General features: G+C 32.1%; 2 protein-coding genes and 2 long non-coding RNA genes across 4 annotated transcripts; 3 read left to right on the top strand and 1 right to left on the bottom strand.

Moving 5' to 3' along the window:
- Positions 1-23,177: 23,177 nt before the first annotated feature.
- On the top strand, positions 23,178-23,858 carry LOC136978137 (uncharacterized). The gene has a single exon (XM_067273795.1). It carries the CDS (start codon positions 23,178-23,180, stop codon positions 23,856-23,858), a length of 681 nt encoding a protein of 226 aa, XP_067129896.1.
- A 21,076-nt stretch (positions 23,859-44,934) lies between these two features.
- On the top strand, positions 44,935-45,756 carry LOC136978136 (uncharacterized). The gene has a single exon (XM_067273794.1). It carries the CDS (start codon positions 44,935-44,937, stop codon positions 45,754-45,756), a length of 822 nt encoding a protein of 273 aa, XP_067129895.1.
- A 6,523-nt stretch (positions 45,757-52,279) lies between these two features.
- On the bottom strand, positions 52,280-53,014 carry LOC136978139 (uncharacterized). The gene is made up of 2 exons (XR_010881181.1): positions 52,954-53,014; positions 52,280-52,812 (listed from the first exon to the last, which is right to left on the bottom strand). It is a non-coding gene; the product is annotated as an uncharacterized lncRNA (long non-coding RNA).
- Positions 53,015-54,913: 1,899 nt separating this feature from the next.
- Positions 54,914-55,648, top strand: LOC136978138 (uncharacterized). The gene is made up of 2 exons (XR_010881180.1): positions 54,914-54,974; positions 55,116-55,648. It is a non-coding gene; the product is annotated as an uncharacterized lncRNA (long non-coding RNA).
- The last annotated feature ends 12,910 nt before the right edge of the window (positions 55,649-68,558 follow it).

Raw genomic sequence — 68,558 nt, 5'->3', positions numbered from 1 at the left:
TGTGACGATCGGGATATTGTGAACTTTATCATTTATATGTACCTTTATAATCTTTTAAGTATATTTTATACAAACTCTACATTTTATACAAAAACGGAACGAAATAGACCAAAAAGGGTAAGTTAAACGGGAAGATCAACTGATTAAATTTCCTAGTTTAGATAAGAAACAGTGTTAAACTCGATTCCCACGAGTTGAACTTCCTTGTGAAGATGAGTCAAAGTTTCCGAGTGACAACGACTACCGTCACCGATAACGTTATTGGTCCAAGAAGAGTCATCTCTTCTTGACGAAATCAAAGAAGGGCCTTGCCAAACCACCTCTCCATATAAAATAGAGAGTACGATGAGTAAGACAAGAGAAGTTGCTCACTTTGACTGCGTGCGTGTCCTTGTTCGGACTCTTACCCATCGGTCAAGTTCCTCCTCCCCTGTTCATCCCTCCATGGACTAGCGGACAATATGGATTTTGGAATCTCGGACCACTGGAATTTAACTAGCTGGAAGGCAGAAATCTAGAACAGAACAGATATACATATCATCTATTCGACGTTCGTCGATATGAATCTACTATAACATCTTAAGGTACCTTAGTTCCTACCCCGCGAATATTTGTACAGCTCTCTCTCTCTCTCTAACCCGCGTGATAGATTAACTGTTCGTGGATCGTGAGGCCATGTACCCTTATCACGCTGTTTCTCTGATAAAGTACTCGTTTGTAATCTAATTACGTCCTTGTATGGAGAAAATAAACGGGTATATTTTTATATATAAATCTCTGGGTGCGTTCTTTCCGTCATCCTCTCCACTCGCTTCATTCCGGGTCTACCCCATACGTAACCGCTCGCGCAATTGATTTTCTGTACCAATCTAAGGATACAGTGGTGTCATCCTGACGTGGTATCAAAGAGATACCGGCCCTATGGTCACAGTGGTGTCCCGGAAGTGGGATTTTGTTTTGACGAAAATAATCTAGCAAAGAATGGAGGCTCAAGGTGGAGAGAATCCGGGAGGAAGTGCACCTTCGGGATTATCCGGGAATGAACTCCCTTAACCCCCTCAATTTTCGGGCGACACATCAGCGATTGCCGCAATCAGGGACTTCTTTGACTCGCTAGACGAAATAGCAAAACTACAACTGGACTGGCACTAAGGCACAAAGTCTCGGCGTTCGCGAAAGTTAAGATTAACGGGACATTTAAGGGGGCGGGGGGGGGGGGGATATTCGCATGGAAGGATGCGACGAATGCGAGCAATTTGATACATACGAGGAGTTCAAACGAACAAATGATCTGTAACAGCTTTGAGAAAGAGCACATACTCGCTTAGACTTTCAGAAAATTCCGATGCATGCATTTCACGAAACGGCGGACAGAGGACGTTACAGACGTCTACGCAGTTCGGTTGCAAGGCCTAGTAATCGGAAGGACCATAAATCGAACAGACAGGGGCCGATTGCTCGCGAACACAGGAAATAATCAAAGCCGATGCCAAAATACAAGAGGCGGAGACGAGCGGCTTAACCCTCGGGGGGGGGGGGGGCCCAATTTTTAAGCGGTCTCAACGATAGAATTAAAAGACGGGTGATGTCTAGAGAACCAGATTCCTTTGATAAAGCAGTTAAAGTGGCAATCAGCGAGGAAACTATAGAGCAGTTGACCGGGAAATCACAAGGGATAGTCGGGGCAATAAGCAGTCCCGAGGACGAACGCACAAGTAACCTCGAAGCGACGTTAGCTAACATACAAAGCCAATTAAACGAACTAAAATTAAAGGAGGATCATCAGCGGCGTGGATTCACACATCCAGTAAGCAGGGGAAGACACTATTATTCCTCGAGAGGAGGACATGGGTATTCTCGATTTGATTCATCTGTCAGGGGAGCGCGCGGCAGAAGCCGACCGTATCGATCAAACAATCTACCAGGCAGACGAAGAGGCAACTTCCAACCTAATCTAATTCAAGCGCCATCTCAAAACCCACCACAGGGGAGAATAAACAAAATGAATTGGCGACAGAATAATAGGCGATGGAGGAACGATAATACACACACACGTCGACCTCAAAAAAATATCCGATCTGAGACCATGACTTTAGATGTACAAGAAAAAGGAGATGAATTGGGAGCGCGAAATCGAATAGGAGCTAGAAGGATAGGCGATAATCTAGAACCTAGTCTGTGTTGTTCAATCAACGATTATCCAGCTCGACTGGCGATAGATACTGGTTCCACGGTAACACTTATATCTCGAACCTTCGCTAAGAAAACAACTACAATCAATTTTAATGAAAGGGGAAGAAGAATACTCTTTCAAAGTGTCACGGGACGTGGCATCAGAACGTATGGAACTATAAGGTTCCGGTTTCAAATAGGACCTTTACAATTCGACTACTCCTGTTATGTAGTAGACGATCAAATACCTCATCCTTTTGACGGTCTATTAGGACGAGATATAATTAAGGGCCAAGAACTTCTCATAAATTTAGCAAGAGAGAAAATAATACTTCCAGGAGGAGAGGAAATAGATTTTCGGAAGCCAGAAGTGGAGACAACACGATCAATCCGAGGAAATGGGAAACGAACTCGTAAGGGTACGTTTATACGACCTCCTACTAACTCTATAATTATGAAAAACGACAAATCTAATATTTCACAACAACCTATTCCTAAAGAACAGGCAAGAGAGGTAATCTTGATTACAGACTGCAGTCTTCCTCCAAGAACAGAGATTATTACTACCGCGAGAATATCCGGAGTAAAACGGAGAGGAGAAATAGGAGTCATAGAATCGGGAATATCTAATCCAGAGGGTGTCCTAGGTGTCGATTCCTTAGTAAAGACGAGAAAAGGAGGCCAAGTCCCCATCCGAATCATGAATCTATCTACTCAACCAAGGAAATTATCCAAAGGCGAGTGTGTAGGAACCTTCCACAAGGCAGTAGAGGAAGAAGATAACCCGAACACAATCAAATCTACTGACGCTCAGAATTCGAGTGCAACTGCAACTCTAACGAAAGAGGAATTCGGTCAACTATTCGATTGGACCCGCATTGGAAAGGACAAGAAGCGTCCCTTATTAGATCTATTGTACCAATATAGGCATGTGTTTGCCGCGAATGACTATGATTTGGGATATTGTCCAGTAGTAGAACATGAGATAAACACCGGAGATGCCTCTCCTGTGTATCAACCACCTTACAGGATACCTTATGCTCAAAGAGAACAGATGAATAAAATCATTGACGGACTATTGGAACAGGGTATAATAGAACATTCGAAATCTCCCTGGTCAGCCCCCGCTTTGTTAGTGAAGAAAAAGGATCAAACATGGCGTCTTGTGGTAGATTATAGGAGGCTGAATAAAGTGACAAGGGCAGATCCTTATCCTTTACCTTTGGTGCAAGAAGCGCTTAGTCTTATAGGTCGGGCGAAATACTTCTCGACAATGGATACCTTATCAGGATTCTGGCAATTAGGATTGCGCGACAAGGAGAAGTCAGCGTTCTCAACCCCTGATGGTCATTACCAGTGGAATCGCATGGCAATGGGCCTTTGCGGAGCCCCAGCGTCTTGGCAAAGGGCCGCAGACTTTATCTTACATGGCTTAAAGGGGAAAACCTGTCTAGTTTACATGGACGACATACTAACTTTTAGCTCCGATTTCCAAACGCATCTAATTCGTTTAGAACAAATCTTTCAGAGACTGGCTACAGCGGGTCTAAAATTAAAACCCAAGAAGTGTCATTTCCTTCAACAACAAATAAAATTCTTAGGACATGATGTCTCGGCTGAAGGAATACGACCCGATCCAAATAAAATAAAATGTGTTCTGAACTTCCCTCGTCCTACAAACGAACACGATGTCAAATCTTTCCTTGGATTAACGGGTTACTACCGAAGACACATTGATTCTTATGCAAAGATAGCAAAACCTCTAACCGATTTGTTGAAAAAGGATAACAAATTCCAATGGGAAGAAGAACACGAACGCAGTTTCGAGAGACTCAAAGAAATAATCACCTCAGCTCCTCTTTTGAAATCTCCAGACTTTTCCAAACCCTTTATTCTATCCACAGACGCATCAAACGAAGCAATTGGAGCGGTCTTGTCTCAAGAAGAAATAGACGGAGAAAAACCTATCGCATATGCTAGCAGAATATTAAGAAAACCAGAGAAGAACTATAGTACTACGGAGAAGGAGTGTTTGGCGGTAGTTTGGGCCACCAAATACTTCCGACCATACCTGTATGGGAGAAAATTCACTATAATAACGGATCATCGACCATTAAGATGGCTTATCAGTAATAAAGACTCTACTTCAAATTCTCGAGTTGCACGATGGGTCATTTTCTTACAGGAATTTGACTTTGATATCAAACATCGAGCCGGAAGTTGTCATAAAAATGCAGATGCATTAAGTAGAATTCCTATTCGACAAATTTCGACTGCCAACAACTTCGACCCAATCTATTCAAAGTCTCAAATTGGCGAATTTCAGAGAAAGGAAGAGAAATGGAATACCATTATTCATTATCTAGAAAGCGATACGTCTCCAGATCAGACACAACATTATTTCCTAGATGAAGAAGGAGTGTTGTATCATCAACAATCTACCCCTCAAGGGGAAATCATAGAACAACTAGTCATTCCGTCCATCTTAATTCCCTACATCTTACGAATTCATCATGACACACCTATTGGAGGCCATTTGGGATCACAGAAAATGCAACAAAAACTTCAATCGCTGTTCTACTGGCCAACAATGAAACAGGATATAAAAACCTATTGTCAGAGCTGTCAACGTTGTGCTTTAATGAAAAGAAAGGACAAACGACAAGAAGCGGAATTGCAGCTATTTCCTCCTCTAACACGATTGTTCGAACGTACCGCTATGGATGTAGTAGGACCTTTACCTGTCACGTCAAATGGCAACAAATATATACTTGTTTTCATCGATCATTTCAGTCGTTATGCCGAGGCCATACCTTTACCGAATATTCAGAGCAAAACTATTGCGAAAGCATTTGTCACACATATCGTCCTACGACATTCCACACCTGTTCAATTACTTACTGACCGCGCACCGAATCTAATATCTAAGATGTTTAAGGAAGTATGCGAATTATTACAAATAAAACGACTTCTTACTACCGCATATCATCCTGCATGTAACGGAATAGTGGAGAGATTTAACAAGACCCTTATCGATATCATTGCACATTATGTAGCTAAGGACCAACGAGATTGGGACGAATGGATTCCTTATGCGTTGTTTGCTTATAATACAACTATACATGCTTCTACAGACGACAGCCCTTTCTTTCTATTATACGGGAGAGATCCAACCTTTCCTTTTGATCTAATAACTAGTCCCACGAAAACTAAATACGATGTTGAAGACAATTATGCATCAGAACTTAGATACCGAATGACGGAAGCTCATCAGGTAGCACAAAAACATGCAGAACAAGCTGCCCGAAAAAGACAGACACGACATCGTCAAACTCACAAAATACCTACGTATCATATTGACGATCGAGTATTTTTGAACGAAGTAATTGTACCTCAAGGACTTAAACGAAAGTTGGCACCGAGGTGGTCAGGGCCATTCCGAATCGTGGCTGAACTAAGCCCTGTTACCTTTATCATTGAAAACCTAACTACCAAGAAAAGACTGCAAGTACATGCTAATCGCCTCAAGCACGCAATTGCGCGGCAAGAGTTTGAGCTGAACACTCTACATCAACCTGTCCCTACCACATCGATCAATCAATCTCTTTCAGAGGAATGTTCCTATTTAGACCCCTGGGACGAATTTATCTTCTCCGAGATGTCACGACAACAATCTGAACCTACATCTGAATCGGAATCAGAATCGGAAGCTGAAGATGAAAGGGAACCTGAAATAGAATCCACTATCGAAGAGGAACAACCGACTTCATCTCATTCTTATGCTTTAAGAAGTCAAGGACCTGTGGAAGATCGACCTTGGATCCTTCCAACTCCACGACGAAGTCGAATCCCTAAAAGGAAAGCTAGCTCACCAAGGGAAAGCAGAAACAATATACAACCCCCAAAGGTAACGAAACGCGGAACCTAAATCGCAAAATTCTCTAAATCGTAAACTTAATCCCTTTTAAGAAACGAAATAGCTACGAAATCAAAATTTTATTAATATAAATTATAATATGTCCTGTTACCTTCTTCATCTAACGACTTTTCCCCTTTATCCAGAATACTCCGACCAACGAGACTCCAGGCATTATGCATATACAGCTCTTGCTACGATTTATCCTTATAATTTTGCTATGCATGTAGCCTTTATATATCAATAAATCATATTTACTCCAGATAACCTATTCCATGACTTCCTTATTATTATTTTTTTTCACTATTCTACTAGAAAGAGAGAGAGCAAATATCGTGAGGAAATTGCCAATTTCCGTACTTTATTAATAACCTCCGCGAACGAAAAGACGACTGATAGGACATCATGACGCAATCGCGATATAATGCAAAAGAGAGAGAGCCGGAACGAATCTGTAAAACCAATTCCTTAGGTGAAAATCCAGCTTGCTCGATAAAACCAAGCTTGATTTTAGAAAACCCAGGGTGATGTGACGATCGGGATATTGTGAACTTTATCATTTATATGTACCTTTATAATCTTTTAAGTATATTTTATACAAACTCTACATTTTATACAAAAACGGAACGAAATAGACCAAAAAGGGTTAGTTAAACGGGAAATCAACTGATAAATTCTGTTGATAAGAACAGTGTAAACTCGATTCCCACGAGTTGACTTCCTTGTGAAGATGAGTCAAATTTCAGTGACACGACTACGTCACCGATAACGTTATTGGTCCAAGAAGATCATCTCTTCTGACGAAATCAAAGAAGGGCCTGCAAACCACCTCTCCATATAAAAAGAGAGTACGATGAGTAAGACAAGAGAAGTTGTCATTTGACTGCGTGCGTGTCCTTGTTCGGATTTACCCATCGTCAAGTTCCTCCTCCCCTGTTCATCCTCCATGGACTAGCGGACAATTGGATTGGAATCTCGGACCACTGGATTAACTAGCTGGAAGGCAGAAATCTAGAACAGAAGATATCATATCATCTATTCGACGTTCGTCGATATAATCTATATAAATCTTAAGGTATTTATCCTACCCGCGAATATTTGTAAGCTCTCTCTCTCTCTAATCCGCGTAGATTAATGTTCGTGGATCGTGAGCCATGTACCTTATCACGTGTTTCTCTGTAAAGTACTCGTTTGTATCTAATTAGTCCTATGGAGAAAATAAACGGGTATATTTTTATATATAAATCTCTGGGTGCGTTCTTTCCGTCATCCTCTCCACTCGCTTCATTCCGGGTCTAACCCATACGTAACCGCTCGCGCAATTGATTTTCTGTATCAATCTAAGGATACAGTGGTGTCATCCTGACGTGGTATCAAAGAGATACCGGCCCTATGGTCACAGCTATGTGGAAAAATGTTAAGCAAATTCCCGGAAAGCCTCGTCATAGTCAAACACAATGCTCACTTGAAAAGGGCCAATCAGAATATACAGAATAAGTTAACTGCATGGATGAACGATAATAATACAAATAAATGGTCAGATGGCTTTCCCTTTGTTCAACTTGCCAAGAACACTACATATCACATAGGAAGACGCCAAAGTCTTTATAAAGCCATGTTTGCGTAAAACCGAAAAGATGCATAGCATCGTCATCTTTGCCTGACAAACAAATTGCAAATATTGAAATCGAAGAATAGCGCGAAAAAATTCTTAATATTTTTGAAGAAAATTTGAGCAGTAGCCAAAACAAACACTATATTCCAAAGAAAAATATTGAACAGGAGCTGCAACCCACCATGTCTTGATATCACGCCCTGACGGAACAACACGAATTTATTTCTATAAAAAGAGCGGCCGCGAAAGAAAATCTTCTACTGCAAGCATCGAAAATGTTACAAACCTCAAAAAGATAATTTCCTTCTGCTCTAATTGATGATACCGTATGGATATAAGTCCCTGGTGTTGGCCGTGGTCGCACAGATGCCCGAAATGTGTTGGCGGTTGTTGTTGGAATAGAAAACTCTGATTTAAAAATTAGGAAACAAAAAAGCTACATTCAAGCAGCTTTATATCCGCAATCAGTTCGTAATTTGTAAAAATGTTACTTTCTATAGAGGAGATTTCTTCTCAAGAAATGTCGACAAAAGAAGCAGGTGCAGCTAATTCGAAAAGTGGAGGGCAAGGCTAAACACACTGTCATTGCAAAAAGAAATGTTCCACGACTAAATGCAGTTGTAAAAGCAAGAGACTCTTGTGCAATTTAGTGTCATAACAATTTAAGTTGTTGCAAAAAATAAGATATATTATGTGATTAACGTTATACAATGTGTAAGTTTATTATTGGTATTATTTTTTTTAATGATTAAGAATGTACTGTTCGTTTTAAATTCAACAGTTTATTTATATGCGCTGTTACTTCAGCTCTCTCCTACTTTGACATATATATTAAAAAGTTTTATTTCTGTCTTAACGTTGTAAAGTACTATTTTTAGTATCTTAGGAAACCGACACTAACTGCGGCCGGTAAAACTTCCGTTAACCTAACGGGTACTTTACGCGGATTCGAAATTAGTTTGCCAGGCCTGGGCTTTTACGCGTGCACCGAAAAAATTAGTAAGAATAACAACAAATATCAAGTGAAAGCAAAAGTTTCAAATATATTTAATTAGTAAATCGAATTTAACTATGTACTGTACAAATGTCTATAATCCAAAACAAAATTTATAAACGAAAATCAACAAGTCAACCTGACAATAAAACTCAGCTACTTCGCTTAACTTAATCTTAATTCCCCTTTGAAAATTCGACAAATCAAATACTTAAGAACTGTAAACAAAATCTCTTACGAACTAAACGTCTATCTGTCACCTCACTAGGAACATTTTTCCTCAATCCTTTTGCTATCGTCCAATCGAATTCCTCTTTAAACATTTTGGATCGCCTAATTCTCAATCTCGACTTTGCCTCGAATTTTTCACACAGTAGTACACCTCGACCAGGAGTTACCTCGATCGTCTTCGGTTAGCGTGCTTCTTTTATGCTGTGAGGTGACGTCACAATTCAGCTAGGTTACTCCCCTTACTTACATACTTAGTTTTTCTAACATTAAATTTTTTTCTGGCAGCTTCAATTCTCCGACGAAAATCTTATAAACCGTTTACAAAGCATTTAGAACAATTTTCTGAAATATTTTATGATGGTTCACTAAGTATTTCTTTTCTAGTAAGTGTTGGGTTACCCCCCTCCATTTTTTTTTCTTGCAGACTGTTTATTTTTGCTAGGCAGCGCAAGTGCGCGTGATTTTTCCTATGGCGCTCGTTCTTTCGTGAGTTGGTTTATTATCTTCTTTTTTGGTTACTAAGAAGAGAGTAGTGGGGAACCTTCATCCTAACTAAACATAAGCCCCGAACAAAATATAATAAAACCATAAATAATAGTAAAATAAAAATAAAGCTCGGACTCAGTTCCTTACACAGTAATAAAGATATTTTTATTAAACATTCCCCATCAGTGCATGCTGAATGTCGACATTTGCCGGTGTAAGTGAGAAATAATGATATTTCGCAAATATTTCCTACATACACAAAACAACTATTTGAATGCTGACATTCACCGGAAAGTCTCAACATTTGCCAGATATCGGTCTTTTACAGTAACATATTTATGCTTTGTCAGGGAGATTTGTGAGATTAGCCAGGTGCCAAGGGGGCGATCCTGAATGACTAAATACTCAGCAACAGGTCGGTGAGACCCGATCTCGTTGTCTTTTGGATGGCTGTACGAAAAAATTATCGGCGGAATTGCAAGATCTATCTGACGTCAGGATGCTGACAACATTAGATAGAGCTAAACACATCCAAACCCACAAATTGTAACTAAAAGATGAATAGAAAGGTCCAAAATTATCGAGTTGGGAGGTCGCGAACAAGTCGATAAGAGCCCAAAAATTGATAGGGACAGGTTGTCAGTTTAAAGATAAAAAGATAAGTTCAATATAAACGTCGAAATTTAAGAGTAGGCAAAGATACGAAAGATACATCTACAGAAATACGGAATATACATCTAACGCCACACGACAAAATATCTATGCGCTCCGTTCGCGTTCTATCTGGTATTCGCTCTTGAGAAACAGTTCACAGAAATACCTCAGAGAGAGATGTGGTTCTTTGTCTTGTAGAGGTTGATCCATGATAGAGATGTTTCCCATTCTATGGGAAAATCCGAAGACTGTTCTGGATATGACGAGACGAAAGTATTTTCCATCGTTCGTAGAGTTTGTCTTGTGATTGCCGTTTTGGGAATAGCTGCTGGAAACTGAATGGCTGTCGCCAGTGTGTATCTGTCTAGGCTGGTCCACCCGGACTTAAGTTCTCGCCTCCCTTCTATCGATTTAGCTTGGGAAAGAGTCAGGTTGTTTGGCGATGCATCTGCAGGTGTGCGGTCAGAGGTGTACGCCATGAAATGACGTAAAACTGTCATTATATGGCGTTGTCTTGACCGTACTTGGTTGGAAACTTGTACGCTTCTTTCTATTCATACATCGACAATCGACTTTCTCCACCTTTAACACTAAGTTGGTTATCGTTTAGTACTCGCATCAGTGGCAAAGCGTAGTGGGGGCGGCAGGGGCGTCCCGCCCCGGGCGGCACTTTAAGGAAGCAACGAAATTTCACAAAAAATAATAATGATACCTAAATAAGGAAACGGCAAAATTTTCCTCCACCCCGGGCAGCTGACACCCACGCTACGCCACTGACTCGCATGTTTTATTTCTCAGCCAGTTGTTGATAGTACCGATGATATTCAATCCTTTTTTTCTTCGATGTTTTCTTTGTGATCGCAACGAAGAAATAGATTGAAATTTTTCTAAATTTTACACGAAATTACGGCTCGATTTTCACAGCAACTAGAAATTTTTAGTTATTCTTAACCTCTTAACAGTGAGCGACATATATATACGTCAAAGGCGATAGTGTGGCAGTGGTGAGCGACGTATGTATCCGCAAAAATTTTATATAAAATACCTGGACCATTTTGTGAAGTTGTAGAACTTTCACAAGTAGTTGGATTTGTTAACTTTGTTTCGGAATATTCTTTAGTTGTCGAAAAATTACAATGAAAAAAAAAATTAAATTAAACATGAAATTTTAGACGGCCATCTATCGACATAAGTCAAATTTAAACCTCCGCCATCATCTGCTTGGTTAAAAAAATTAATATTCCTAATTGGCTGAAGTCAGAAAAAAGTAGGTGTGACTTCTGTAAATGACGCTATCGCGAGAGCACCGATACAACTCGAAAAAGTAAACAACTTACGTCATTATCTTAACGGCCCTTGTCTGACCTACTTTTTGTAAAATCAACATTAAAGTAACACATAGTAATTTATAGTAAAACGGTCATCTCTAATATTGATAGTACTTTGTAAAGCTTAAATTTCAATTTAATAAGTATTATTTAGTTCGGAAACATAAAAAAATACATCGTTATATAGGAAAATTATATAAAACTTTAGTTTTTAGTATAATACAATTTACAAAATCAAAAGTTCGTATATCGTAATATTACGAAAAAACTAGATCGAAGAACATACAAAGTCAACTAATTTACTTACATTCAGTTCATTATACAACTGACGATATGCTTGCCTTCATCAGTTTCTTCAAACAGAATTCGAAAACTTCAATTAATCTTATAAATAATTTAAGCGCCATTACGATTCGAATGATGTATTATTATATCAAGCTAAATTTTACATAATTTATAATTGTGATTACAAATATAACTGATGAACATTTTCGATACAGACACTAAGCCATAATTATTAAAACAAAATTTTTAAAGCATAAATTTTTCTAACATTTTTTGATCAAGTAATACGTAACAATAATTTTATCTATTAGTCTTGCCATATTCTACTTTCTATATTCACATCCATTTAGTTTCATCTAATTACACCTGAAATGTAAAAAATCTACCAACAAATTATTTTGCTAATAAAGGGACTACTTTCTAATTGAACTTTGTATTCTTCTTTGATGTAGTTCTACATTATAGCACTAAATTAGTAGATATGTCTAAACAACACGCTTATAAACACTAAAAACCATAAATGTTTCGAAATTAGAACTAGATAATTATATGCACAAATAAATTAGTACACCTATAATACATGCCTTCATTTATACCCAAACAAAGATCAGTTCTCGCTAATTGTCGAAAATAAACTAATTTCAACTTTTCTTTCTGTAAAGTAGCATATTCTGAAAAACAAATTCTATATTCAGAGTAAATTTCCACCTTTTATCCGTTAAAAACAACGCAAAATGTATGGATCCACGTAATAAAAATTTATCACAGTGAAGTTCAAAAAAAACGAGAAACAACACACACACAAAACCACAGTCTACAAATATCTGCCACAAACTGATTCATATAGGATAATCCTGTGAAAAACTTCGTTACGTGACAAAAAAATTTTTGAATAAACGGTAACAGTTTTATTAAAGTATATTAAAAATATATAATAGTATATATAATATATAATAGTATATTAAATAAATAATTATAAAAATGTATTATATATATAATATATAAATATATAATATTGATATATAAAAAGTAATATAAAAGTATATTAAAAATTCTTTTATGAAACCCGATGAATTTAATTAATAAACAGTAAGTAAATTTGTTTAATATAAGATAATAATTTACCATTATAATTATGCAAATTAGATATAAAATAGATCACTGCGCTAAATCTCCCGCGAATAACCGAGTAGTCTTCGTTGCCGCTTATCAGTGGTGACCAGACCCTGAACACTGCGAGTTCGGTCGTGGGTTCGCGTCGCGACTCGGACAGGCTGGCTGCCAGGAGTTTTCCGGGTTTTCTCCTAGCCAATAACGACTGAATAGGAGGCCAGTTCCCCATAAAAGTCCTCCTGGAAGGCACTGTTTCCCCCGCGTACGCTGAGGCCGTGCAATAAACGGCTGGCTCATCGGTCGCGAAGCGACCTATCACTGCTCATCAGAGGAAAGGTGTCCAGGCTAAAACCTACATATAAACCAGAATGGAGAACAAATAGAATAAAATGGAATAGAATCTCCCGCGAATCATAACCGACGACTATAACGTCATGTGACATTGAAGCTTTTCCTGCTAAACAAAAATTTTATTAAATTATTTTATTAATCCAGTCAAATTTAAATAATAAAAAATGTCTAAATCTGTTTAATAAAAATTATCAAAAATATTATTACAAATATGCAAATTAGTAATGAGATAGATCATACGGAAAACTCTTGCAAAGATAAAAATAGCTTTCGGTCATGTGATCACCAAGAAATATGAAGAAATACATCTAAAATTTAAAGTTTGTGTACAAATTAATAAATTTTTACTAATCTCATCGTTTAAACTTTAATGATTCTGTACAAATTAGTAAATTGTAACAAATTTCATCTAAGACAACAGAATAATTTTCAGCTTATATAAATTCTACAATAAATGATTATTTCTTCGAAGAAAGTCGATATACACGAATAAATAATAATTATCTAATAATGCTTTTATCCATTTTAAGTTGATATTTTAAATATTAAGCCATTTAATTTTTGTGGCTTTTATAATTTAGAGTTTTTGAGTATTTTACTGTGAAATTCAATTTAGTAAACAGAAACACAGATAAGCTAATAAATATAAACAGCACAATACAATAATTTGTACATAAATTGAGTGCAAATACAGAAAAAAAACGAATTATATGAAAGATGCGACAAACAAGCTTACATCCCCAGAACAAAGCTTATAATCTGTTGTCATTTTCAGCCTGTTTCTACTTCGACTGTTTTATGTTGGTAAAAAGTTAATATTTAAAGATAAAAGTTCATGTTCTTAGCGAAGAAATGTAAAAGTATCGAAATAAAACATTCACACACAAAAATATTCATGTGTCAAAACTACAAATGTATAAATTTTTTTGATTTTTGAAATAATATCATGAGAAAAACAATAAATATATGGAATCCGGGCCAAAAACAATTTTTTTCTCAAATAAATTATTGATTAAACAGGTTTATTTAGAAAATTCAATCGCGAATAACTGACGTTAAATATACAGAAGGTGCAGTATCTTTTTATGTGAAAATATCTGTTTACAAATTAACAGAATTTTTAGTTTTTTATACACATTATTATGCTATAATCTAGAAAAATATGTTTAATAATACACAAGACATACTACAGAAAGGGTAAGAAAGGAACGTCAGTCATTGTGATCTAATGTATTATTGAAAGTTTCATTCATCTAAAAAAATAATTTTATCAAGATACATTTCTATAGAAGAAAATTGTCGATATTTCACGTAAATATAAGTAAATGTTATTATAATCTAGATAAAAACATATTTTTTTTTCCACGCATGGTTTCTTTCCTCCCCTCTTACTCTTACACTTGAAACATTCCATTTCATAATTTGATGTAATAATAACGTTTAAAATGACTTTTAAATAAAATAGTAAAATTTAAAGTAGGTTAATATATAATTGTCATGGGTATCAGGTGTATTCAAAATAAAGTAATAATGGATATAGTAATTCTTTGTCACATGCTCCACATGTTAAAGTTTGCAGCTGTAATTGAAGGTAACATATAAAAAAAAATGTTTATAATATTAATAGTTATAAAAGGTATTTTCTTTTTACTTAGAAAAACAAAATAAGACAGAAGAAACAGACAATCACACGGTATGTCTATCCAGGACATTTTAAAATTCATTACAAATTTCTAATGTCGATATACATGAATATTTTTGTGTGTGTGAATATAATATTTCGATACTTTTATCGTTTCTTTACTTAAGAACATGTACTTTTCATCAAAATATTAACTTTTTACCAACATAAAACAGTCGAAGTAGAAACAGGCTGAAAATGACAACAGATTATAAGCTCTGTTCTGGGGATGTTAAGCTTGTTTGTCGCATCTTTCATATAATTTCGTTTTTTTCTGTATTTACACTCAATTTACGAAAAATTATTGTATTGTGCTGTTTATATTTAATAGCTTATCTGTGTTTCTGTTTACTAAATTGAATTTCACAGTAAAATCACTTGGAAACTCTAAATTATAAATGCTTAATTAAAAATAATAGATGGCTTAATTTTTACAATATCTGCGATGTAAGCTGAAAAATTTAATTTTAAACATATTTCTTTATATTTCTTGGTGTTAGCTTTAGGTCACGTGATCAACTTGGGGGTTAATTTTTTACAGTGATCTTTGTCATATCTCATTCGCATATTAGTGATAGATACATTAGTAATCTTTATTAAACAGATCTAGACATTTTATATTATTTAAATTTGACTGAATTAGTAAAATAATTATATAAAATTTTTAGTGTTTTGCAAAAAAGCTTCAATCCACTTAACGATAACTAGTAATCTGATGTTTCGCGGGAGATTTTGCGCAATGATTTATTTTATATCTATTTTGCATAGTTATAATGGTAAATTATTTAATCTTTATTAAACAGATTAAATTATTGTGTATTAATTAAATTCGTCGATTTATATGGAAGAATTTTTTAAAACTTTTAGCGTTTATTCAGAAACTTATCATCAGGTGATGATGACATTGGACAAGAGCACTTTCATTTTGTCTATTGTATGTAATCAGATTGCGCCAGAATTCGTTAAGCGCAGTTTGGTGTTTGTATATTCTCATTATTTTTCGAAGTTCACTGCAATAAATTTTTATTACGTGGATTGATACATTCTGCGTTGATTTGCGTTAATTTTAATGGATATTTTAAGGCATAAAGTTTAGTGTGAATTCATTTCAAATTCAGAAAAATAAGTGGAAAATAATTTATTTTTCGATTATTAGCGAGAACTGATTTTTGGATATAATACTTGGATATAAGTGGAGGTATGTATTATTAGTCTAATTTATTTGTGCATATAATTATCTAGATCTAGTTCCGAAACATTTATGTTTATGAGTGTTTATAAGCGTGTTATTTAGACATGTCTACCAATTTAGTGATAAAACGTAAAACTAGATCAAAGACTTTTTGGAGAATTTTAAAAGAACTTATACTTTAACAATTTGTATCGGTTATTATGGTTAGTGTTCATGTGTATCGTTGTACTGTAAATTACTTTGTTTTACTATGTTAGAGAAAGTAGGCAACACATTGGATTGCCGACTGTTTATTTTGACAGAGTGAAGCAGACTCTCTCAGTGAAATGTGTTTTAGGGAAGTTATGCCTTATTTTACTGATGAATGCCAATGATGAATATTGTTTTGAAAACTGAATATCGGTTAATGACAATAACATATGTAATAAATCTGAAGATGAATATAAAAATACTTCTACATTTTTTTATTGTTTTGTTGTTTCTTAAAGTTCGATTTATTTAAATTTATTATATGCAAAGTAAGATTATTTACCAAATGATAATATTTTAAACTACTAATATTTCGGTGTAAATTTGAACAACGAATTTTAAAATTTTAAATAAAAGATATAATGAACTTTTCTTTTATTTACAATGATTACGTCACTTCTACAGAAAGTAGAACACGAGACGACTTTCATACACATTTCAGTCCAAAAAGAAAAGTCGCCAGGCGTCGTAGTTGTAAACATAACAACCTTTACGTCATCTATTGTTCTGGATTAAATTCGTTAACTGTAAATTACATTTTCTTGAATTTGACTCGCAGGTTGGAAAAAATCGTCACGACTTAAATGCCTGAAACATTAAAAAATTATATAAAATCGAAAATAAATTTAAAATTTTTGAAAAAATCGTATCAGATGGAAAATCACACAATAATTTAACATAAAGTTGAAAAAAAAGATTTTAGCAAAAAATTACCGCGAAAAAAATTCACATATAAAAAAATTATGTGACAAAAAGAAAGATTATTTCTTTACTAGTCGTAACTGTTTGAAATTTTTTTTCCTAACTGGAAACGAGAAAAACGTGTAGGAAAATTTTTTAAAAATTTACCGCGCTTCTTCTCTAAAAGTAAGTGGTAGCGCCACGTCTGATTGTCCCACTGTTAAGAGGGTAAGTTTTTATTTATTCTTTTTATATATAAACAGTATATACAAAACAATTCTGATACTACAGCGTAATCAGTTCATACAGGAAACATGTTACCCATTGTGTAAGAAGTACATTTGTTGTCTTTCGTTTGTCAGAAATGCATTTCGGGCATGTTTCTTATCAGTCTGACAAAGAATATAGACATGAAATGTAATCAACAAGCAATAATACAGTATAATTAAATGAATTCACATATAACCCAATCAATAAAATGATTGAAGATATAAACGTAAAAATAATCATTTCAGTTCTGAGGAAATAGGAACGATTATTGAAACTAGTAAAAATATTACACATTTCAACTCCACAGAAACAGCATGGTCTGTACAATTATTGTTATTTCATCAGAAATTAAAATTCTATTTTTACTTTCCTGGCTGTATTATATATAACAGAAAAGATACGACCATTTTTCAAAAATGACCTGTCAAGAGTTTTAGTTTCGGACGCAGGAACCCTGAAATATCGAGAAATTCGAAAAATTCGGGTGGTTTTCTTGTATGTATAGAAATATTGTGTGTGGAAGATTCGACTTTACACTATTCACACTATTTAACTTATATGCTGAATATTTCCGAAATTTTGCAAAAAGATATTCAGGAAAATATGATATTTAATTTTGTTTATTATAAGTCGACGGAGTGGAAAGATACAGTGGTTCCGTAAGTCAAGATGGGTCGGAGTAAATGACGATTTTACTGGTTATTCGCATTTTAAATTATTTCATAAAACACATTCCTAACCTGAAAACCGGCATTTTGCCAAAATAATTAACTATAAAAGATTTTTAAAATAAATTATCACATTAGCTGACATTACACTCAATTATAAATGTTGTTACCGAGAATCTTAGGGAATTTGTGGGTAAAGTTTTCAATTCTGCATTTTGACTTTTCTCTACTGACATAAAATACTTGTAGAGCAAAAAAAAATGTTTTTCTTTTATGTGAATATGATTTAGTCTGATGACACGAATAAATAAACGAATGAAATATTAATTTCCTGTAAAGTATCTCAAGTAACACATTTCGTCTGTTTGAATTTAATATAGACAGGTGTTCTTCGTTTAAAAGTCAAGTAAATACGTATATTATAATAATTGCTGTAATATTAATTGTTCTTATTTCATTAATGTTCGACAGAATATAATTAGTAGCAGATCGCTAATTTTCAGACAGTGACAAAGATTATTGAACAATGTTTTAATACACATAATGAAAAATTAATAATATAAATGCAAAGCACTCTGACTAATGCAAGATAACGAAGCAGTTGACAGTTTAGTTCGAAGAAATTTTAAACATTCCAGTAGATTTTCATTGAAAGCAGTTTTGATTAAGCTAAACATATTCCGCTTTAAAATAAGTTTGTACTTCTGTAATCCATCAAATGCATTTTGTGGTTATTTGAATTTACAGAAAAACATTTCTTAATATGAACAGAAAAAACTATTGAACATTTAAAGTGATGTTTAAATGATAAACTTACAAACAATAATATTTAAAATTAAAAAACGATAATAACTTGTTTTGTAGGGATATCTTCTAGACAAAAAGAATGAAACATTTGTTCGGAGATATATTGACCTGTTAACAGATGGTCTTCTTTCTACGTAAGTTTTCTTTCATACAGTTTACGTAAATCATATTAGATGTGTTAAATACCTTCTGTTTGTTTCCTTTAAGGATGGAATTAAAAGATTTCATAAACGAGGTAATAAATCTATATGCAGCAGTTATTCTTTCTTACTATGTATTTCAATAATTTAATGTTATTCAATAGGCAGACTTCACCGTTGGCGATTATATCACAGAAAAATACTTCTCTTATTCTTCATCGATAAATCCTATTCCAACTACATTTGCAATACGTGCAGCAAGACCTTTAGATAAAGCCTTTATCTTGGTAAAACCTTTCGATGTAATGGTAATGTTTCAAAAATTATTATTTTCTCTATATATTAAACTTCACTATACGTGTCGAAATTTACATAGGGAAATATTAAATATTTGATAACGTATCAGATTCACTGGTCGGTAGTATAAATCAATGCAGCACTTTAGCCAATGTGCCAAGAAAAATACGTTTCCATTGAAATATTTATAGTTTATTTATTATATAAATATGAAGATCTTAAGGTAGTAAGTATTGTTGCTGTGTATTCTAATTCTGTGTTTACCGTCCTTGTAATCCAAAAAATAATTCTGGTAGACAATCATACAGCAATGGTTAGGAAAATTTTCGTTTATTTAATCAAATGCATTTCGGGTTGGTTTATCTCCCAACCCCTCTTCAGTGCTGTCAAAGAATACAAAATATAGTAAGGTTTCCGACAATATTAAACATCACGTAAATTAGAATACAACAACATAACACTTACATATCATATGTTGGTACATTTTTAAAAATATTTTTCTATATTTTAACACATAAGTGTATGACATTCTCTATAATATAAATTTTTTTTGTGATTTAATACAATTTGATAAAAAATATGTACAGTTATTCAATTTAGATTATTTATATAAAAACTTACATTTGCAGTAAAAGTGCATTGTTCCTAATGAGGGTGAAGATGAGTAAAAACTAAAAAGGCACGCGTTTATCCGGTTTTGACCGTGTCACAGTTTACTTACAAGTGCTGTAATGTTATCCAATACATTCTTGGCAATCCGAACGAAATATAGAAAAATATTTTTAAAAATGTATTAACATATAATATGTAAGTTTTATGTTGTTGTATTCTAATTTACGTGATGTTTAATATTGTCGGAAACCTTACTATATTTTATATTCTTTGACAGCACTAAAGAGGGGTTGGGAAATAAACCAACCCGAAATGCATTTGATTAAATAAACGAAAATTTTCCTAACCATTGCTGTATGATCGTCTACCAGAATCATTTTTTGGCTTACAAGGACGGTACACACAGAATATGAAGATCTTTTTTATCAACGTGAGAAATAATAGAAGAAAAGTAGAAAAACCACGCAGCCAGAATGTTGGCGAAGCACAAACTCGCATCTAACTACAAGAGTTCAGTAGTGTCATCTATACGGCCACTGCTATTACAAATGGATGCGAAATATATCAAAATGAAACGTATAAAAAATGCCAATTTCTTAATTAGAGCAAAGATTTCTACGATTTTCCTTTTTATAATTTTAAAACTTCATAAAAATAACATACTTTAGGACCTCTCAACAACGGCGATTCAAAAGAACTTGGAAATTTTGTATAAAGTGGTCTTTGTTTGGAGGTTATTTTATATACAGGAGAACACTGCAGAACAATTAACTTCAATTTGCAGATGATCGTTATTGCAGGTTTCACTGTATTATAAAAAATATCCTAATTTAAATAATACAAAATAATTATGAAAATTTGTATTTCAGATTTGGATTTGTATTCCTTTTTCTTTCATTGTCATTTTGATAACTTCGTATAAAATAATGAAAAAAGAAATTAAGTATAATAACAAGGAAATGCCAAATTTTTCCAAATTATTTTGGATTCTATTGAGAAACTTTCTTCGACAAGGTGAGTATTATTATTCTGTGCACGACTTCAATTTCCATAGAAAAAATATATAACGAAAATGTGTATGAGCAATGAATTCTGATGTCATGATTTATAATAATTGGAGATGATAATTAGTGTCATAAGTTTAGTACTTCTTTTCGTCTTCCGACTTGTTCGCGCTTTCCTCTGGCTCAACAGTCGTCTGCTTTGTTTCCTGATGTTCTTTTTCCCGCCTTTTTTCTCTCCACTTGACTCCCTCTACTGGCCTCTTTCGTCTCTTCTTCTCGGCAGATGGCTCCCCACGGGATTCTGCTCTCCACATAACTATGTTTACATCTGTTCGTTTATAAGTCTTTGTTTAGTTTCCTTAATTTCTTAGGAAAAATTTACAAAATAGTTGGCTTGTATTTACGAAAAAAAAAGATTATGTTAGTAAATTTGACATTTTTAGAGTTTTCCCAGCATAATTGCTGTGACCGTTTACATATGACAATGACAAAAAATTGTATACTCATTTAATAAGAAATTGATAATTTCCGATACTAAAACGTATTTATTCCTCTCGTAAGTAGTTAACTATTATTTCAGTTAATTATTTTTTTCAGATACAGAGGGAGATCGCTATTTTCTCATAACGTTTCGTATCCTGATTGGCTCTTGGATCCTGATTTCATTTGTCCTGACATCAGGATACGTCGACACTTTGCCATCGTTCATGCTTAATCCTGGAACCGAAACCATTCCTCAGACATTTCAGGAATTAGCTCAATCAATCAAAGATGGACGATATAATATCACTTTATTCGAACATAGTCATGAACATTATTACTTTTATACTTTTATGAACGATGTACTACAGGTAAGTGTCATTCTGTTAAAAAAGATTTTAGTTTTAAATTAAAAAAAAAGAAAAGTATTAAAAAATATCGTTTAATATGATATTGGGTGTGAATTTAGTATTAAAATTTAAAAAAAATTGTATAATAACATCAATTACATTACTATCAATTGTCAATATTGCAGAACCGGAAACATGACAACACTTTTTCTGATATAATAAGTAAAGGTTTAAAATGTTCGTTTCCTCCGGAATTGTTATACACTTTAGAGAAAGTGAGATTTACATTTCTATTCTGCTGAAAAACAGACTTTACTCCTCGCTATAATCAAAATAATTTCCTAGTCTATTAGCTTTGCCATTATAATTTACAAAATGAAATGCCTATTAATAATTTTTGAGAAATTCAGATCAGCATTGAAATAATTTAGGCGGTTAAATTGAAGAAAATTGATCGTGAGTGTAAATCATATTTAACAGTATTATTATTAGAACAAATAATTCAGATATTTCTGCATAATATCATTAAACGTGGTAGATGCTACATGTAAAGTTGAATCCCTTAATTTGAATTATAACACATAATATTGTTTTTATTTTTGTATTTATTAGAGTATCAATACTCTAGCTAAATAGTCGTACATTTAGCTAGAGTAAATATTCTAGCTAAATGTACGCCTACAAAAACATCGTTGCTATGAATCCCTTATACAATTAACGAGCAAATGAAATGATTATAATATGTTGAAAATAGTTATAATTAAATATATAATGTTATAATGTTATAATTATATAATATAATGTTATAATTAAATATGTTTATACATAAATTCTGGTGCACTACGAATTTGCAACTGTACGTTACATCCTTTATAAAAAATATTAAAGTTGCGTGTGTATATTAATTTACATTAATTTCATTTATTCGTATGTTTTTAGACGAACGACAATAGGAAAATAATTAAAAATGATGTCATCAAAACTTTTTATGAAAACGTTCAAAAGGTTTATGAAGAACCATTAGAGATAGTAGTGCATTATGAAGAGGGTAATGAAGAACCAATAAAGATGGTATTAAATAATGAACGGGTTCAAAGATATGACGACGTGTTTAAAAAATCAATTGAAAAAGTACTTGATGGAACTCACGCCGTGCTAGCATCAAAACAGAAAATCGAATTGAGCCTGACTATCTGGCAAAAAGAACAGGTCTTCATCTCAGAAGACATACTTTTTACGAGATTTGAATTAATACAAATTAACATGATCAAAATGAATTATGCTGAAGAAATCTCTAAAACGTAAGTATACAGAATGTATTTGTTATAATTTTCCAGTGGACAATGCCACTGAACATTACAGTACTAGTTATGGTCTCTCTGTAGAAAGAATCGACTAGCAATAAACGTCAGACGACACGTCATTTTAGCCAAATTAAACTAATTAGTATAATTTTGTATAATGTTAGCGCGTAAGTTCAATATATTTGGTATAATATGTAGAATTAATGTTATTATACCTCACAATAATTTACCTTATATAATAATATATATAATTTACCAATACCTTACAATAATTTCGAAGGAGAATGTGTCTTGCAAATGGCCACCGCCTATGAGTTAGTCGTGGTCAACACTTATTTTGATAAATGTGAAGAACATTTAATAACTTACAAGAGCAGGGATCATAAAACACAAATAGACTACCTATTAACAAGACGGACTACTCTAAAAGAGATTAAGGAGTGTAAAGTGATACCAGGAGAAGACTTGACTAGTCAGCATAGACTTTTAGTAATGGAATTAAAGATTGATCTTAATAGGATTAAGTATAAAGATAAACTGATACCTAAAATTAAATGGTGGTTGTTAAAAGGAGAAAGGGCAATAAAGTTTAGAGAAAAAGTAATAAGTGTTATTAATCGGAACACGAAGTGCGATGACTCGGTAGATGAATGGTGGACACAGGTGGCCAGGGAAATACGAAGGATTGCAAAGGAACTTCTGGGAGAAACTAAGCCAGCTAGGAAAATAGAGAAGGAGGTATGGTGGTGGAATGAAGAAGTAAAGAAAGCTATAAGAGAGAAAAAAGATGCTTTTAAAAGTTGGCAGAAGGAGAAAGGAGATAATAAGGTAAGGGAAAAGAAAAGAGTGGTCAATGTGCAGATGAAAAAGAAGGCGAAGAAAGTGGTTGCCACAGCTAAGGCGCAAGCCCAGGACGAAATGTATAGATCACTCACGGGAAAAGAGGGTAGAAAGCCATATATAGACTTGCAAAAATGAGAGGCAGAGGGAGTAAAGATATGTCCTATATCAAGTGTATAAAGGACACAAATGGCAAAGTGTTAACTAAAAATGAAGAAATTAAGGCCCAGTGGAAAACATACTCGAAAGACCTTATGAACGTGGAGAATGACAGACAAACTAACACTGAAAATGTAGAGCCAAATATTGGCCTAGTAGGCATGGTAGAGAAAGGGGAGGTAAAGCTGGCATTGAATAAAATGAAAAATGGGAAATCAGTGGGCCCGGATCAGATACCAAATGAGGTATGGAAAGTCCTAGGAGAGGAGGGAACAGACTGGTTAACAGAGCTGTTTAACAAAATACTGTTAGAGGGAACTATACCCAATGAATGAAGAAAAAGCTATTTAGTACCCATCTGGAAAGAAAAAGGGGATGTGCAGGAATGTAATAATTATAGGGGGAATAAAACTATTGGCTCACACAATGAAACTTTTTGAAAGGGTAATTGAACGAAGGATTAGAGAGGAAACTAGTGTCACTGAAGGCCAGTTTGGATTTATGCCTAGGAGGAGTACTACAGACGACATATTCGTGGTGAGACAGGTGATGGAAAAGTACCGATCTGTGAGGAAAAACCTGCATATGGTGTTCATAGACTTGGAAAAAGCGTATGACAGAGTCCCAAGAGAAGTTTTTTGGTGGTCACTTAGGAAGAAAGGCGTGCCGCTTCAATACATTGCAACAATTGAAGATATGTACTATAGGGCCAGCACGCAGGTTAGAACTGCAGCCGGATTGACGGACATGTTTGAAGTAAGAGTGGGATTACATCAGGGGTCAGCACTCAGCCCATACCTCTTCCTATTTGTTATGGAGGCGATAACATCTGCTGTACAAGAGGACGTACCCTGGTGTGTGCTGTTTGCAGATGACATAGTTCTCATTGATGAGGACAGGGAAGGAACTAAACAAATGGCAACATGTGCTGGAAAATGAAGGACTAAAAATCAGCCAAATCAAGACAGAGTATATGTTCTGTAACTTTGACGGTCTCCCTGGTACTGGTTCATTAAAACTAAATGGAAGACCATTGCCAGAGAGTACTGAATTCTGCTATTTAGGATCACTGTTGCAGAAAGATGGCAACATTGATAGGGAGACTACTAGAAGGATCAATGCAGGGTGGTTAAAGTGGAAACAGGTGACAGGAATTACTTGTGACAAACGCATGCCACTTAAAGTAAGAGGGCTAATATATAAAACTGTCATCAGACCCGTGCTTATGTATGGGTGCCAGTGCTGGCCAACGACAGCCACCGACGAGAAGCGATTGCATGTGGCGGAGATGCGTATGCTGAGGTGGATGTGCAGGGTCACAAGGATGGATAGGATTAAAAATGACTACATTAGAGGAAGTCTAAAAGTAGCATCTATCTCAGAAAAAATAAAAAGCCATAGACTGACATGGTTTGGACATTTGGTGAGAAGGAATGAGGAACATGTAACAAAAAAGGCACTAAATATGAAAGTACAGGGAGATAGAGGTAGAGGAAGACCTAAGAAGAGGTGGATTGAGTGTGTAAATACGGATATGATGGACTGGGGAGTGGACGAAGAAACAGTTAGAGATAGACTAACGTGGCGCAAATTGACATTCCGGGCTGACTCCAAATAATCTGGGATATAGGCCAGGACAAAGAAGAAGAGTAATAACTGAAGATAATCATAAATATCACAATTGCTACAGCGAACTACGTGGTATTGCAAAACAAAAATGTGAAGCTTCCATAACACTTTAGAATGGGATGACATATTTAAGAAATGAGGAAAAAACTGGAAGTAACTTGCCACAACTATGCGATCAATATCTGATATTTAATACTTAATACGAAAGTTGTATTGTTAATTCGTGGATATGTTACCCTAAAAGCTCGAAAGTTTCGAAAATTGTTCCATTTTGTAAAATACCTAGGCCAGTGATTCTCAAAGTGAGGGGTAGCGACCCCGAAGTGGGTTGTAAAAAATATTTGGGTGGTCGCTGAAAAATTGATGCCAGATCAATTTTTTCAAATATTTTATAAAATTACTATGGATTCATATTTAAAAATAATAGAAATAAAAAAATATATAAAATAATTTTTACTTAAATAAATTGCGCATATAAATAATAAAAACAATATAAATATTTATTTAATAAAATAAGACATAGTCGCTCTGGAAACATTTTTTACTTTCCTAGATGATCTCCATTTTTTCTTTTGTTCTAGAACAATTTTTCTTATAGATGACCGGACCTTTCTTTAGAGGCTACTCAGCCATCCAATATTTAAAAAAAGTTCTTTAAAAACAAGGTTAATCCAATTAAAATTATAAAAAATAATTTCTTAAAAATTGGGAAATGGGATCTTACGACGTCCTTTCTTACATCCATGTCCATTCGGGAGTTCGGGCCTTTATCCACCCAAAAATGCGCTGGAAAATGTAGATTTTTTGACTCGATCCCTCTGGCGACGATTTTTCATTTTAAGTTTTTCGAAGTTCGTCGGATGTTAAATTTTTATTTAATAAAACTTTAATAAAACTTCGGAAAAACTTTTAAAATTGAAAAATCGTCGCCAGAGGGATCGAGTCAAAAAATCTACATTTTCCAGCGCATTTTTGAGTGGATAAAGGCCCGAACTTCCCGAATGGACATGGATGTAAGAAAGGACGTCGTAAGATCCCATTTCCCAATTTTTAAGAAATTATTTTTTATAATTTTAATTGGATTAACCTTGTTTTTAAAGAACTTTTTTTAAATATTGGATGGCTGAGTAGCCTCTAAAGAAAGGTCCGGTCATCTATAAGAAAAATTGTTCTAGAACAAAAGAAAAAATGGAGATCATCTAGGAAAGTAAAAAATGTTTCCAGAGCGACTATGTCTTATTTTATTAAATAAAAATTTAACATCCGACGAACTTCGAAAAACTTAAAATGAAAAATCGTCGCCGGAGGGATCGAGTCAAAAAATTTACATTTTCCAGCGCATTTTTGAGTGGATAAAGGCCCGAACTCCCGAATGGACATGGATGTAAGAAAAGGACGTCGTAAGATCCCATTTCCCAATTTTTAAGAAATTATTTTTATAATTTTAATTGGATTAACCTTGTTTTTAAAGAACTTTTTTTAAATATTGGATGGCTGAGTAGCCTCTAAAGAAAGGTCCGGTCATCTATAAGAAAAATTGTTCTAGAACAAAAGAAAAAATGGAGATCATCTAGGAAAGTAAAAAATGTTTCCAGAGCGACTATGTCTTATTTTATTAAATAAAAATTTAACATCCGACGAACTTCGAAAAACTTAAAATGAAAAATCGTCGCCGGAGGGATCGAGTCAAAAAATTTACATTTTCCAGCGCATTTTTGAGTGGATAAAGGCCCGAACTCCCGAATGGACATGGATGTAAGAAAGGACGTCGTAAGATCCCATTTCCCAATTTTTAAGAAATTATTTTTATAATTTTAATTGGATTAACCTTGTTTTAAAGAACTTTTTTTAAATATTGGATGGCTGAGTAGCCTCTAAAGAAAGGTCCGGTCATCTATAAGAAAAATTGTTCTAGAACAAAAGAAAAAATGGAGATCATCTAGGAAAGTAAAAAATGTTTCCAGAGCGACTATGTCTTATTTTATTAAATAAAAATTTAACATCCGACGAACTTCGAAAAACTTAAAATGAAAAATCGTCGCCGAGAGGGATCGAGTCAAAAAATTTACATTTTCCAGCGCATTTTTGAGTGGATAAAGGCCCGAACTCCCGAATGGACATGGATGTAAGAAAGGACGTCGTAAGATCCCATTTCCCAATTTTTAAGAAATTATTTTTATAATTTTAATTGGATTAACCTTGTTTTTAAAGAACTTTTTTTAAATATTGGATGGCTGAGTAGCCTCTAAAGAAAGGTCCGGTCATCTATAAGAAAAATTGTTCTAGAACAAAAGAAAAAATGGAGATCATCTAGGAAAGTAAAAAATGTTTCCAGAGCGACTATGTCTTATTTTATTAAATAAAAATTTAACATCCGACGAACTTCGAAAAACTTAAAATGAAAAATCGTCGCCGGAGGGATCGAGTCAAAAAATCTTACATTTTCCAGCGCATTTTTGAGTGGATAAAGGCCCGAACTCCCGAATGGACATGGATGTAAGAAAGGACGTCGTAAGATCCCATTTCCCAATTTTTAAGAAATTATTTTTATAATTTTAATTGGATTAACCTTGTTTTTAAAGAACTTTTTTTAAATATTGGATGGCTGAGTAGCCTCTAAAGAAAGGTCCGGTCATCTATAAGAAAAATTGTTCTAGAACAAAAGAAAAAATGGAGATCATCTAGGAAAGTAAAAAATGTTTCCAGAGCGACTATGTCTTATTTTATTAAATAAAAATTTAACATCCGACGAACTTCGAAAAACTTAAAATGAAAAATCGTCGCCGGAGGGATCGAGTCAAAAAATTTACATTTTCCAGCGCATTTTTTGAGTGGATAAAGGCCCGAACTCCCGAATGGACATGGATGTAAGAAAGGACGTCGTAAGATCCCATTTCCCAATTTTTAAGAAATTATTTTTATAATTTTAATTGGATTAACCTTGTTTTTAAAGAACTTTTTTTAAATATTGGATGGCTGAGTAGCCTCTAAAGAAAGGTCCGGTCATCTATAAGAAAAATTGTTCTAGAACAAAAGAAAAAATGGAGATCATCTAGGAAAGTAAAAAATGTTTCCAGAGCGACTATGTCTTATTTTATTAAATAAAAATTTAACATCCGACGAACTTCGAAAAACTTAAAATGAAAAATCGTCGCCAGAGGGATCGAGTCAAAAAATCTACATTTTCCAGCGCATTTTTGAGTGGATAAAGGCCCGAACTCCCGAATGGACATGGATGTAAGAAAGGACGTCGTAAGATCCCATTTCCCAATTTTTAAGAAATTATTTTTATAATTTTAATTGGATTAACCTTGTTTTTAAAGAACTTTTTTTAAATATTGGATGGCTGAGTAGCCTCTAAAGAAAGGTCCGGTCATCTATAAGAAAAATTGTTCTAGAACAAAAGAAAAAATGGAGATCATCTAGGAAAGTAAAAAATGTTTCCAGAGCGACTATGTCTTATTTTATTAAATAAAAATTTAACATCCGACGAACTTCGAAAAAAAAAAAATATAAATATTTATAAATTTGTGCGCTATTCGGGAATCTCCCGTGTTACGACTTTCCGCCTAAACTAATGATAGAACAGCGTTGTCATTTGGAACGGTGTTCACTAGCAGGGTTGTGTCTGTAGGCAAGTCGAGTTAGAAATACAGCAGAGTGTCGTTATCCGAAAACCGATCAACCGAAAGCGTTTCAGTCGGCAAATTTGAATTTCCGCTAGTGCTGTGGAGCTGTAATATTTAGCTATGTCTTGGGCTACTCCAATATTATTTTAGTTGGTATGCGTTTTTAGCTGGCAACACTGGCGTGACCATGAGAGGGTACTTCGGGACGCGCCAGTATTTGAACGAGACTTTTTTCCCATCGTAAGTTGTAAGATTTGCTTTTATTTTTGAGGACTGTATTGTGCTGAATCGGAACGTTTTGATACTTGATTAACTTCCGAAATACAATGTTTTTTTGTTTTTATATTTTTCAATATATTTATTTTGTCTGTGAAAAAAAAAATAATTAAAAAAAATCTATGTTAGTCTAAACATTGACAAAAATTTAACGCAAAGCGAAACGCAACGGAGAAAAATTTCAACATTGAATAGATTAATTAAACAAAAGAAATTAACTCCTCTTGAATTTAAATTACACCCTCTCTCCGGGATGTTTTACTACACATACTCATTCTTCAGAAGTCCTTTGAAATTTATAAGTGCAAAAGGGGGTCGCGGACCAAAAAGTTTGAGAAATACTGACCTAGGTAATGTGCAGATGATTTAAGTAATCTGCACATTACGTACTATGTAATTTGAGAAATGGAACAATTAACGAATTAACTTTAACGGATCACCCTAGTTTATTTGGAAATTAGCTAGGTAATGTACCCATTAACGGCTTTCGAGCTTTAACGGTAACATATAGATAATGAAATATTTATATCAATAATCCAAATGGACTGCATTATTCCTGGGTATATGCCAGAAATTCAATCCAGAACGTTCCACATATGCCAATCTCCGCAAATGTTCAAGTCTCATATGTAATGGCGTACATAAAAATTTTATAATATTTAGATAAAATTATAAAATATTGAAAACACGAAAATATCGAAGTTTTACTTTATTGACATTTCTAGGTTTTTAAAATAAAATTTATTTTTTAGCTTTTATCTTGCAGAAATTTCATCTAACGTCTAACTATGATTTACCTTACAATGTCATATTTAAAAATAATGATTAATACTTTATATTGTATATATATGATAAATAAAAAACACAGTTTCTCATCACTTCGCTAACATCATAACGTCTTTTTTTATGAGTAAAATATAAAAAGCAGTTTTTATTTTCATACTAAAATTAATTAACACCATATGAAACTAACATAATTATTAGATTATAATACAGTAATGAAATCATCTAAATTCATAAGTTATATGTAAGTTTCCTCTTTATTATGGGCTACTGTTTAGATGTCACACATTTACAATAAAACACGTGAATTTACATGTAGACATTCAAATGTTTTAGGTATAAAGGAGCGTTCAACTACTAGTGTTCGGTAGTTTTATCCACTCAATCACTGAATATTAGTAGAACTTTGTAAAACGGGGCACGCTCCAAGATATGAGGTATTGATTTTTATAAATTCTAATAAAAATTTATTTAATTTATAAAGAAAAATTAGTTTTTGGGGGTAATTTCTTTATGACAAATAATGAAAGAGCTAATATTTAAATGTTTAAAGATGAAAATAAATAATTGAAATTGCAATTCTTCATAATTTAAATTGTTAAATTGGAGTAATCACAAAGAATTTTTAGTAACTTTTTTATTTAATGCTTTCATTTAATACATAAACCGTACAACAGGTTTAACAATTTCATTGTGAAAATAGATTTTGAATAATTTCAGTAACTCAAATATGTCTACTATGTTTCCTATCTCAAGTAATGTACAGTACTCTATGTATACAGAAGTCTAATACTGCAGAGTAATAGTATATATTTATATTTAACAGGGTAAATCGCATTGAACAAAGTGGATTATCTGAGAAAATTGACAGAGACATTCTTCTTGAGAAAAGAAGAAAAGACTTCTTCTACGATGATAAGACAATCGATACTAATAACGAAGAACCGCTGAAAATAGATGATATTATTGGTCTACTCTATTTATTACTTGCAGGATATTTGATCTCTATTGTAGTATTTCTTACAGAAATTCTAGTTAACAAGATAAAAAAGATAACAAGCAGAAAACGCAGAGTGAGGCCATTGAATACTGTTAATTAATTTTTAATCGTATTTTTAAATTAACGTAATAATGCTGTATTCGTTAATGAAGTTTCTTGTTCTTACTAACTTTTTTTCATATTCTACTGGTTTGAGCAACAATACCCATAAAATGTGATAAAAGAGAGTTTCACCAATTGACAGTTAAGTCTTTGATATAATTGCATGTAAATTAATAATCTGAAAGCCAAAAATTTAGAACTGGAAACTATAGATAAAGTCTGTAGAAAAATATATAAATACAGTAGAGAGTCGTTAATCGGAACCCTGGTAATCGGAATCGCCGGTAATCGGCACGATTTTCAGTCGGACTGTGTCGTGCTGAATCGAACGTTTTTGATACTAGATTTACTTTAAAGTATAATTTTCATGTTTATATATTCTTTAATATATTTATTTTGTTTGTACAAAATGCAGAAATAATTTTTAACGATACGATAGCCTCGATTATTATTATAAAAATTTTCGTTAGGCTTAAAATCGACGAAAATTCAATACGAAAGCGACACACAACGGAGAAAAATTTGAACATCGGACAGGTTAATATATTTTTTCGTACATAATTGTTAATCGGAACAAATGACTAATCTGAACCACCCCATTCCCCAATTGATTCCGATTTACGACTCTCTACTGTATACAACTAAACGTTGCTTTATAGTGAGCATTGAAGCACGCTTGTAATTAATTTATGTTATACGACTGTTGTAATGCACAACGAGTCTAGGTGTATTTTTTCGAATGTTGACATTACAGAAATTAGATTTGATTTGACACAACAACTAGATTGTATTGAAATTAGTACTACAGTTTGAATAGCATATCGAAGCTTTCCACGGGAATGGTTTCTTCAATTCCCATTCGCAATTCGAGTATGTAACACAAAAGAAGTAGCATAAATATTTATCGTTTATGTAATCACATCAGAGTAAATCAGAGATTTCGATTATAAAACCATTTTTGTTTTACTGCTTGAATTTAAATAGCTGAATACAAATTTAAAGTAAAAACCGAATGACTCGTTATTTCGGTTGACATCTAGTGCACCTCATTATATCTATAGGCAATGCAATAAATTATTTTAAACAGGACTATGTAGGGTGTCTATGGAAAAACCTACGTATTCGTCATATAATTTTATATTGAAATATACAAATATTAAAAATCTGATAACGAGATTCGATAAGTAATTAGAGTATTATAGAATTGTCGCCAGTTTCTCCAAATATTATATAAAAAATAAAATAGAATATAAATTATTTATTAAAATTACTCATGAAATTATTACTGAAAAAAAGCAAACGAAGCCATGTCAAATGCACTGTTTTTGTTTCGGCTATTTCTTAAACAGATAAATAACATATTTTTGGATATGCTAAATAATCGAAAATGAATATGTGTGAAGTTTATTTAAAGATAATAAATTACGCAACCTTTCGTCCTTTAGCATGCACGTGACTTGAGAGACTTAGGGCACACATGACTAAAGTGTCATGTCAGAAAAAATCATATGGCAGGTCATGTATCTTGTGATTTCCGTTTAGGAACTCTGTTTTTCAATTCTTTTTATTTATCGTCTTATTTTCTTAGAAGAAGCTTCTTTGCATTTACCATAATTTGAACATTTAAATAATGGTTAGTATGTGGCAGGTGGATTGAGCTAGCCTTGTCTCGTTCGTATACAGAAAGTTTTGCAAAAGTTCAAAATTATTTTAATATGAAGGGAAAATAAAATGGTGTACCGAAAAAAATGCTACACACAAAAACGAAATCATAATGAACGGAGACACAGTGGACATAAGTAGCCTTTTCATGAAAACGATAACGCATAATAAATCACATTAGAATAGAGTGTATGCCGAATAAGCTAGCGTGTATTAAATTTGAAAACTTATTTTTACCAGTTCTTGCAAATTATATGCTACAATAAAGAAACAAAATAATGAATAGTTCAAAATATACTACAAAAATATTAATTTATGACATGATATGCAATATCTATTTTGTTGCACTTCCTGATGCGAGTAAGATGACTGTGAAGTAAGAAATGTCAGCCTGTGTTGTATCATCATCAGATCGATTTAAACGCCATGTCAACGTATATTAATTTGACATCTTACATATTAATTTTAATAGTAACTTATATTGCATCGTTTCAAAACTAACATATATTATAATTATTGAAAAATTTATATAAGCACAAATTTTTATTAACAAATGTATCGAGCATATGTATTTGCATGTGTTGTAACTTCAATCAAAACTGTATGATTCATTTCTGACTTATTAACGCGTTCAGCCCTTAGCCCGAGATATCTCGGGCAAGTTGTATAGCGTTACAAAAAATGGGGTCCTTTAGGACCCCTAAAAAAATTTTTTTTTTTTTTTGATTTTTCGGATGTTTTCTAAGTCTCCAAATTTTTTGAAAAATTTTTACCCGCGCGAAAAAATTTTATTGCGAGTTTAATTAACCTTTAATGACACGCAATTAACGCTTAATGGTTTTTTTATGGGATTTTTTTATAAAACTTTATTCATCTTTCTAAAGTTCTAGTGCGTCGATTTTACTTCGGTAAAGTTATTTAAAGCTATTTTCTGATGTCAAAAACAGCATCCAATAGTTTTTTAATTTTTTTAATTAATAGATTTTATTATATATACGTTTAATTAAGTCGGGGGGGTCGGAAATTTCAATTAAAATCGTAATTTTAAAAAAATATTTAGAAATATACCGCCATCTAGTATTCACCCTACTTTTTACCCTTCTCCTCCCGAGAGTTTCATGAGAATGTCCCGCGAAAGACGACACCAGCTGTTCTCAAGGTCATCCAGCTGTGTAAACAATGACACATCGGTGTCAAGTTTCGCGCTAAGGCGAGACAAAGGAAATTATACTTTGAAGCTTTTTCTTCAAAATTAACACATTTCTATAATTTTTTTTTCGTTTTTATGTTTAACTACATTAAAATTAAAAAGTATTTAATTCGCTGGAGTCCCAAGGAGTTAATGTGTATTTAATATTCGATATACTATAAATTACCTAATTCAAAATACCGTAAAATTTTTGAATAATGACAATTGATGGCAACGTACAACATTGCCGACTAATAGCTAAGTTGTTCTGTTCCTGAACACTAAGAGTTCGGTTGTTTTCTTGCTTTTTGTCTGGGCCGGCTGGCCACGTGGAGTTTTCCGGGTTTTCTCTATGTCTGTAACGCCTGAATAGGGGCCAGTTACTTTTAGAAGTCCTCCCGGAAGGTACTATTTTCCATGTCTACACAAATATATTTCATTACTAACTACATTGCACCGTAAACGCATGTCACAACTTATCACTGGACACCATAGCTTTCTAGATTTTTCCTAACATATAACAGAACAAAAGACGTACGAGATAGCTGTTTTTCGAAGTTACCTCCTTATTTTAAATTAATCGTTTGCGTTTTTCTTAAAGAAAAATGTTTAATGGCCGAAATCATGATGTCCATTATTTGGCGGTTCGATTGTTTATGCTTCTAACATCGATATTAATAATATATATCTAAAATTTTTCTTATGTAATCTCAACATTATGCCAATAAAGTAATTATATTACAGTTACGTTTCTGAAGTTTTAATACTCCCATCTAAAAAATAAAATATCCAGCAGAGAGTTTTTTAACTTTTTATTATCATTACAGTAAAAACTGTATGTGTAGTGTTATCTGTTTTGATGTTTTATCAAAAAACTTTTTATATTTTTAATTATTATAACAAAGCGTAAACTTTAATTTGGAAAGTAGTAATAAGGTTTAAGAAAGTTTTAAAATACCAACGATTAAACACAGAGACTTTACGCGAATTAAAAGATTGCCTAAACTGGAATTTTGTTTCCTGTTTTCAAAAACTTGACAGATAATTTATTGACGAGTTTCAAAATCAACTTTCTCAGTGTTACATTTTTAAATATCAAAAATTAAATCAAGCTTACAATATATAAACATATAAAAGAGCTTAGCTGAAAAGCCGAAAATCCGGAAATCCATTAAAATAAGTTGCACATTATTTACAAGTCGTTTCAATACATTATAATGGCGATTCTTAACCCTTGTTTCGATGAACACAATAACTTTTTCGCAATTTCTCCCTGATAATCCACAAAAAAATAAAATTATATATATAAAATTATTCTATTTATTGTAAATTTATTTCGATGTGTTATATAAGTAGTTACTTCAATTGTAGACAATTGTTTACATTTCTATGCAATATAATAATGTTTACTAGTTGACAAAATTATTGTTTCGTGAGCGTAATAAACAAGGAATTAACAGGGAGTATCTACAACTCCCTTAACACATACTGACCCCTGAAATTTGTTTTTTATTTACTGCGTACCATTTTCAGTAATTGTATTGCTGCGTATGATAAAACCCATATCTCGTTCTTATGGCCCACTTGATGTCTAACATTTTTGTCGAATCACTTGATGTCTAACATCTTTGTGAAAAGTAGGTATTTTTCCAGTTATTTTATCGGGTTAATTACAATGAACCACCAGAAGCACAAATTTAGTTATAAGTATAGAGTTATTCTGAAAGCTGTCTCGGTTTTATGATTAAATTGTAGTGAACGTCAGAAACATATTCAAGTTATATATTTGCATTCTCTTCACAAATTTTTATGTCCATCTGTGGTTCTGTATTTTACTGCTCTGAGCAAGCAATGGAACATATTGGTACATGGAAAAGAGATAGCATTCTGTGTCCTGCAATTCCACATTACAAAGTCTGTTATGACAGTACGAAAAACTGGAAGAAAATATTTCAAAAACAAATTTTAATGGAGAACAGCATACATAAGTGGTACAGGCAATTCACCACAGATATTGTACTGGTATCTATCAAGTCATACACATCTCTAAGTGTTTCAAAAATTCTTTCAGAACTTTTCTACAGCGTACTTTACATTATACGTTATTATTAGTTAGTAATAAGCTGGCAATTCTTTGAAACAGAGAATGGTTGTTACTGAAACATTGTGAAACAGAAACATGCTTATAATTTCAAAATTGCAAATATTTACTTCAGTTAGATTTTTATGTTGCTTATTTTGTTTCAAGAATGAAAAAAATTATTATTAAATTAGGAAGTAGTATGCTTTATAGTGTCTAAGCGTGTTATTTCACACTAGCCTACCAGTCACCAAGTGGATAAAACCAGTTCGAACTGGTTGGAATTTATGTATTATCAATAAGTTAGATACTTGTGAAATGTTTCTATGTTTTTATGTTATTTTTAAAACCTGAATAATTCAAGTCATGCTAAGAAAATCCTTCCCAGTTTACAGATCACGCATATGGTGCATTGTGCTATTTTATCAGTCTATCATTAGTTTATCGTATACATCATGACTTCGACCAAGCCTTGAATAAACGCTGCTGAGAAGTAACAAACAGTGATTAGCGTACTACATAGAGAACAGCTGATTAGTTCGCCATTTTAGATTTGGTACATCGCGAATCCTGTTTGCTAAAAGACTCGACATCTTGCTTTTTAAGACTGAAAATCAAATAAAAAAATGTACACCACTGAATATGATAATATGATAACAGATGGCCCAACCTATATTATATATGTTGCCATGAAAGTTGAGCAACTTGTTGCTGATTTTTTGTATAATTTTTATAATAAGTTTTCCCAAAATCAATTTGTTTGTGCATACAGGATTTACCTACTATATTACAATGCTTCTAGAATAAGGAGTAACATAAATATGTAAATAATAATTGCGAAACGAAAAATTGGTAAACATTTCGTGAATAATTTTTATCAGTATTTTATGCAATCAAAAGCGACAATGTATTAGTAGCAAAATTATTGAACGTCACGTTAAAATTTAATTACATTTACATTCATAATAATGAAGTTAGATTTGTCGCGCAACAAATATTTTGTGGGACTATGAACCCAAAGTTGAGTTTTTATTAAACACTTAACTTTAATTAAAACTTAACTTTGGGTTCATAGTCCAACAATCAACAAAACACGGTTTCAAAAAAAAAAAAAAATATTTTGTAGTTTCTTCCAGCCGATATTTCCGTTTTTTACTTTCCATTTATAATTTTACTTGCATTACAATGCTCTAGCTGAGAAAGTTGGATGCAAAATCACATAAGAGAGATTGAGTTAATTTTTTTTTAAATTGGATAAGCTGAAGGAATTATTAATTTCAATATATTCAAAATATTATTATTTTTAGGAAAATAATAAAATATTTAATAATTAAAACGTAAAGTTGCCATTATTTCAAATTTTAATAAATTTGAAATTGTTTTTAAATATTGTAACACAAAATTTCCAAAACGAAGTTAGATAGTTAAACATCCACAGCAGAAATGCATAGCAGAGGCACAAGAAGCCCTGATTAACTATACAGAAACTTCTGGTTTACAACGGAAATTACGTTATTTCTATTCAAAAAGTTTCCTGTCAAAGGAGTTAAATAGATGACTGGCACGAATCTATTGCTAACGGAAAGGAATGATGTACAAGAGCAAGACACTACCAATTTGATCTACAGTGTATATATTTTAAATTAAAAAGTTTATTCAAAATATAATTAAAATTACGCTTATTTAATCGATAATAAATAAGTAATTTAATTTTAGATTTCAAAAATTTTTTAAACTGTTTACAAAGAAACGGCTGCATATTTGACTCTATAATTTGCTTTTCAAACAAAAAAATCAATAGAATTTACAATTTTCATTAAACGTTTTAAATAAAATATAATTAAAATTCTAGAATATAATTTGAAAAATATTCGATTAGTTAAAAATGAACATTAATATTTTCTTTATCACAACAAGTACGTGGGTTGTCATAGAGGAAATGAATTTGTTACATTCTTAGAACACACTACAATGAAATACATTTCAGTTATTCGAGGTCTCCTAAGCAGTGTGTATTTTTACAGTATTTTACTAAAAATTTAATAATTATATATATAAAAACACAACATATGTATTGTAGGTTTTGTTAAATATTATTTATTAATTGTATATAAAATATTGTTCATTTCAAAAATGTTGATGTTTATATAACAATATGAATATGAATATAGATATGCTCATAAAAATTTTTATAGATACCTTTTTGAAATATAATATATATCTGTAAGCTGCATTATGGTTTTATTAAATTTGTTTTCTTGTAAATATTATGTACTGTTCGACTTTTTGCTTCTGTTTTTTATCAGATGCCAGTAGCTCGAGATAACACACTAGAAATTAGCCACCCTTCGGTAGGACGTTGCATAACGACAGTAAGAGAGGTAATAAATGTGGATCTTCTTCATCGCTTAATAAAATTTCAAAGTTCTGATACAGAGATAACATTAGTAAAACAAAAATTCATGAGTTTAGGTGGTTCCTAGAGTAATAAGTGCTATTGATAAAATTCACATTTTTATAATTGCACCATCACTTAATGATCTTGAATATAAAGAATTTACGTATGTCGATCGAAAAGGATATCATTCCATAAATACACAAATAGTAGGTAAAAGACTAACTTATTGGTATATATTTGAAATGCTTTTAGTACACAAATTATCAAATTTGTTATTAAATTATACATATCATTTCATGACACAAAAATAATACAATGAATTATTATATTTTCATTATGTTTCAGGTGTGTTATTTCGACATGAAAATAAAGAGCATTAATGCAAAATTTCCTGGATTAATACATGATTCGTATATATGGAAAAGCTGCAACTTAAGACGAGCTTTTATAGACGGACGAATCCAAACGAATAATAATGCTTGGTTAATAGGTTAGTAAAATTAAACCAACAGATTTTTTATATTGAATATTACACATTTCTTAGATTTTTCTTAATAATGATTGAAATATGTTTATTGAGTAATCTTTCATTTATTTTTACTTATTTTATTTTACAAATTAAAAGTAATACTGTAATTTCCTGATGATGGCTTATAAAAATAGGCTGAAAGCGTTTGAATATTAAATTACAGTAAGCTTAGCACGTGTTCTGATGTTTAATTATATTTGGTAATACTGTATTTACTTAGTTTATTAGAAACAATAGTACTGAACTTGTATGTGAAATGGGTTAATGTTACTTTAGCTTTCAAGATGGCGGCTCGTCTCTGATTCCAGCTAACAGAAGCAAGGAAACAGTGGGGTCGCACGTTCTAACCTAAACTATCCTATTCTAATTAATTACCATAATTATTAGCAACCAAATTATTAAAATAGGTTAGGTTAGGTTAGATCGTGCATCCCCACTGTTTTCTTGCTTTTGTTTGCTGGAATCAGAGACGAGCCGCCATCTTGAAACTTGGATAAAGCTAGATCAATAATTAATGGATGTGCTGTTTTACACAATATATGCATAGTACATAACATTTCTCTTAACGAGAATATAGTTTTATGTGATGGAAAAATGGAAGAAGTGGAATTTCCTACAGTATCGAGACTTGGAAATGAAGTCTCACTTGGCAACAAAGAAAGAGAAATTCAAAAACAACTACTTAGAATTTATTTCACGTAAATTTATAAATAAAAATTACACTGTATAATAGCTGCGTAATTACAATTATTTACAATAAATAAAAAGTGATATAATTCTTATATTTGACTGATTTATATTTTGTAAATTTAAAACAATAGAAGCATCTATACTATACTGAAATAAAAGATTCTGTTTTATTTTTAATGCTTAATATTTATGAAATTTTTGTACATATTTAGAGACAAATAATTTTTACAAAATACAGATAAATAGTTAAAACGAACATAATCTTGATTTTGCACAGAATGACATGCAATAATTATCTAATACACAAATGGTAGTTTTCATATCAGATGATTTATGAAACCAGTAACCATCTTTGTTGCTAGAAGAAACATACATTATTAATTTGTAAAGTAAATTAAAATTTTGCGTAAAGTAAATGGGTAAATGACTTTCCTAAAATGTAAAATTTTTTTGGTAATGATATATTGGTTGAAAATAGATTTGGTTACTTTTTATCACAAATAAATGGCCCTGAAAAGGCCTTTTTTACTATGAAATCAGGTTTTGATTTTCTGCTTCTGTTAAAGATGCAGAAAATCAAAACTGCATTTTTAATGAACCAGCAATTTCATGCAAAGCAGCATGTTTCATCTGCTGCTACTGCTGATGTAAAATAAAGATGAGCGATGAAGAACATATTGTCCTATATGCATGTACTCACAACAATTAATATATACAGGCTTTATTAATTCTAGTGTTTCTTCATATTTTATTCTGTCTCAAGCAATCTCACGCTTATTTCTAACAAGACGTATGTTAAACATGTGTATAAGTTAACTGTAATATATTACTATAATAATAGTAATATATTACTAATTTACATCTAATTAAAAAACAAAACTATGTAGTATTTAAAATACAATGTAAAATTACTTATTTACCGCATGTAATGTAAGCATTTAACCTATAACAAAACTATTTTTTAAAATAATTTTATTGTTTTATATCGATGTTCGTTACATTTGTTTCCAATTAAATTAATACATCAGAATTAAATTCACATTATCCACGATTCCAAGCAATATATTCAAAGGATGGACAATGTTAATTACTAAAAAGCAACTTATTTTTCATTATACAACCGAAACTTTTTCTCACATTCACATGGCGGTTTTGCTTAATTGTAAAAGCATAAGAAAAAATCATATGAGTGGAAAGATCTCAGCTACATCAAGAGATACCAAATAAACAATATACTAATTCAAGAAATACGAGAATTCTATCTAGGTGCAGACAAACTAAAATCACAATAGCTTACTCGCAAAACTTCAACAGATGTTCAAAAAGATTACAAACGAAAATAAGAAATGTGATAAATTGCGAAAATTAAAAATAATTGTTGTAATTTGTAGAATTGAAATAAGTGAACTAATTAATGGTATCTGTTCTTTATATCATATGAAATGTTAATTTTTGCTGTTGATAACGTCCTTTTTCTAATACAACCTGCTGCAATCAATAATAGCGGAAGTTATGCAATTTTCAACAATTCTCTAAGAAACTGTCTTTCCCGTGTTCTAGAATGCCTGGAAACTGAACTACACTTCGAAGCTTTCAAATGAGCTCCAGTCATCTCTAAGCAGGAATAAGTTTATTGTCAGTGCACTGTGTTTTATATAGAGATAGAAATCTTAATTGATTTTCGTGTAATTTACGAATTATAGATTTTAATCTGGATGAATCAACCTAATGAAGTTCTGAAAAAATGTAAAAAAACTACATCCGATATAATTACGACTTAGCAAATATACAGAACGTATCGCATTGTGAATGATAATGGCTGCCTGATTACATCTAATAAAATTATTCAACTGGGTATTGAATAAATCGAGAAGAACAAATTTTTAATACCTTTAGATATTTTGAACACAGAATATTATTTTATTTGCATAAAAGGCTACTTTATTAATAATTTCAAATTCCGAAAGATGTAAGTACAAAGAATACTTTAATATAGGAAAGCAAGTTATACAGCGTTGTTCAAAAGTAACTCATTAGAGATGATTGCATACATAGCAGGAATCTACCATAAGTTTCGTGCCTCGATTCCAGGCTTTTCACATTATGTATAAATAACATCCGAAAAACTAAAACCCAGACATTTACAAATTCAGCGTTATTCATTTAAATTCGATGAATTACTCTCTCTAATAACATTTACATTTCCGGTTGTTATGTAGTCATAAGTTAAGGTATGAGAATGGTAACAAATTTAGGTCTCCGAGTATTTTTAAAGTGTATACATTTCAACACTCTTCAACTCAAAAAGTCAAGAAAAAGAACTTTTGTGGATGTGTACGTATGTATGTGTTTGAGAGTGTGCGAGGACGTGCGTTTATGTGTATGTTGGCATCTATTTCGTTTGATATCGCAAAATTAGATAACGACTAATAAAACACAAAATTGTGCACAGTAACTTAGTTAGCACGGTTAGTAAAGGACATTGATGCTACGAAACTTTGATTGTAAAAGGTCCAGGAGATGGATGCAGAGTGGCAAAATATCAGAGGCATAGACTTCTGATATCTCGCATAAACGCGGACTTAATGACGAATTTACTTGTTATAGGCATTAAAAGATTTTTATGAAACTCATTTTTACTTTCAAAATTAAATTATTTGCCATGTTATAATAATTAATATTATTAAAAATTTTAAAGCAAAATCTCATAATAGGTAGCGCCACAGAAATTTATGTATTAAGATTAACAATATAAAAATTATTTTAAAAATAAAATAAATAACAGCTGAGAAAGTTACACAACACTCTGCTAAACTTTTTTTATTGCTATGAATAGTAGGTTTCTTCAGTTGAATTAATCACCCAAACGAGTGTCTAGTTTCAAACCGTCATTTGAATTTAACAAATTTTACCACCCACTGTGTAAAATATTTTCTTTTTGGAAATGATTCAAAAACTTCTAAATACAAACTCGTACCGTGTCCAGAATATCATTTTACTAAAATTATATACCCGAGTATCATTAAAAAATATTGATGTTTCTTATAGACCCTTAATATTATTTTAAAATACTAAAACAATATATAATATGTAATATGTATATTTGTCAACAGTATGTTCTTAATTTTGGATGAATTGTCGTAGAGATTTCTTTCGTTCTGCATAACTTGAGGTCAATTCGTACTCACGGAAAACTTCAAGTAATCAAACATTTCTGGTTGTTATAACAGAGGAAATGTATGGCGATTCGACAATCATTGACCCCGAAGATTTTTTTTTTCATTTTTGTACTTGAAACATCAATCAAGGTAAAAAAATTTGCTGTCTTTTGAATTTGTATAGATATTAGTGTTTGTGGGTGGGAAACGATTTCTTCAATCTTGTTAGAAGCTTAATAATTCCTGTCGTTTTTCGTGGAGAATTTCTGAAATTCGGCTTAAAAGTTTAATGTTTCGGAAAATTAATATTATTAAATTTTTGTGGTTAAAGGTCGACGTGGTGGAGAGAGAACAAAAATTGAATGTTAAATCTCGTGTAGGTCAGAATTAAGCTGATTTTTCGAGTTATCGCATTCACAATTTTTCATAACCTATATTCCTAACCTCAAAATTAATAATGGTGCTTTGGGATAATAAGTAAAAATATTAAAAAGTGTTTTCATAAAATATCATAAGAGATAACAATACACGCTCAGTCTCTAATAATAACGGAAAAGTAAAGGAACTCGCTGGTGGATTATTTATTGTTTACTTGAGATTGTAAGAACCTGGATCTAGAGGGTCGTACAGAAAAGCAATTAAATATAAATTATGTATAAAGTTAACTACAAAAGAAAATTATTTTATTTAACCGTGGGAAGGCAGAAAAGACAAAATTTTATCAGATTAATATCTTTTTGATTCCTCTGAGAAAAGGATATTAAACTTCCTGTTCTGACGACAGATATCTGTATAACAAGAACGACTTCCCGCCATACGATGCTGCTTTCTAGTCCCTAAACAGCCATAGTTTGAATCATACTTGCCTGTCTGAGAAGGTATTAGAGTTCATGCCTAATGATAGAATTCCTAACCGATCCAGATTGAATTAAAATCTGAATAGTGTTTAGCTTATAGGTCAGAAAGAGTGTTTATAGTTAAAGAATGTTTAGCTTAGAATCATAGTGACTCTGTCGCTTGATATATCGTTACGGTTTATATAATAAGTCCATCTATGTATATATCTTGTTAAATATAATATCTTAATAAATAGATAGAATATAGATAAGGGATTTGTCTGTCATTCTATCTCCCGAATCGACATAAACCCTTCCTACACTGGACATATCCCTGCTACTAGAATTTAGACTTCACCACTCAGACGAAGTAAGAAGTAGATCAGCTACTCGGTTCTATTTAGTTATCGAAGAAATCGCGAATTAGGACAGGATAATAAAATAATTCAATTCTAACCGCTGTCGGGAAATCTGACCGGAGACGACGATTTTATGATCGTTTTGTCTCCACATCTCTGTTCAACTTAAAAATAATTTTAAAGCCATCCTTGACAAGTGAACGAGGTTTCACAAACTTCGGATCTTACAAAAGTAATAAAACTTCAGAAACGTTACGGTAATATAGATACTTTATTGGTTTAATGTCTAGAGTACATATAAAATTTAAGATATATATTTTTAATATCGATATTAAATGCATATACAATCGAAACTCCAAATAATAGCCATTTACAATCAAAATCCATTAAACTTTTTTCTTAAAAAATCGCATACAATTAGGGAGAAACACATTTCAATCAACTGGGCGACAGTAACAGTCGACGATTTTGTACCAATTTTAAGGTGCTACCGTTGTTGTGGAACGGGGCACATGGCAAAGAATTGCGAAGGAACACAACACTGTAGTCACTGTGGCAAAGACCACAGGTTCTCAGAGTGCGATAGACGGCAAGAACCACCCTGTTGCATAAATTGTCACAATAACAATAAAGAACTTCCGAACACTAAAAAACAACCAACGAACCACGGGGCATTTCACCCGAACTGCCCATTAACAGAAAAAATAAAGAAAGCTATTATAAAACGAACAGATTATGGACTCTGAAAATACAGTAACTAACACCAAGTCTACAATACCAACGCAACACAGAAGCACGGACATGAACATCAAAATATTGCAGATAAATGTGCAAAGAAGTAGAGCGGCCAGTTCGAATGTCATTAAAACTGCTAACGATCTGGTCATTGATATAATAACTATTCAGGAACCGCATACAATTAATAATAAGATAGTCCGTTTTAATAATTGGAGAGTTATTACTAAAAACAACAACAGCAAACCAAAATGTGGAATAATTGTGAAAAACAAAACAATTGACATTGCATTAGTGCTACAATTAAGTAATAAAATAATAACCACGGTGATTATCAATCAAGAAGAGCCAATTTACTTATTAAGTATATACCTCTCTCCATACTTGGAAGATAGAGAGTGTATCGATGAACTTGACAAAATACTTAAAAACATCAAAGGCAAAAACATTATCATCACGGGCGACGCGAACGCCAAGTCAGCAACGTGGTACCATCCACAGGAAGACGAGAGAGGTAGATTACTGAATGGTTTAATGGACGAGATGGACATGGTGTCTTCTAATATGAGCACACTCCCAACCTTCTTCACAGGGTTCGAGGAAGGATGGACGGATATATTTATAAACACGAACGACCTGAGCCATAAAATACGCAACTGTGAAACTCTGCTTCGCACCTCGGCGAGTGACCACCGGTATATCTTAGCAGAAATTCAAGTAAAGCAGAAAAAGGACCAGCACCAATGGACTTCAAGAACTCATATAAACTGGGAGCTCTTCAAACAAAAATTTGCAGGAAAAGTGGAGAACATACGACTTTAGACAAATTGACGACAAAAGAGATCTAGAAAAATAGGTTGAATTTATTACTACAATTATCAACCACACAGTAAAAGAGACAACTCAAAGTAAAAGAATTAAACGGACTACCTCAATTTTGTGGACTGCAGAACTTACCCAAAGCAAAAGAGAGGTCAGAAGGATAAGGAAACAATTAGAAAGATCAACCGAAAGAAAACAAAAGAAAAAGGAGTACAACAGGGCACTCAAAGTGTATAAAAAGAAAATTAACAAACAAAGGTCTCTCACTTGGAGAGAATTATGCAGTAAACAGTGCAAGAGAGATCCATGGAATGTGCCATATCAAATAATATTCAAGAAACGGGAGCCAACACATATTCCAGACATCCTGAGTAATAATCAGACAGTTATAATTGTGGAAGAAAACATCAAACAGATTCTCGACTTCCATTTTCCAAATGATGACGTTACAACGGACCTACCAATTCACAAAGAAATTAGACTACAGGGCCTCCAAACTCCAGACACTAACAACGACAGACCGTTTACGTTCAAAGAAATTCAAAAGGCCATCAACTCGCTTGCTAATAAGAAGGCCCCTGGGCTGGACCAAATTACAGCGGAAGTGATAAAAAGAATACACAAGCACATCCCTATTGTACTGGTCCATCTTTACAATGTTTGTCTGAGACTTGAATGTTTCCCGACCAGTTGGAAACAAGCAAACGTCAAATTAATCTCCAAGAAGGATAATCCGAGCAAGCCAGAGGACTTTAGGCCCATAAGCCTACTACCAGTGATGGGAAAAATTTTAGATGGCCTCATAATAAAAAGAATCAATTGGCATTAATACAGGAGCAAAAACATGAATAAAAACCAAATGGGCTTTAAACAAGGGTAATCAACAATCGACGCAGCAATGAAAGTTAAAGAGTGTGTCCACAAAGCATGGAAAAAGGAACAACACGCGATGTTGATAAAAATAGAATTCAGAAAGGCATTTGACCACATGTGGTGGCCTGGGATACTACAAAGATTAGATGAAATACGTTGCCCACAAAATCTAAGAAACATACTAAAAGACTACCTGACGAACAGACAAGCAGGCTTTCATTCCAACAGTATAAATATTACAAAGGAAAGATCAACCGAACAAGAGGGTGCTCGCAGGGTTCCAGGAGCGGACCAGGGCTATGGAACCTGTCCTTTGATGGCCTTCTAAACCGGGTCCCAAATACTGAAGAAGTCAGAATTCAAGCTTTCGCAGACGATGCTTTAGTTATGGTGGCTAACCAAAATTGTAACAGATTAGAAGACAAAGCAAACGAGATACTAAAAAATCATACAGGAATGGAGCACCAATTATAAACAGCCCATTAACCACCAGAAGTGCGAGGCGGTAGTTTGTACCAGAAAAGATAAAGGAAATCAACTTAAAAAACCCATAGGAATTAAGATAGACAGGAAAAATATAAAGAATGTCCCATACATCAAATATTTAGGAATCTACTTCGACAGACAACTAAGCTGGAAGACGCACATACAGGAAATATACCGAAAAGTAACAGAAAGGGCAAACTTATTAGAACAGCTAAGCAGAAATACTTGGGGAATGGGCCCAAGGAATACAAAACTTTTCTACAAAGGTGCCATAGAGCCTGCAATACTTTACAAAGTCCAGGTATGGGGCGAGGCTATCGACAAAATTCATAATAAACGAAGACTGCTCACAATCCAAAGGAAAGCAGCGGTACAGATAAATAGAGCTTATAGAACTTTACCAACCGACGCGTTGCTCGTCTTGGCGAAACTAAAACCAATACACTTGGTGGCTAAAGAAATAATTTGGGAAAGGAATCTACTTAAAGAAAAATTGAAAGACAAGACCGAAGAAGAAATTAAAATAGATATAAAAACTGGAAAACTCCCAGACGACAAGCAGCTTATAGAAAGGATTATTAAAAACGATACTGAGGACATAGATAAATCAAAAACCATTACAGACCCTGCAGAGATGGAAAGCTACACAGTAATAATGGACCATCAAGAAATCAACAACAAGGACAAACATATAACTATCTACACAGATGGCTCACGCACGCAAACAGGTATTGGAAGTGGAATATACATTATCAATGAAAAAAGAAGAACAATATACCAAGCATCACTAAAGATAGCAAATTATTGCACGACCATACAGGCAGAAATGTACGCAATCTACAAAGCTCTGCAATTTATACACAACAACAAAATTAGAAACCCCATCAACATTTATACAGATAGCAGAGCAACGCTTCAACTCTTGGATTCCAAAAAGAGAAAAACGAAGCTCACTAACGACATTATAGATATCTCCGATATTACAAATAAAAGACAACGGTTAACATATATCTAAATACCAGGCCACAAGGGGCATTCCGGGAATGAAAAAGCAGACATGCTGGCCAAAGGTGGAACAAAACTGGAAAACCCAGTCAATTATAGCAGGATTGCCGTAAGGGAAATCAAAAATTAACTAAGAAAAATCACAGACCAAATATGGCAACAGGAATGGAACACATCATCAACCGGACGTCACACTTACAAGTTTTTTCCAAAAATCAGTAACAGACTTACCAACAAGCATTACAAACCATCCTTTGGAGTCACGCAGTGCATGACGAACCATGGGAACTTCCAGGTGTATCTCTACCGCTTCAACATTACGGATAACCCCAATTGTGACGTAGACACCGACCAAGAAGGAAACATGCAACACTACCTGTTCAAGTGCACAAAATATTCCACGCACCGGGAGAAACTCATAGACGCATGTCTTAGGTCAGGTCATAACTGGCCCCCTAAAGAAACTAACATAGTGGAAAACAAAACTGTTTTTAAAGCATTTGAAAAATACATAGAAGATACAAAAACCCTCACACAAACGAACTACAAAAACGGCCAAAGAGAAGCGGTCATCAATGTAGACTCAGAGGAAGAGGAAAACGAAGATGAAGACGCCGAAAAAGTTGAAGCCAGAAGTGAAGACGAAGACAGCAGTGAAGACGAAGAAGACGAAGACACCACGGACTCTTAAGTTGGTGCTTTTGTGCTCACTGTGACAATAGGACAATTGGTCATCAAAATTACACTGTTGATACTTTTCTTTGTAAGGGGGCCATGAGCAAGCTACTGTGGTTCCCCCCTCTCCTAGAGAGGGCAGCAATGGGCAAGTAGCCATTGCTTGACTCACCTTTCATTGGTAGTGGTTTCCCCAAGACGGGGAACTACAAGTGTTACCAAATTGTAACTTGTCTTCTTTGTAAATACGAAAAATGTTGTAATTGAGTAACTATTGTCGGGACTTACTGTCAATTGAATTTTGTAAATATTTGTTATCTTTGTACATATGTTTTTGTTTAATAAATGCCGGCGCTGGCGCTCTCTGGGTCCCATGCCTTCTTTCACACTTTCCTATCTCACTATCTTTCACACTTCAAATCTCATACTTTCCCTTTTTTCTTATTTCCATAGGGCTAAGTCTGTCGCTATCTAGACAGACAGCTCTCTACTCTCTTTCTTAACATGTCCAAGTGCCTAAAACGACCGTATTATCACTCTCTTGCCCTTCTCCCCGTTCCTCTCGCCACTCGTACTATTTAAAGAGTTCCACGACGACAACTTACGACCAATCAGGGTCCTTTCTTTCTCCGGGAGCTTTCAATAACGTCCGCTCTCCTCCCGACAAAACAGCTTACTATCATGTCCATTCTGTGTTTACATTTTTCTAGCTGACAAACACGTGGCAAACACATTGACGCGTACAGACGAGTCCCATAAACGGAGACGCTACACCTTTTGTCTTCCCGACCGTTTATAAACACAACGCCAGGTGGGACCAATTACCAAGGTCGTATTGCTTTTAGACCTGTCCTGCTAAAAGCGGACCTTTACAGGGGGTGTAGCCCTTGCTGCACTGAACGGCAACGTCACAATTGCTGCAAGCAATAGCGCATGTAGCAAAGTGGCAACGCTGACAATATAGACTTATGTGCCATTATTTAGAAAGTTAATTGAGTATTTGCGGATCCGCACCTGGGGCTAAATCCAGCACGCCGAAGAATGCGCTGGATCCAGCTGGATTGCTGGATGAGGGATCCAGCAATTGCAATCTCTATTTGCCACATACCAAAACCGAATACCTAAATTTTACTGCATTAAGTAGCATAAGTCTGTAAATTTCTATACATTTGGCAAGTTGAAAACTATAAAAAGTGTTTAGCACTTTACTACTGCATGATATTATAATTATTTGGAATAACGAGCTTTTACAAGCAAGTGGAAAAGAATCACGAGTTTTCAGATTGGCGTCAATTACACTAGACAACAAAAAAAAGTTTTTGACTGTTTCCTTTATTTCAGTGAGTGATTTAAATCTTACTAATTTAGGAGTGAGAAAAGTGAATATAACTAAAAAAAATTTTTTTAGCTCTTGTTTCTGTGGTATACAATAGGTGATTTTTACAGCATAAGAGAAAAGGATACATTTTAATTACATATGCTGACAACACTGAAAGTGCTTTTGAATGTTTTTAAAATTACAGTAACATTCTAACAGTTCTAAATTGATAAAAAAAATACCTGGCAGGTGGTGCGATATGAAGAGAATCATGTGCTGACTTCATGCAATCGTTTTCTTTTGGCTTGCCTCTTGTAAGTGAGTTCTGGTGCATCCAGTGGTGATATTCAGTGTGTTCGCACAGGTTCGGCCGAACCCGTTGTTAAAAGTTTGAGTTTTCCGAACCTTGTTAAACACACGGAACATTTCTCAGTGGTTTTGTTTTTTATTAAAAAATATATTAAAATATACGTATTATACTTTGTAATACTACTAAACTAGAGCCTTATACCCCGTTCGCACCGAGCATTTCAATCTAGATTGTGAGCAAGGTCGAGGACTATGTCTTTGTGCGATCTCTCTCGATCGTTTCAATCTCGACCGAAACGAGGTTTAATCGCGATCGATTCAAGAGAGTTATTGAAACTAGATCCAGTCATAAGAGAGATCTCACAATCTCAAGGGCACGAGAAAATATGGCTGTGGAACACCTGTCGGGCTATGGACAGCAAAATAAAAAAAATATTGTATTACGAGAGATGATGACATCTGTCTACTATGAGTAGTGGCATTCGGGGTGAAAAATTTCTCTGCCTAAAAAAGAAAAAATCGACAGCACTTACTAATATACTATTGTTACTTGCTCTTCGCCCAGGGCCGCTTACGTTCCAAATACCACTGATTATTAGATATATCGCGAAAAAAGGTATTGTATTTATTTTTATCCAAAACTTTCACTTCGTTTGTCGGTGATTGTCAGAGAAAAATTTTCTACTAGCGAAGTCTTTGTTAACTATTTCGAATATCACCACTGGGTGCATCCCTACACGCAGACCAGAAGTAATCCACCAGCATTGCTTTATTCCAACGGCCCTGATATTTTTGTTACAATACAGAAATATCCAGGAGGAATCTTTTTCCATGTTCATCACTGAGAGCTCCACAACTAGTAGGGCAAAACTCTTCTAATCTAAAGGGAACTATCAGAGTGTCTTTTGATAAATTTTAATAAAATTAAGTTAATAATTACATTAAAAGTATACAAACTCTATGATAAATTTGTGGCATTCACCAAAAGTGTTCATCAGAGTTATTAGCACTGAAATGTCGTACTATTTCATAGTTGTTTGACACAAATATGCAAATTTTTAAAAGTGAAAGGGTCGCGGAGAAAGACAGCGCTATTACATTTAAGAATAAATTTGGAATATTCGAAAATAGGAGAATAAAATGTAAATATTCAGAACTTTATAGCAGAACTTAAACGTTTATGTGATAATGTTTGGCCTACAAAAAATATTTGTAGGCCTAATATTTCAGACGTTGATAAACAGGTAGCCAAACTGCTTTTTAATGCATTTAGCGATATCTTAAGTAGTTATGCAAGTAAAGAAGACAAAGAGTTTTGTCAGGTGGAAAATTATAATTTGATTATAGATAGGCCTATTTCAGATAATAAAATAACACGTCTGCTATAAGAGAAAGAAATTGATAACGCAGACACTGACAGTGAATCAGGATATTCAGATGACGATGGAAAATCCGATAAAAATATAATATCAACAAAACGAAGAGAAGAAATTCTTAACTTTCATAAGAAACACCCAAAATAGAAATTACACATATTACAGCAAAAAAAAGCTAAAGAATTAAAACGTTTTAGTGATTTATCTGAATGGGAAAAACAATTTAAATCTCGAAAGCATAGAATTGAAACGTTAAAAAATCATTAATGGACATACTAAACGCATGTCTGACAAAGCTCGAAGCAGCTATAAAATAGTTAAAGTAAAACAAATATCAAGCAATGGGATCGGTTATTGTATATTTAAAAAACAATAATCTTTAAAAAATTGTAAAATTTCTTAAAAATAAACGAGTTTGTAAAAATAACTCTTTTCTATCCGACTTCGAAAGAGCTAAGAACTGAGATGGACACCTTGGAAATTAATAAATACTTCTTACTTTATTATTCACCAACCATGCGTTATCATTCAAAATATCCAAATGCATTTCGCAAGATTTTCTTTGCCTCTTCAGTGGATATTACACCTTTACGACAGTGTTACATTTATATTCTATCAAATTTTCCCAGCATGCATCTACAGATAATCCGGTATTCAGATTGATGACATAATTTGCATAATTTTTGATACAATAATGTTCCGCGATACGTCTTGTTACAATATTTTCAAATTTATACAATATTTTGATACTATTTCTATTTATGATACAATTATTATTTTTACAATGTTGATACCATGGAGATTCACTTCGCTTCAGGCGAATTGCCGCTTCATGCTCTTTAACACGTTGTTCAAGCTGTCTTCCCGTTTCTCCAACGTAGATCTTACTTTCTGGGCATGTACATATTAGTTTGTAGACGACTCCTGCTGTTTTCAAAGGGTCTTGTGCATGTCCTACTATTCCTCTGTTTACCACATAAATACTTTTGCTTAATCTATTTTTCTGTTCGCCCACTAAGTTGACAGAACAATTATTAAAGTTATTTTTATATTTTTCATAGAACTTTTTAATATATGGTATTTTAATGTATAGGTTTTTACTTTTTTCTTCTTTTACATTATATCTACTTATTGTATAACAATTATACCACTTACGTATTACTTGTTGAGGGTAATCGTTAAGCAGATATTTTTTAAACAGATTTTCAGTTTCAAGTTCTATATACTTCTGTAATGTCGTTCTGTTGAGGATTTTTCTTAGTTCCATTATAAAAACGTTTCTCTTTATACCTAAAGGACAGTATGATTTATAGTTTATTACTTTATTATTATTACAGATTTTTGTATACTTACGAAACAGTAGTGTTTTTTCGTTTCGTGTGATTGTAACATCTAAATAGTTAATTTCATTATTTTTCTCTTCTTCGTAGGTGAATCTAATATCATTATTTAAACTGTTTGCATAAGTTTCGATGTTTTGGGCTGTGGTAATATTGGAGTCATATAGGATTAATATGTCGTCTACATACCTGGCGTAGAAGGAAATACCTTGGAACTGGAAAATCTTTTGATCTAATGATGTCATGCATATATCTGCAATCTTCGGGCCTATAACGGACCCCATTGCTATCCCATCTTTTTGTCGATAAAAGTCTGTAGCAACCGAAAAATAGTTATTTTTAAAAGCAAATTGTATAAATTCTAAAACGTAATTAGGTAAACTATAATTACTTAAACATTCTAAAATAAAGTTCCACTTAATTGATGGGTACATTGATTTTACATCTAGACTCATAAGTCTAAAGGATTCCTTATTTTGACCATATAACAAATGCGAAATTAGTTGGTCTGTATTTTTTATACTGTAGCTAGAATCTGGTATACATTGTAAATAATTTTTTATATAATGTTCTAAATTATACAATATAGAATATTTAAAATCCACAAGAGGTCTATAAACATTTCCTATTTTATGGGTTTTAAGTCTGATATTAAGTTGCGGTATGCGTATCTTGTTAAAATCTATTATCTTTTTATATTCTTGATTTGCAAATTCTTTTTTATATTTCTTCATCAACTTCATTAATCCTTTTTTGATATCTTCGGTTGGGTTATTATGCAGTTGTTCATATTCATCAGTAGATACTATTTCTTTTTTCTTTAATTGTAGATCTGAATTCGTAATAATTATGAGTGCATGAGATTTATCTGCTTTTATAATAGATAATTGTTTATGTTTAAAGTATTTCGTTAATCTATTCATCTTATTAGTTATATTAATTGCTTTTTTATCTACTATATATTGGTTATATGCACCTTTACCTTTGAACTTTTGGAGATCTTTACTTAAGTGTATTCTCAACTGTTCTTTTTCTTTTGATTTTCCCGAGATTCGCCGAATAGCACTCTCAATTTCTGCTACAACTTCAATTGACTTTGAAAAAATGGGGAAGTTCATATTATCTCCATACGACAATAGTCGTAAGTAATCATTCGGAACATCAACGTTTGTCAAATTTATAATTAATTTATTTAGCCATTCTTCCTTATCTGCTGTTGAGGGGTAATCAAATTTTTGTGTTAGTTTAATACTCTTTTTTACTTTATACTGATCATTAGTATTCTTATTATCACTATTTTTGTTATTGTCATTTTTACTGTTATCAGTTTTCTTCATTAATTTAATTTTTTTAGATAATAAATACATCTGTTTACCTTTTTTCTTTATAACAGACTTTATGATTGATCTTTCTATCTTGACTATGTCGCCATATCGAACACTGGTTTTGATAGACTTTGGCAGTTGTAATGTTGCTGGTGTATGCTGTTCACGTAAAAAACATTTAAAGTAATTTCTGTCGATCTTCAATCTTTCCATCTTCAGTTTCAGCTCCTCTATTCCCATCATTCTGTTATTAAACTTGTTAAACAAATATCAAGCAATGGGATCGGTTATTGTATATTTAAAAAACAATAATCTTTAAAAAATTGTAAAATTTCTTAAAAATAAACGAGTTTGTAAAAAGAGTAGGAAAGAAAAGGTATAAAGAAAAACGTTTTTATAATGGAACTAAGAAAAATCCTCAACAGAACGACATTACAGAAGTATATAGAACTTGAAACTGAAAATCTGTTTAAAAAATATCTGCTTAACGATTACCCTCAACAAGTAATACGTAAGTGGTATAATTGTTATACAATAAGTAGATATAATGTAAAAGAAGAAAAAAGTAAAAACCTATACATTAAAATACCATATATTAAAAAGTTCTATGAAAAATATAAAAATAACTTTAATAATTGTTCTGTCAACTTAGTGGGCGAACAGAAAAATAGATTAAGCAAAAGTATTTATGTGGTAAACAGAGGAATAGTAGGACATGCACAAGACCCTTTGAAAACAGCAGGAGTCGTCTACAAACTAATATGTACATGCCCAGAAAGTAAGATCTACGTTGGAGAAACGGGAAGACAGCTTGAACAACGTGTTAAAGAGCATGAAGCGGCAATTCGCCTGAAGCGAAGTGAATCTCCATGGTATCAACATTGTAAAAATAATAATTGTATCATAAATAGAAATAGTATCAAAATATTGTATAAATTTGAAAATATTGTAACAAGACGTATCGCGGAACATTATTGTATCAAAAATTATGCAAATTATGTCATCAATCTGAATACCGGATTATCTGTAGATGCATGCTGGGAAAATTTGATAGAATATAAATGTAACACTGTCGTAAAGGTGTAATATCCACTGAAGAGGCAAAGAAAATCTTGCGAAATGCATTTGGATATTTTGAATGATAACGCATGGTTGGTGAATAATAAAGTAAGAAGTATTTATTAATTTCCAAGGTGTCCATCTCAGTTCTTAGCTCTTTCGAAGTCGGATAGAAAAGAGTTATTTTTACAAACTCGTTTATTTTTAAGAAATTTTACAATTTTTTAAAGATTATTGTTTTTTAAATAGTTAAAGTAAATCAATTAAAAATATGGGCATTACAGAAATTTCTTCAATTAAATAGTTTAATTAAGTTTACAGCTAGTAATTCTTGGGTTGCAAAATTTAAAAAGGAATATAGATTAGTATCTCAAAAGATTACAAAACTTGTAAATGAAACAGAAATAGTGAACGAAAAGGATATTTTAGTAAAAGCTGCGACATTTCATACAACAGTAAAAAATTTATTGCATCTTATTCGCGTAACTTCATATTCAATACGGATCAGTGTGGTTTTTCATACGAAATGATTTCACCAAAAACACTTTCATATAAGAGAGAAGAAAATACTATTGGATTTGCACATTTTTCAAGTAATAGAGTTTCGTATTCCTACACTGTTCAATATTTAATTAATGATAACGGACGAGTTGTAAGTAATGTATTTATTTGCATACAAGAGGCTTTTAGAACCTTTGGACGTAGAGTTGAAACATCGCTGTTTAATGCCTCAAACGTAACTGTTACAGCTAGCTCATCGGGCAAATTTTCTACAGCAATTATTACAAACTATGTAAAAGATGTATTACCTCCAAAAATAACATAAAACTAGGTAATAATAGGTCTAACCTAATAATAGGTAATAATATGTCTAAACTAACTAATAATAGGTCTCACAGACTTGGCGCGACTTTAGTTAATTTTATTTGTCGATTTTGAAGCTTTTCAAGATTTTTATAATTAAAAATTGACAGGTTGGCGATATATAAAATATTTTTTACGTTTCGTAGAGTTAGATTAATGACAAATTTGATTGTTACTAGCATTAATAATTATTTATAAAACTTGTTCATAGTCTCAAAGTCAAGCTATTTGAATTAATGTTCTGTAGACATATATCGTGTATTGTGTACGAATGATATAATCTATTAAACAACAGATGCGAAAAATAATAGCATGCGGTAAAATACTGAAACAATTCTGGATTATTGACAACTTTTCGAACAATGCCAGATAATCCGAGAATTTTAAATTATTAGGTGCTGGATTAATGAATCGCTATATAATGTTCAATATGTATCTACACTTGATTACTTTGTACACTAGTTTTACGTGTATACAAAGTGAAAAATGATTAATTCTAACCGGAATAAGTTGCCAACATAAGTAATAAGCCACATTCGAAAAAGCTAACTAAAACTTTTGAAGCTATTTCGCTCCAATTGGATTTGGTACAGTGTTTTTATAAACCCTATAAAATCTTGATTTGTATAAAAGAAATAACTTTATTCTATCGAACAAACTAATTGAAAACTTTGTATAAATCTCTGGAACCAAGTATCACAAAAATAAACATCGTATCACGCGGCAGTGGAAATGGGATAATGGCTTCCACACAGCGTGTCTACGTAAAAACTATGACTTCTAATCTACCCTAATATTTTTCAAACAATACTTTTAGTTTAAATTTATTAGTTGTGTATTTCGCAAACCAGCTGACGCCTATAACAAATGATTAGACTTTTGGATAAATTCGTTTCTTATAATTCTTTTAATACATTTTTAAAGACAAATTTAACAAATTTTTATACATATATTTTTTTATTTCTACTGCAGTATCCAACATTATTATAGGATAACACCAAATCTTAGTTAAATTAATTTTTTTTTTTAAATTAATTGAATTTTAATTGAATCAGAAGATATCTATTGGAAGACATAGTTATGATATAATATAGAATTTATTAAAATAACATTTATTGATAATGAAAGTAAGAGAATAAATGTAATTATATTACATATAAAAATATAATTTATATACAGTACAAGGAAAGCGGCACTTCCACCACTTCCAATGACGGCACGTTACTAGAAATTACCTAAAAAAATACGGCGAAACCTCGATATGGCGCCAACCAAGACGACGTGGGCTACGCATCGTAAAATCTTATTCGCACTAAATTTTATTTAGAATTAATATTAACGTAGAATTAAATCAAATTTGCAGTCTTCATTTCGGTGGTAGCTATGCAATTTTCAACTATTTATTAAGAAAATGTCTCTCTCGTGTTCTAAAATGTCTGAAGTCTAAATTCACTTCGAGCTGTTGAATGAGCTCCAGTTAACTCTATGCAAAAATAATTTTATTGTAATTGATCTTTATTTTTATAAAAATATAAAACTTAATTAATCTTTGTGTAAATTACGAATTATACAGTTTATTATGGAAGAAACAACTTAACTGATTTCTGAAAAATTTGAAAAGCTACATCGGCTATAAATATGGCTTGACAAACATACAGAATATATCGCATAAATTGCAGTATGTTTTGAATGATAATGGCTATCTCATAACATCTAATAAAGATATTCAGCTAAAAATTGAATAATTCAAAAAACAAACTTTTGACATCTTCACATATTTTGAACACAGCATATCATTTTATTTGCATGAAAGACTACTTTCCGTATATCTACGTATTCTGAGGAATGCGAAAACAAAGAATACTTTAGTATCTCAGGATAAGATAAAGACTAATAAAAAACAAAATTCTGCACAGTTAACTGTTTGCAAAAGGCATTGATGCTACAAAAGTTTGACAGTTAAAAATCCAGAGGATAAATTGAGGGTGGTGACCTATGATATCTCGCATAAGCTCAGACTTAATGACGATTTAACCTGTTATTCGTACTGACAGTTTTTTAAACTCATTTTTTCTTTCAAAATTAAATATTTGCCCTGTTATAATAATTAATAACATAAAAAATTTTAAAGCAAAAACTTATAACAAATAGCGCCACACAAATTTATTAATTATCATCAACAATACAAATGTTATTTTTAAATTAAAATAACAGTGGAAAAGTTACACAACACTCTGCTAGACATTTTTATTGCTATGAGTAGTACGTTTCTATTAGTTGATTAAATCACAAACGCGTGTCTCGTATCAGGCCTTCATTTGAATTTAAAAAATTTTTGCTATTATATAAAGTACTTTCTTTTTCGGAGTGATTAAAAAACTTCTAAATGCAAACTCCAACTGTGTCCAGACCATCACTTTACTTAAATTCTATCTCCAAATATCATTAAAAATTATTGGACTTCCTTATAACTCCATAAAAAATTCTAAAATACAGAAAAATTTATGACATGTAATTTATATATTTGTGTGATTGTCAATATTTTGTTCTTAATTCTAGATGTACTATTGTTGGGATTAAGCAATGTTTCGTTCTGCTAAGCTTCAGGGCAAGTCTGTACTCACAGACAACTTTAATTAATCAAACTTTTCTGCTTGTATAATTCAGGAAAATTATGGCAATTCTGCAACATTCGACCGACAAGGTTTTTAGTCTTGGACATGAAACGTCGATAAACGTTAAAAAAAATGAGGTTTGAATTTGTACAGATATTTGTATTTGTGTGTTTGAAGCAGTCATTTGGAAGCTTAATAATCCTTGTTCTTTATGTCGAATATATTCAAAATTAGTCTAAAAAGTTTGGTTTTACGGAGAATTAATACTATTAAATTTTGACGGTTAAAATTCAATACGGTGAAAAGAGGAAAATAATTGTTTATTAAATCTCTAGTATAGTCAGATTTAAGACGATTTTTCGCATTATTAGCATTCACAGATTTTCATAAATCTAATCTTTATCCTCAAAGTTGAGATTGATGTCATGTTATAATAATTAAAAATACAAAAAATTTTTTCATAAAATATCATAAAAGATAACACTACACACTCAGTAATAATGATAACAAAAATGTTATAAAACTCGCTGCTGGATATTTTATTGTTTAGTCGAAAGTATTAAAACTTCAGAAACGTAACGGTAATATAATTACTTTATTAGCTTAATGTCTAGAGTACATGTAATAAATTTTAGATATATATTTTTAATATTCATATTAGACGCATATACAATTGAATATCCAAATAATTGCCATTTACAATCAGAGACCATTAAACTTTTTCTGTTAAAATTAACGCGTACAATTAAGTTTTAAATAAGGCTATAAGTCCGAAAATCAGCCATGACATACGTCTTCTCTTGTTTTTTACGTTAGACAAACAATTGTGGGCCGTGGTAAGTTGTGATGTGCATTTGCCAAGTGACGTAGTTAGTAATGATGTATATTTGTTTATAATTGGAAAATAATGCCTTCCGGGATAACTTCTAGAACAACTGGCCCCTATTCAGGCGTTACGGACGTGGAGAAAACCCGGAAAACTCCACGTGGCCAGCCGGCCCGGCAAGACGCAAAACCGCGACCAAACTTTTAGTGTTCAGGAACGGAACTTCATAGCCTCTAGTCGGCAATATTCTACGTTGCCATCAATGGCCATTATTTAAAAATTTGACTAAGTTTACAAATAGTTATTTTATAGTATATCAAATATTAAATGCACATTAATAAACAAGAAGTGAAACATACAGTTGTTTCGAGTTACAAAACTTGTAAATACATAAGCTTGATACATTCGTTAATTGAAATTTGTGCTTATACAAATTTTTCGAAAATTATTGTAATATCTGTTAAATAATAGTTTTGACGTGATGCAATATAAATGACTATAAAAACTACTGTGTAAGATTTGAAATTATTGTACGTTTACATTGGCGTTCGAATCAATCTGATGACCATAAAATACAGGATGAGATTTCTTACTTTGCAATCAACTTACTTGCGTCAAAAAGTGCAACAAAAAAAGCTATTACATATCATGTTATAAATTAATATTTTTGTAGTATATTTTGAACTATTCATTATTGTCTTCTTTATTGTAGCATATAATTTGCAGGAATGGGTGATAACTTTTAAAATTTAACACACATCCGCTTATCCGGCTTACAGTTTATTTTAATATGATCTATTATGCGTTATCGCTTTTATGAAAAAGCTGCTCGTACCCCTTCTGTTTCCGTGTATTAAAATTTCGTTTTTGTGTATAGCATTGTTTTTGGTGCACCATGTCAACCGAAATAACGAGTAACTTAATTTTTATTCGATATTTGTTTTCAGCTATTTAAATGCAAGCAGTATGACAAAAATGGTTTTATAATCGAAATTCCTGATTTACTCTGATGTGATTACATAAACGACAGATATTTTATGCTACTTCTCTCTTGTCACATGCTCGAAATGCGAATGACAATTGAAGAAACCATACTATGGAAAGCTTCGATATGCCATTCAAACTATACTAGTAATTACAATATAACGTGGTTATTTGTTAAGTCAAGAGAAATCAATTCGAATCTCTGTAACGTCAACATTCGGAAAAATAAGCCGAATACGTGCATTACAACAGTTGTATATTCTAAGTTAATTATAAGCGTGTTTAAACGTTCTCTATGAAACAACGTTTTTAAGTATATTTATGTATTGTTCTACAGATTTTATCTGCAATTTGACATTTAGCATCCAGCTCCAAATTTTTAGCTTTTAATCATTAATTTACACGAAAACAAATCAAAAACATAACTGTCAATCGACGAAACCTTGTTTTATCACATTTTATAAGTATTGTTGCTGAAAAAGTAAAATATAATAAAAAATCGTAATAAGAAAAAGTAACTAGTATAACGAATACAGCATTATTACGTGAATTTACAAATATGATTATAAATTAATTAACAATATTGAATGGCCTCACTTTGCATTTTCTGCTTCTAATCTTTTTTATCTTGTTAAAAAGAATTTCTGTAATAAATACTACAGAAGCGATTAAATATCCTGTAAGTAATAAATAGAGTAAACCCTTAATATCATCCATTTTCAGAGGTTCATTATTAGTATCGATTGTCTTGTCATCGAAGAAGTCGTTTCTTCTTTTCTCATTAACAAGGTCTCTGTCAATTTTCTCAGATAATTCACTTTCTTGAATACGATTTATTCTGTTAAATATAAATAAAAATTATTACTCTTTAGTATTAGTCTTCTGTATATAGAGAGAACATTACTTGAGTTAACACTTAAATAGTTAATCTTACATTATTTGCCATAAAAAAATTACGTCAAAAACTAGTCATTTTTTATAAATTAAATAAATTTTATGTGAAATTTATAAAAATCGATACTACATATTTTGCAGCATGTCTCGTTATACAAAGTTCTAGTAATATTCAGCGATTGAGTGAATAAAACTACTGAACACCAGTCGTTTAACGCTCCTTTATTTCTAGTCATTGGAATGCCTACATGTAAATTCGCATGTTTTATTGTAAGTGTTTGAAATCTAAACAATAGCCCGTAATAAAGAATAAACTCAAATATAAGTTATGAATTTTGATGGTTTTATTGCCGTATTATAATCTCATGATTATATTTGTATAACATGGTATAAATTTATTTTACTATAAAAATGATAACTGCTTTTTAGTTGTTACTGATAGAAAAATACGTTATGATGTTAACGAAAAGATGAGAAATTGTGTTTTCTATTTATTGTCTACATATAATATAAAATATCAATAATTATTTTTAAATATGACATTGTAGCGTAAATCATAGTTAAACGGTAAATAAAACATCTGCAAGCAAAAACTTAAAAAGTAAATTTTATTTAAAAAAAAAAACTATAAATTAAATATTTTATAACTTTATATATATATATATATTATAATATTTTTATGTACGCAATTATATACTAAACTTGAATATTTGCGGAGTTTCGCATACGTGAATTGTTATGATATCAATCCCTCACATAAACCAGGTAGAATACAATACATTTTGATTATTTATATAAATATTTCATAATTCATACACGAATTAAAAATACAACTTTTATATTAATTAATAAATATCGGGTATTAATTGCGTACTTGTTGCAAGTTACTTCTAGTTTCTTCCTCATTTGTTAAAAATGTCATCGCCATTCTAAAGTGTTATGGAAGCTGCACATTTTTGTTTTGCAATACCACGGTGTTCGCTATAGTAATTGTAAAATTTATGATTATCTTCAGTTATTGCACTCCATAAACAACTACCGCAACAGAGAACTTGTTCTGTCACTTTGTGAGGTATAATAAAATTAATTCTACATATTACCAGATACAATAAACTTACGCGCTAACATTATACAGAATTATACTAATAAGTTTAAATTCACTGAAATGACGTGTCGTCTGACGTTGATCGCTAGTCGAGTTTTTCCGCAGAAAGACCAAAAATACTAATGTTCAGTGGCAAATTGTAAGTGGTAGAAACACATTCTTTATACCTACGTTTTAGAGATTTCTTCAGCATAATTCACTTTGAGTAAGTTGATTTGTATTAACTGAAAATTCGTATAAAGTATGTCTTCTGAGATAAAGATTACTTCTTTTTGCCGTTCGTTCATGCTCAATTCAATTTCCTGTCTTGATGCTAGCACGGCGTGAGGTTCATTAAGTACTTTTTCAATTAGTCCTCTGAACTGCTCATAATCGAAATAATTTTGGATTGCTAGATTTTCAGTAAAGATTTTGATGACACTATTATCAACTGTTTCACCCAAGTATTTCATCTACAAAATATAAATAAATGAAATTCATGCAAATTAATATACACACGCAACTCTATTTTTTTTATACAGGATCTAACTTGTAGTTGCAAATTCATAATGCTCTAGAATTTGTGTATAAACATATTTAATTATAACTATTTTTACGATATTATAATCATTCCAATTGTGAGTTAACTGTATAAGGCATTCATAGAAACAATGTTTTTGTAGGTGTAGATTTATCTAGAGTATAAACGTTGTGTTTCAATTTAAATTAAGAGATACAATTTTACATGTAGCTGACTATTTGTCTACGATATATTTAATAACATTATGCAGAATTATCTGAATTATTTTTTCCATTAATAATACACATTAAACATAATTTACACTCACGATCAATTTCTCTTCATTTAACCACCTAAATCTTTTCAATGCTTATCTGAATTTCTCAAAAATTTTTAATTTGCGTTCGATTTTTTAAATTATAATAGAATGTGCTAAAGAGATAATTTTAATTATGTCGACTGCATTTTTTTTTATTCGTAGCAAAGAGTGAAGTCTTTTTATCAGCAGAATAGTAAGGTAAATCTTGCTTTCTTTAACCGAATTAACAATCACGAAAAAAACGAAAATTTGAAACCTTTACTTATTATCTCAGAAAAAGTATTTTCATGTCATATTAAACAATTATTTTGAATAGTTCCGTATTTTAAATTTATAACTACAATTATTTTTAATAAAATTATACGTACGTCGTCAACAAGATGAAAAAAGTAATAATCTTCAATACTGTTTTCGAATAAAGTGATATTGTATCGTCCTTCTTTCACCGATTGAGCCAATTCCTGAAATGTCTCAGGAATGGTTTCGGTTCCAGGATTAAGCATGAACGATCGCAAAGTGCCGACGTATGCTGATGTCAGAACAAATGCAATCAAGATCCAACAGCCAATCAGGATACGAAAAGCATTAGGAAATAACGATCTATTGTTGTGTCTGGAAAATATAATAAAAATAAACGAAAATTATAATTAAGTACTTACGAAAAAAATAAATACGTTTCAGTTTAGGAAATTACCGATTTTTTACTTAATAAGCACACAATTTTTTGTAAGTGTCATATGTAAGCGGTCGCAGCAATTGCGCAAGAAAAACTCTAAAATTGTGAAATTTATTAAACAATCTTTTCGATTGTAAATACAAGCTAAGGACTTTGTTAATTTCTCTAAAAAACTAACGAAAGTAACCAAAAACTTATAAACGAACAGATGTAAACATACGTATAACACTAATTATTGTCTCCAATTATTAAAAATCATGACATCACATTTCATCGCTCATACACATTTTCGTAATATATTCGTTCTATGAAAATTAAAGTCGTGAACAATGTAATAATACTAACCTTGTCAAAGAAAGTTTTTCAATATAATCCAAAATAAAGTGAGGAATTTTGGCATTTCCTTGTTTGTATACTCATTCTCTTTTTTCATTATTTTATGTAAACTTGTCAAAATGATAATGAAAGAAAAAAGAATACAAATCCAAACCTAAAATATAAATTTTCATAATTATTTTGTATTTAAAAATATTCATGTTTTCTTAATACAGTGAAACCTGCAATAACGATAATCTGTAAATTGCAGCTGTTTGTTCAGCAGTGTTCTCCTGTTTATAAAATAACTTCCAAACAAAGACCACTTTGTACAAAATTTCCATGTTTCTTTGGAAGGCCGTTGTTGAGAGGTCCTTGTGTGTATTATTTTAAAAAGTTATAAAATTATAAAAACGTAAATCGTCGGCATCATTGCTGTGGTTAAAAAATTGAAATTTTTGATTTTTTATTACTGATTACATTAAAAATACGTTTTCATTTCGACATATTTCAGTGGTTTTGTAATAGCGCAGCTGTGGATGTATAGATTACACTGCTGAACTTTTGTAGTTGAATTCGAGTTTGTGTTTCACCCACATTCTGGCCGCGTGGTTTTTCTACTTTTCTTCTAATATCCATCAGGTTAATAAAAAAAATTATATTTATATAATAAACACACTATTAATATTTTTCCTGGATGCAAATTTTCCTTCGCACATGGCTAAAGTGCACCATTGATTTATACTACCAATCAGTGAATCTGATACGTTATTAAATATTTAATATTTCTTTCCTTGTGTAAATTTCGACGTGTATAGTAAAGTATATGTTTTTATTATGTAGAAAAAATAATAATTTTTAAAACATTACCATTATGTCGAAAGGTTGTACCATGATAAAGGCTTTATTTAAAGGTTTTGCAGCACGAATTGCAAATTTAGTTAAAATATGCCTTATCGAAGAAGAATAAGACAGGTAATTTTCTCTGATATTATCATGACAAATAGCGATTTCTGTTTAGTAAATAAAACGAAATTATTGAAATACATAGAAAGAAAGTATAACTGCTGCATATAGATTTATTACCTCGCTTCCGGAATTTGTTAATTCCAACCTTAAAGAAAAGAAACAGATTGTATGTAACACATGTAATATTATTTACATATACTGTATGAAAGAAAACATACTTAGAATGAAGACCATGTGTTAATAGGTCAATATATCTCCCAATAAATGTCTTCTTCTTGTCTTCTTCAATTTCCTAAAAAACAAGTTATTGTTGTTATTTAAATTTAAATATTATTGTTTGTCAGATCATAGTTTAAATTTCACTTTGAATTTTCAATATTTCTTTCTCTTCGTTTTAGGAAATATTTTTCTGTGAACACAAATAACTTAAAAATGCTTTGGATGAATTACATGAGTGAATAATTATTCTAAAGCGGATTATCACTGGCTGAATTAGAAATGTCTTCGATAGAAAGCTACTCGAATTTTTAAAATTTCTTGTAATGAAACTGTGAATAGAAGGCACAACATTACGTTGTATGTGTGAGATTGCTTTGCGTTCAAAATATTAATTTTTACTTATGTGTATTAATAAATTGTTTAATTATCTTTGTTATCGTCTGAAAATGTGCCATCTGCAACTAATTTTATTTTGTCAAACATTCGTGAAATAAAAACTATTAATTTTAAAGCAATTATTGTAATATACATATTTATCTGACTTTTAAACAAACATCATCTCTTTCTCTTAAATTCAAACACACGAAATATCAAACTGTGTTACTTTACATACTTTACAGAAAGTTAATATTTCATTCGTTTATTTATTTGTGTTATCAGATTAAATCATACTCAAATAAAAAAATAAAAATACATATCTTTTTTAATCCACAAATATTTTATGTCAGTAGAGAGAAGTCAAAAGGCAGAATCGAAAACTTTACTAAAAAATTTCATAAGATTCTCGGTAACAATATATATAATCGAGTTCTGAGAATGAATTGGCTATGATAGCTATATCTTTAGATTGCAAAGACAACCTTTCTTTAGAGGCTATGCCTCTGCACAAATATGCCAGCTTTTTATTAAATTGTAATTTTGCCAGCCCCTTTTTACATAAAAATATTATAATTTTAATTTTGTTGGGATAGTCACCTGTAAACATTTAAACTGTTTTGCATATTTGTGCAGAGGCATAGCCTCTAAAGAAAGGTTGTCTCTGCAATAGGAATAGTTGTTCCTGGTGATTGAACATAGCAAGCACTGAAGAGTTGACAAGTATCCATCTGTAATGTTTTTTCTTTACTTTTTATTAACTTATAGTTTTATTCGTTAACCTGACTACCTCTCTCTATCGAACATTCGACACTTATCGACTTGTTCGCGACCTTCCAACTCGATAATTTTAAACCCTCCTATTTAACCTTTGGTTGCAATTTTCGGGTTAGGACGCGTTTATCTCTATCCAAACTAGTGTCTTTATCTTGAAGTCAGCTAGATCATGAAATTCGGCCGACAATTCATCGTAGAGCCATTCAACAGACAACGACATTGGGTCTCACCGGCTTGTGGCTGAGTATGTGGTCATTCAGGATCGCCCCCTTGGCACCTGGCTATTCTCACATTGTCAGGTCAGTTAATAATATATATATGCGTTACCGGCCAAACTATATTTCAGGCCAAACTAATTTATATTACGCGTGTCAGTATATACTAGTTTAGCTTAGGAAAATCTAGTTTGGCCTAAATACTTTAGGCCAAACTACTTTGTCCTAGGCCGAACTCATTTAGAATTATTATTCAAGTATATTAATGGTTAAAATAAAATTAGAAGGCAATCAATTAGATTAACAACAATATTTATTGAAAATTAGTTTACTTAATTATAAAAAACGGTATTGATTAGAAGTGACACTACACTTGTACAACACTATAAAATAAAAATCAGTACTTATCAGTTTGTATTTTTTTATATTTTCAAAGATTAAAATATTAAAACACTTAAAATATTTAATCCTTTATTTATTTTTACAGGGTGGGTTAAAGTGTACATAATAAATTTTAATGACGGCGCTTTGGACTGTTCATGATCCTGACGGTTTTTTCCGAAAGGAAGCTGCCAGCAGAGCGCCCAATGTTTAATATTACTAGTTATTGATTTACGGTAGTTCTTGTACAAAAAAATAAGAAAACATCTTCTAAAAATGTAGTTAACCTAACTAAACCATCTTAACCGAAGCACTCTTTTGAGGTTATTTAAATACACTTTAACCACAGGCTGTACTGTGGTGGCATTTCGAATTACACAAAATCATTTTTTTACACTGGCACCTATTTGTAATACATAAATCAGTTTAGCGTAGGACAATGTGGCCAAGGCTAAATTGCGGCCTAAATACTTTAGGCAAAACTAGATTGTTTTATGATAAACTAGTATATCCTGACACGCGTAAGACAAACTATTTTCGCCTGAAATCGGGTTTGGTCGGTAATATACACATATAAAAACGGAATATAGCATACAAAAAGTGCGTAATAGGTATTAATGTTTTATGCAAGCAAATCGAGGATGAGTGTAATATTATTTATAATATCGTGTACATTAAGACACAGATTTTTTCAAACTAAATTACAGTGAAGAATAAACATACATACAAATTCATATTGTATTTGAAATGCTGCAACAATATGTGTACACAATGTTACATCATGTTAAATTGTAAAAGACAACGTTATACGTTAAGTTTATTTATACTTACGTCATTTATAAAAGCTTTTATTCTCTCTGGTATTAACGATTTCGTTTCAATTATTTTTGTCCAATGGTACATATTACAAGAAGTCATATCATAATCTTTGCACTGAAACATTTTATAATAATAACAATTTAAGGAAATAAATAAATAACTATGTTAATAATATATATTTACA

This window comes from Centruroides vittatus, unplaced genomic scaffold (genome assembly GCF_030686945.1).
Source record: "Centruroides vittatus isolate TY-2023 unplaced genomic scaffold, ASM3068694v2 contig_499, whole genome shotgun sequence".
In the NCBI taxonomy this organism is placed as follows: domain Eukaryota; kingdom Metazoa; phylum Arthropoda; class Arachnida; order Scorpiones; family Buthidae; genus Centruroides; species Centruroides vittatus.
Note: the sequence above shows the minus strand (reverse complement) of the source record. Positions and strands in the feature narration are given on the sequence as shown.

Coding starts and splice junctions, on each gene's coding strand:
- LOC136978137 (XM_067273795.1), top strand. CDS start 23,178: ATGGCCACCGCCTATGAGTTAGTCGTGGTCAACACTTATTTTGATAAA.
- LOC136978136 (XM_067273794.1), top strand. CDS start 44,935: ATGGACTCTGAAAATACAGTAACTAACACCAAGTCTACAATACCAACG.